Here is a 60,948-nt window from a genome sequence, read left to right on the forward strand (position 1 = left end):
TAAAAACATCTCAAGTTTACTCTGGCATTGTCGATGGGCACAGCACATGATGACATATATGATGCAGTTTCAAGTGTTGGACTTTGCTGCTTTAGGTAAGACAGCGATTATTATTCATGTTGGCTGCCATGTCGATGGAAAAACAAATCATGCATATTCCAGTTACTGAGTCTTTATTATAAATATGATCTGAAGACCTACTGATTGTAGACTTTCTAAATATCTGTTTGTTTAGTATGTTATTTTGACGTGAGTATTGTACAGTAGCTAGCATGACCTGAAATGTCTCTACATATCTCTTGTATTTGTATTGAATGCACAGCAGAAGAGAGAGTGGTGGTGAGAAAAAAGTAATGCAAAAGTAACGTAAAAGTAACGTAACACCTTTCCATAAAAAGTCACTTTTTAATTAATTTAGTTACTTTAATTAAAAGTGACGCAATATTCTAACGAGTTACTTTTAAAAGTAACTTTACTCAACATTGATTATAATTATCTGTTCTTTAACAGATTGGATTCAAAGAAGTATATGTTGTGTGGATAAGCAACTGCCACTATTACACTGCTGCTGCTGCTGTAGAGCAAGTACGGAGACTTGCTGATGCTATAAAATACACATTCATACAAGGCATATTGAGACATATCCTCTTGCTCATATTTTTTAATCATGACCTTCTCTGTAGCCTCAAGTAAGCTATGTGCATTGCAGGCCATGTTATGCTCTGTGCCTTTTAGAAATCTTTTTTTTCTCACTTTGTTTTATTATTGTCAAGGGAAGGCAATTGCATGTCACTCTCTGTATGTACAGGTGCATCTCAATAAATTAGAATGTCGTGGAAAAGTTCATTTATTTCAGTAATTCAACTCAAATTGTGAAACTCGTGTTTTAAATAAATTCAATGCACACAGACTGAAGTAGTTTAAGTCTTTGGTTCTTTTAATTGTGATGATTTTGGCTCACATTTAACAAAAACCCACCAATTCACTATCTCAAAAAATTAGAATATGGTGACATGCCAGTCAGCTAATCTACTCAAAACACCTGCAAAGGTTTCCTGAGCCTTCAAAATGGTCTCTCAGTTTGGTACACTAGGCTACACAATCATGGGGAAGACTGCTGATCTGACAGTTGTCCAGAAGACAATCATTGACACCCTTCACAAGGAGGGTAAGCCACAAACATTCATTGCCAAAGAAGCTGGCTGTTCACAGAGTGCTGTATCCAAGCATGTTAACAGAAAGTTGAGTGGAAGGAAAAGGTGTTGAAGAAAAAGATGCACAACCAACCGAGAGAACCGCAGCCTTATGAGGATTGTCAAGCAAAATCGATTCAAGAATTTGGGTGAACTTCACAAGGAATGGACTGAGGCTGGGGTCAAGGCATCAAGAGCCACCACACATAGACGTGTCAAGGAATTTGGCTACAGTTGTCGTATTCCTCTTGTTAAGCCACTCCTGAACCACAGACAACGTCAGAGGTGTCTTACCTGGGCTAAGGAGAAGAAGAACTGGACTGTTGCCCAGTGTTCCAAAGTCCTCTTTTCAGATGAGAGCAAGTTTTGTATTTCATTTGGAAACCAAGGTCCTAGAGTCTGGAGGAAGGGTGGAGATGCTCATAGCCCAAGTTGCTTGAAGACCAGTGTTAAGTTTCCACAGTCTGTGATGATTTGGGGTGCAATGTCATCTGCTGGTGTTGGTCCATTGTGTTCTTTGAAAACCAAAGTCACTGCACTCGTTTATCAAGAAAGTTTGGAGCACTTCATGCTTCCTTCTGCTGACCAGCTTTTTAAAGATGCTGATTTCATTTTCCAGCAGGATTTGGCACCTGCCCACACTGCCAAAAGCACCAAAAGTTGGTTAAATGACCATGGTGTTGGTGTGCTTGACTGGCCAGCAAACTCACCAGACCTGAACCCCATAGAGAATCTATGGGGTATTGTCAAGAGGACAATGAGAAACAAGAGACCAAAAAATGCAGATAAGCTGAAGGCCACTGTCTAAGAAACCTGGGCTTCCACACCACCTCAGCAGTGCCACAAATTGATCACATCCTTGCCACGCCGAATTGAGGCAGTAATTAAAGCAAAAGGAGCCCCTACCAAGTATTGAGTACATATACAGTAAATGAACATACTTTCCAGAAGGCCAACAATTCACTAAAAATGTTTTTTTTATTGGTCTTATGATGTATTCTAATTTTTTGAGATAGTGAATTGGTGGGTTTTTGTTAAATGTGAGCCAAAATCATCACAATTAAAAGAACCAAAGACTTAAACTACTTCAGTCTGTGTGCATTGAATTTATTTAATACACGAGTTTCACAATTTGAGTTGAATTACTGAAATAAATGAACTTTTCCACGACATTCTAATTTATTGAGATGCACCTGTAAATTACAAAATGTAGCTGTTTTTTCTGTTTATATAGCTGCTAGTGTAGACAAACAGACCCAAATGCAGAGGAACAGTTCAAATGATTTATTTACAATAAATGAGAGCAGTCACTGTGGATGTCGAGGATCCCGGCACAGGCTGCAGCAGCAGGGAGAGATGACAGAGAAGCGCGCTGTGGCTGCGCCCGGGGCAATCCGTGAAGAGTGTGTTCGTAGAGTGAGTGTGTGCGTTGTGGAAGTCAGAAATAGATTCGTGGAATCCTCCGTTGAAGCTTAGTGAGGTGCGGAACGACGCCCAGCAGGGCAGGGCGATCTAGCTCCAGACACGCTGTCAAAGACGAGGTATCCTCCATGAAAACCCAGCTGATACGCACCGAACCGGCAGGCACCACAAACCCGACACGCGGAGAAGTATCTGGCTGCTGGCTGCAGCCTGCAGAATGAGGCGGGGCTACATATGGGGCGGAGCTACACGTGTCGCCCCGCCCATAACATAGTCTAATTGGCTCGTTCATCATTCATAGATATACACGATAGGAGATGCGGTCGCCATTGCTGGTTTGTTATCATTGTTTGCCAGATATTGAATGGTTGAGCCAAACCATTTGATTATAGTGCTTACTTGTATGTGATATTCAATCCTAAATTCCATGGATTTTATCCTACGTTAAAAGTGAGGAACAAATCAGGATTTGTAAAGACTGAAACTGACGTGAAAATGTTCTTAAACAAATGTTCTTTTTTCATTGTTTTGTGTAAGATATTTGTTTGGTTATTAGGCTAATCTCTGATATCATCCATCCACTGGCCTGCCACCTGCATGGAGTCATTTTCTAATGACCTGTTCTCTTGTTTGCATGGCAGAGAATACACTTCCCTTACTCACCTGTCTCCATGGTACATCACTGATCTCCCTTGCTCCAGTAACCCTTTGACTCATCTACAATCTGATTTAAACACATTCACTTTGCTCACTGTTTTGCTGACTCAATTGGTAACAAGTACCCCCCACATCCCACATCACTTCTTATCTCTCAGTTCCCCTATGTCTGTAAATTCACCCGCCGCTTGGCAGTTTATTATCTCTGTGCCTCAGTCTGCCCTCAAAGCAGATTCCATAATGCTAACCTTACCCAAAGGTAGCCAGTCTCATTTTATTCCTTGGAATGTCCACAAACTTAACTTTGGTTTACTCCTAACAGTTTTTTTCCCCAAAAAGCACATGCTTTTGAAGTTTTTACAAATTTTAATATGGTATATTTGACCATTGTCCGTAGCAACATACCAGTGCTACTTTCATGTCTCTAGTTTCACTGTCAGCTCACTCTCTAGCTACAGTAATCTGCAGCATCTTGTGACTCAAAACGATTAGCTGACTGTTGTAAAAATGGCCTTGGAGGACTTCAGCATTAATTTTAATATACAGTATATATGGTGAGCATAAAACCTTTAATAGATGGCTAGAAGCTCAGAAGTCCCCAGTTAAAGCAAGAAAATGAAAACATCTCTCAGAAAAAATAAGAAACCAATAAGAGTCGCAGAAAGCTGGATGAGAGAAAACTTCAAATAGAGGATGGCATGTTACATTGTAGCTGAATATGTTAGCTAACTAGTCCATAGAAAAAGTAACTTGGATTGCAGATTAAAATAATATAAAAATGAATATTGTAATATTTTTGAGGTGTTCTATATTTTCGATAGTTCATGTTGAAATTAACAAGTTTTCTTTTCTGAAGCTTTAAACTAATCTAAAAGTAATATGATAAAACAATTCAACAAGATTCATCAACATTTCATGTCATTGTAACGACATATTTGGTAATTAGCCATGTAATTATTGGAATAATGTACACTCAGACATTCTTTTATGTAATTACTGTACATCACCATGAAGGGGTTTATTTTGCAATAATGACCAGCTGACTGTACTTTATCTCACTTACTACATGGCTATCTACCAAATAAATAAACAAATGGACATGAAATATTGATTTGTTGGAGACCTGGGTTCAGATTCTGTGCTGAAACCAGGGAGTATTTGTATTCGCAAAAGCAGTGATGAGCGTGATTTGGAAGTTGCATTTTTCCCTCTAACTTGAAATTTTTACTCCACTGATGGTTAGGTTTGGGTTGGGGGGTACAGTTTATATATATATATATATATATATATATATATATATATATAGTTTTCTTCACTGTTTTACAGCCTGTACAGCTGAGAACAACTCACTGCACAACTCGTTTTTGACACTCCTCCGAGTACATTTAAGCTGGAAAATTGAGCGCACCAATCCAAGCCCAACAATACTTACAGCTTTGGCCACTGGGGGGCAGTGTATCAAATTTCAGTAAGCACAGATGAATTTCAGCTAAAGAAATTAAACTAACAGTGAGATCAGTCTCCACAATACACGGATGACCGGTCTGATATCACTTCATCTCCAGATGTACAGTCATTATTCTGAAATATCAGACTGCTGGATGGCACGATTGACCAATCAGAATTGAGTATTCCAGAGAGCTGTGTAATAAAGCAAAGTAAAGTTGATATAAGTCCTGGTCACCCTGTCTGGCTTTGCGATAATGAGTGCCAGGATCACTTTCATATAAACATGGACTCTTCCAGCTTAAATCATGTAAAATGCAATTAAAAGCTAGTCGTGATATGGTAATATCCAGACATAAGCAGCAGTCTTAGACAGAGATGAATCAATACCTGGTCAAGATCAAGCATCAGGGGTTTAACTCTGTAATATTGAGCTATAGCAACAGCACAGGCTCTAGCTATCTAATTGTCAGCTCACAGCCCAGATAAATGTGCATCTGTATGGTTCATGCGACACCTAATACAGAAAATAAAGATTGCCAAATTGCAGGGAAATAATCCCTGGCAGATCCTACACCAAAGCACAGCCCCTGTCTAATTCAAGAAGAAGGAGACTGCTCTGCTCACATCAGCATTGACAATGTTTTTGGTCTTGTTCCATGTGTCTTTTCCACAAATCTCAGAGGACACTTTCAAAGCTTAAGAGCAGGACTGTGTCGGCTGAGAAGTGGGTGGATTCTATTCTAAAGAACAGGTCTCTGTTCGCTTTCACTCTCTCCATTTCCTTACTGATGTTCCCTGGCAGTGTGCGGCTGCCTCATTTGTTCTGTGTTTTGTTGTTAACAAATACAGACTAAAGCAATCTGATCCAAAAGCTGAAGAGCCAAAAGAGCCTCTGGTAACCTAACTGTAGCTTTTGTGCTGCCCAGTTGAGCACCCCTGCTGATACAAATACACTCTTTTTGAACTGGTCCTTGTAGCTGCCAATTTTCTGCTCTCACTTCACATTGTCATTATCACCTAGCTGGGGGAAATGTCTCTTTTTTTTTTTTTTTTTGACTCAGGTTGCATAACACTGAGCATGTATCACACGACAGCACTCACTTGACGTGTGTCCATCACCATCAGAGATTGGTTATTTACAGTAAGTGATAATAATAAGGATGTAAATGAGCATACATTTAGGAGGGTGTTGCATTACCACATGACAGATGCTGAGTGTAACTGACAGTAAACATAGCCTTATTTAGCAACATATTCTAGAGCTTTATGATGCTTGTTTCTCATATGACTTCTCTTGTCATATCTTGGGCATGGAAATTCTACACTAATTATATACATTGAATTTTAATTTAAAATTCAACTTCAATTCTTTGTTTTCGTTCTTATAATGTGTGTGTGGAGCCGAGGAGGGCGGGGCCGGGTTGGAATGAGACACACCCGGTCCCCAATCAGCCTGATGGGGCGCGCGAGGGATAAAGGCGGCCGGGGACGACAGTTCGAGAGAGAGAGAATTACAGACAGCTGTGCTGTGTTTTTAGTTGTGTGTTTTTGGTTGGGTTTTTGTTTAATAAATTATTATTTAAGTTGTCAAGCCGGTTCTCGCCTCCTCCTTTCCTCTAAACCCCCTTACACTGGTGCCGAAACCCGGGAAGGAGGAGGGATTCCCGTCGCAGAGTCCTCGACACTGCCGTCCACCCAGGGGAGCGCCGCTGCCGTCCGACGGGGGACGGAGTAGCCCGACTACCCGGACGCGGGGAACGGCCGCCGTCCGCGAGGCGAGTGGGGACGGGACTCCCCGACCGCCTGGAGCGAGGGAGCCGCTGCCGGGGGCGGAGGAGTGCCCTGCCGTCCCCCGGGAACGCGGAGGGGTTGAGAGAAGACCGCCGTCCGCGGGGAGGGAGGAGGGAAGTGACTCCCCGACCGCCTGGAGTGGTAGGGCCGCTGCCAGGGGCGGAGGAGAGTCCCCACGGGACGCCGGGAACACGGAGGGGCGTTCTGTCCGCTGGGGGTCGGAGGTCTGACTCCGGTCCGCCCGGGGAGGAGCGGCTGCAGTCCGCCTGAGAGGGTGGAGTAGTGATCGAGGACCACGCGACAGCGCATCAGAGAACCGGTGAGGTTTTTTTTTTCTCTCTCTCCTCTCTCTCTCTCTGCCGCTCCGTGTTGGCCTTTCCCTCGCCATTTTGTGTTTTTTTTCTCCTCCCAGGTCGAGGAAGGCGGGGAGGACCCGCCGGCAGTCGGGGCATAAGGCACGCCCCCCCACCCGGAGAGGAAGGGTGAGGGGGGATGTACGTCATGCCGGGGGCTCCCCGGCCTGAGGCAACGCCGGGAGGAGTGTGGAGCCGAGGAGGGCGGGGCCGGGTTGGAATGAGACACACCCGGTCCCCAATCAGCCTGATGGGGCGCGCGAGGGATAAAGGCGGCCGGGGACGACAGTTCGAGAGAGAGAGAATTACAGACAGCTGTGCTGTGTTTTTAGTTGTGTGTTTTTGGTTGGGTTTTTGTTTAATAAATTATTATTTAAGTTGTCAAGCCGGTTCTCGCCTCCTCAGCTCTACACTCCTCCCGGCGTTGCCTCAGGCCGGGGAGCCCCCGGCATGACGTACATCCCCCTCCACCCTTCCTCTCCGGGTGGGGGGGCGTGCCTTATGCCCCGACTGCCGGCGGGTCCTCCCCGCCTTCCTCGACCTGGGAGGAGAAAAAACAACAACACAAAATGGCGAGGGAAAGGCCAACACGGAGCGGCAGAGAGAGAGAGAGGAGAGAGAGAAAAAGAAACTCACCGGTTCTCTGATGCGCCGTCGCGTGGTCCTCGATCACTACTCCACCCTCTCAGGCGGACTGCAGCCGCTCCTCCCCGGGCGGACCGGAGTCAGACCTCCGACCCCCAGCGGAGAGAACGCCCCTCCGCGTTCCCGGCGTCCCGTGGAGACTCTCCTCCGCCCCTGGCAGCGGCCCTACCACTCCAGGCGGTCGGGAAGTCACTTCCCTCCCCCCCCCCCCGCGGACGGCGGTCTTCTCTCGACCCCTCCGCGTTCCCGGGGGACGGCAGGGCACTCCTCCGCCCCCGGCAGCGGCTCCCTCGCTCCAGGCGGTCGTGGAGTCCCGTCCCCACTCGCCTCGCGGACGGCGGCCGTTCCCCGCGTCCAGGTAGTCGGGCTACTCCGTCCCCCGTCGGACGGCAGCGGCGCTCCCCTGGGTGGACGGCAGTGTCGAGGACTCTGCGACAGGAATCCCTCCTCCTTCCCGGGTTTCGGCACCAGTGTAAGGGGGTTTAGAGGAAAGGAGGAGGCGAGAACCGGCTTGACAACTTAAATAATAATTTATTAAACAAAAGCCCAACCAAAAACACACAACTAAAAACACAGCACAGCTGTCTGTAATTCTCTCTCTCTCGAACTGTCGTCCCCGGCCGCCTTTATCCCTCGCGCGCCCCATCAGGCTGATTGGGGACCGGGTGTGTCTCATTCCAACCCGGCCCCGCCCTCCTCGGCTCCACAGTGTGCATTACATACTGTGTCCTCAAATAGTATTTGAACATGAAGTGAAGACAATGAATGGAAGAGCCCTTTATCAACTACTGCCAGGGACAGTATACTCTGAGAGAGGCTGACCTTTACCATTGACAGGGATGATGACTCTGAGCCTATATGTTTACCTATATGACCTTACAAATGTCATCCACTATCCTACATATTCCATTCAATACTAATCAACTGTGGCACCAAGCTGTGTGCTGTACCATATTTTCAAAGATATAAAAGTTAACAAAACACACAGAGTAGCCTACTGTATGTATGACTGTTCTAACCCACCTCTATAGATCAGACATCCAATATTTATGTTGGCGTATTAGATAAATTGATTAAGCATTCAATGGAGAAAGCAGCTTCATGTCTTTCTTGTTTATATAAAATATCTATAATCCGTTTATTCGCTCCTAGGCAAACACTGATAAAATAAACTTAAGCCAATACCAGTGATTCTTGCACTCATGGCATATAAAATCAATGGCGCAAGGTCCATACAGCAGAAAAAGGCTTTTGAAGGACATTTTTCTTCTCACTGACACTTTGTAATAAACAGAATATGATCATGAATTAACTGATGAATGAAGATTCAAGATATTCTGACACAGATTAATCTGTTATGAGGGGAAATTAGCTTAATTATTTGCCAGATTGTAATCTTACACTCTGTTGGTACAAAGAAGTCTTTGCCAGACAGTCAGATAGATATACAGACAGAAAGATAGATAGATAGACAGACAGACAGACAGACAGACAGATAGACTGAAAGATTTTATTTGATACTTTTTGTCCAACATTAACAGGACTGTAGGGCCTATATTTTCAAGATGTCTTTGCCTACAATTCTTCCATGCAAAATTTAAATCTAAATTAGGACACTGCTAACAATAAGAAGACCTCTTCCATTACCTCAGCATATTAATAGTGTAACATTTGTTAAGGGAATGAGCTCTGTATTAGCCTCCTGCTCCGTGTTGAAGAGGTGAGGCACTGCTGTTCAATATAGCAGTTAACTTGCACCAACTCATTAGAGCTCTTATTTTTTAACTGTGTCAGTGAGGGCAAAACCATCTTTAGAGTGCTATTTACAGTGTGTTCTAAGTTGAAAATTATTTTAACCAATATCTTCTTTGACAGCTCTTCACAACATGCCCTTGATGCTTTGCAATGAGAAACCAATGAGTTCACTGAAACATCGATTAGGAACTGAGTATCTTAGAAAGCCTCAAGCTATTGAAGGGAATGGGGGAATTCAGCTCATGGAAATCAATTTCCCTTCGCTTTCATGTTGAAGATCCTTGCAGATCCACCACACTGAAGCCCAAATTAAGGTTGAAATGGAGAGCATCCATTCAGCTCTAGGGGAATCTAAGTCCAGGTCGCCTCGGAAAGCGTGACCTAAAGTCACACTCCAATTAACTAGAGTTTGGATTATGGGTTCGATTCAATGTCTGCAAGGGGTGTTTCATGAACACTTCAAAAAGCACTTGGTTACAGCAACTGAAGAGACCTATTAATGGAGTAAAGATGCTGATGAGTTAGGTTCAGTTAAAACTATCATTACACTCAGTTAGTTTTGCCGCAATCTTTTCCGATTCAAAATAGCTTAAACAATGACAAAATAATTACACAAAGATTAAAATGCAAATGGAACAAAGAGTCTGGTGCCATCTGAGGAAGTTCCCAAAAGCAGGTCTTTATCAAAAGGTCACAAAACAAACTTGAGCTTTATGTAGTGGTGCCCTTGTCATAAATAGAGGTTTTGATATTGTAAGTGATGTATATGTTTGGTGTTGAAATTCTTTATCCTGATATTGCATTTAACATGTTTTCTCTCTTTCTGTCTTGCACTAGAGGAGTGAACACTAGCTCAAAACTTGAAAAATGCATTCTACACAGATAAATGCAAAAAGTGTGTTCAATTTTAAAAGATAACCTTAACAACCAACTTTCATATTAATGCAAAAGTAATTTCTCCACTTTAACAGCATAAAAACTAGATGGTTTGATATGGTTTCTAAAACTCACTGCTAAATTATACACTTCAATAACCACTCATTCTCACCAGGTACATGTACAGTATTTGTTTCATCACCAACACTGATACACTAATTAGAATCAACAAGTGGTGGAAAGAGTACTGTTTTTTTTTTTTTTTACTGAAGTAAAAGTACTGGTACTGAAGAAATAATTCACTTAATAAAATAGAAATATTAAGACTCAAGTAAGAGTAAATAAGTAGTTTGCCGGAAAACTACTCAAGCAATTACGTTACAAGTTACTTTATGAAAATTATATTATATATAGTATATACGCTTCCATTTTTAGAACACAAAGACATTTTTATTCTTGAAAGAAATTGATGCTTTCTTTCACCAAGGATGAATTAAATTAAACAAAAATACTGCCAAAATCATTAATTGCAAATTATTATTACGGTTTGAAATAATTGTTTTAAGTGGTATTTATTCCATTTTTTCTTTACCCGTGATGGTAAACATATACTGTGTCTCCTATTCCTTACAAAAGCATTCTAAAGTGCTAATTTGGTACTCAAGAAAATGTTCTTATTAGAACAATTGAAAATGGTTGCACTACCATACAGAAATCACAATACAGTGGGTTTTTTCCTCATTTGCTGAGATATTGAGTTCTTACAAGTTGCTTTACACTTACAAGTCAAATTTTGGCAAAAAGAAACACATTTTTCCTGAAATTCAATTTTCTCCTAAAGTCTATCGTTTTAGAGAGATGAAGGCTATTCCATGCATTACTGTTTTGAAAAAATAATCTCTAACCAGAATAGAGAGGGAAGTGGACATCCAGATGCACAACAAAAATACAAGTAAATCACAGTCTCTAGTCTGAGAAACAGACTCCTCACAGGTCCTAAACTAACAGCTTCTAAATGCCAAAGACCTGCATTGCTGCAAGAGGATTCTAGGACAAACAGAACATTTTAAGAATACAACATTTATTTAAATAGAAATAGAAATTTGTAACATTCTAAATGTCTCTAAATTGTTTCTATACATAATGTCCATTGTGACTGAAACACATTCCTATTTCAGGTTTATTCTAGTTCACATATGTCCAAGTGTTTTGTCTATTAAGTTAACATACTGTACAAAACTGATATAATGCAATATCACAGAGGAGGAAATTTATCTTCTATGATATTGCAGCAATTATCCAGATATGGAAAGAGATTATTAAGCAAACTGTTATCAACTCCTACATGCCAACTGAATGAAATAAGGCAAAAATAAACATTACACACAGTGTTTAGTGATTCTGTATATATATTATTGTATTACAGTTGTTATAATAAAGTCTTAATTAACATTTTGGTTGTTTAATATATTGATATATTATTATTAAATAAATTGTTGCATTTGGTTATGTTATGTGTTGTGATTTCTCATATCTTCTTTATATAACATCCATTTGCATTTTTGGCCTCTAGTGGGTGAAGATTTTCAGACAGATAAACAACAGCACAGGGCAGGGAAGTACAGTACAGTACTGTGAGCGAGAGTGTTACCCACTGGGACAGTTTATTTTGAACAAGAGGGGTGAACGGTTACGGAATTTAACGCGGGAGTACAATAACGAACTGATGCGGATTGTTAGAAGCGGAGAGCCTGTCTGTGCGTGCAATGGTGCAAGAAACCGGATGGCGGGGAAAAAAATATGTTCAGTGAAAATACAAAAGAAGATCACAATGTATGTAATTGTAACTATATCATATATTATTAATAAAACACGAGAACTCGTTGCATGGACATTTTTGGCCCCCATATTTTGAATTTCTGAGATATTTTTGTCAATTTCGGTGGCAGTTTTGCCCTGGGTCACCATTAATTTCCGACACTATTGGCATTGTATCTTTCTGAGGTATTTAAAAAGTTTGTTTTAGATATATAGTAGCAAGTAAACATGATATCCCCAAATATATGTTAAACTACATTGTGTTAATGTTTGGCACAGTTAAAACATTGCGTACATTAAAAACAAGTGAAGTTTGATCAGTGGTTAAACGTTCAGATGATTCCCTCATACCTGAACGAACGGCTTCTTTCCAATAATAAAATGAAATATGCAGAAAATCACAGGATTACAGTTCTTGTATAGTGACAGGGCAGAAAGTCTTGGAGAAGCTAGAGAAGAGAGGATACCGGCGGAAGTTTATGCAAGCTGCTGTGCTCATGATGCTGTGCTCTGCAGGCTTCCGTCAAACTGCGCATAGCACATTTTAGTTTATAAACAGATTTAGCGCTTATAACTTGCCGATTTCTTCTTCCCAAAAAATTCAGAAATATTATGTACTTTTTGTACTTTGTAATTGTGGTGAAAAATAACTGTATACTTAATTTTTAATCAACTCAAGTAAGAGTACTATTATTATTTATACTTAAAAAAGTAGAAATATGTGAAAAATGTACTCAAGTACTGTAACAAGAGTAGCTGTAATTCGTTACTTTCCACCTCTGGAATCAACTAACTTTATGCATTAACGCTCTCATTTCTGCCTTACAAACTATAAAAGATTTTTGTTGTTTTTGTTGTCTGCAACATCTGCTTAATTCCAGTGGACTGATCAACTTCTAACATATATTTGTCATCAGAACATCATTCTTATGTGGTTTAGTTCAAAATATCAAAACATCAAAACATCAAAGATAGGCACTTTCCTAAGTTCTCAAAGAACTGTTCAAATATTAAAGGTAAGTTCCCCTTACATTCTAAGACCAATTATGTCTGCTTTTATTCCTGTTTGACCTGTTAAGGCCTCAGGTCAGGAAGTAGAGATCAGAGAAGAAATCAGAGCCATGCATGTGCATACATTACATTATAAATGGAGTCTACAGCATTGTTGTACATCTTGTGCTAAAGAAACAGGTCTGAGCTTTAATGCTTTCACAAGTCCATTTAACTAGATCTGTGTTTTAATAATGCTTTCAGAAATTACAGTGGTTTGCAATAGGTTATGTAAGGTTTCTGTAAATGCAATTCTAATTCTTTTGTAATATATTGCAATAATTGTATAACCATTGCACTGCAGCTTTATGATATCATATTACTGTACTGAGAGACTTCATGGAATATATGTACTTTTAAATATGTATTTGTCAGATTGCAGCACATTATAAAAAGAACTAGTGAAGGCCAACGGGTTTTCAAAAAATTGTGAAAACTTAAAAGAAATGTTGACCAGGACCCAAGATTTAATTTTTTTTGCTTATAAATTGATATACAATTTATCCTACATTGTAAAATAAATCTTAATTTTGATCATAAAGTCCATGGACATACACACACATTTTTCCAACACTGCATTTCATTGATTTTGTACTTGTATTCTGAACAATGACAATAAAGGTAAATCTACAGTAATTTAATGATCCATTTGTTACTTGCTAACATGTGAGAATACTAGTAGATGCATTATGAATTTAAAATACAATAATAATACAGCGCAAAGCCTTACAGTTGCAATCACAATCACACTATGTGCACATCACATTGACTGGCTTGTGAATTTACACAGACAACTGTTTTTACCAATACTCAACCATGACAGCAGAGGCATGCATTTAACATTACTTTTAACTAAAGGTTTGTCCCATTTTATATCGGGATCAAGTGTGACATCAGAGTTAATTCTTGATTGATTTACTCTAATAAAGTTTTGGTAGTAGATTAGGGCTTGGAGGGGGCAACTGATTTTCCCATCAGTCTGACGGTCAAATGTGCAATCCTCTCATCAGCCATGATTGGGATGATGAGGAGCAATACTGCCTCTCTGTGGAGGAGCCCTGCTCCTTGTTATCAGCCCTAAGTGCCTCTGAATGAGTGGGCTCAGAGTGGATGAAGTGCAGGCACTGTTATTGAATGTGTTATGAGAGAGTACACTATTAGACTCAAAAGCAGCATTCATGACACTTCATAAGTTTAACCAAGTGAATTTTTAAAGCACCTTCAAAAACAATCTTTATCTTTGATAATTTAAGGGATATTTAAACCAAAAAATGACAACTCTGTCATCATTTACTCACATTCATATTGTTCCAAACCCATATGAATTTCATTATTTCATGTGACACTGATCAGTTTCATAACATGGAAAAGTGTGCAATAAAACTGAATGGTGATTAAGGCTAACATACTGCCCAACATCTCCATTTTGTGTTCCACAGAAGAAAGAAAGAAGAATATTCTGGACTGTACTTCGATTTCACCACTACAGAGCAGAGACAGGCTGAGGACTGTGGAAACGCACACATGCAAATGCATATAAATGGCAAACTCTCCATGTGCTTCATCTGCCCTGAGGATAAATAGCATGGTTTTATTGTTGTTCGTGCTCCAGAATAAGCAAACAAATTCAAATGATTGCTCCAGTTAACATTGACGTCATTATTTGTGTCATGTTGCCATTCCTGAGCTTACTGGATCTTTTCATTATTATTATTATTATAAAAAATAAAAAAAATCACTTATAGCTTCTTTTTTAAACTATCTTTAGTTGACTGGGACAAAATACACACTGGGATTTAAATTTCTAATTTAATTGATTAATAAAAAAAATAAATAAACAAAACATTTTAAAAAAAAGTTTCAATAAATGAAAGCCCCTAGACATTCAATTATGATGAATTTAAGCTGTATATCTGAATAAAGTGCTGATAGTTCTGGTATAGTTGGGTGTGCAGACTCTGTTTAGTTTGAAAATTATTTTGCCAAAGATTTGTTTTCACTCTGCAAAACACCAGCGATATGAGTTGACTAATAACAGAGAGCCCAGAGGGCTACAAGCGGCAGTTATTTTATTGCTTGACATATCTGCAACAGATCTGTGAATTAGAGATTTGTTAAATATTGATCTTCAAAGCACTTGGTGAATCTTATCTAATTCTCCAATGTGTATAAAATGACAAATGTTATACACTACATTGTCTTGCTTGCAGTTCAAAAGTTAAGTAGCCAAGATAAAGTGTGCAAGTATAGTGTTTAAGGATAATAGAGACATTGAGAATCATACAGTTAGATTTATACAATAATGTGTCTATACTGTACATCTAAGGTCCGCAGTCTTAGAAAATACTTGATTCTGACAGGTCAGTTGCATCATTCCGCAGTCAAATATATTTGTATCAGAACTAATAAACTGTATAACTGACCGTAGTCCAAGGCAACCAACTTCTTACATAGCTGTGCAAGTTCACTCCATGGTCTCTTTCTATTCACATAAAAAATAATTCCTATGATAATGAAGGATAATGTACAGACAGTCGGTCATTTCAGCACAATAAACCACTTCAGGGGTATACAAGACCCCTGCACTTTAGGTTAGGGTTCATCCATTAACTTATCATCCTGTCAGGGTTTATTTTGCAATAATGAGGGGCTGACTGTGCATTATCATTTACTTATAACTAGCAGCACACAGATTGAAGTTTGTTAGTGATCTGAGGACAAGTTTTATGGTGGTGGGAGTCATTTGGTTCTTCTTTGTAGTTTGATCCAAATGCCCTTCTCAGGACGCAGAATGAGCTCTCCCAGAGGCCTCAGTTCCTCACGGCTCTGACATGCCTCTACGTCAAAGTAACTCAAGACTGTTGCAAGAACTACCTTCTCCTCCATCATGGCGAAGCGTTGGCCTGAAGTCGTAGATGCACAAAAAAAAAAAAAAAAAAAAAAGAGGGAAAAAGAGAATAAGTTCTCAAAAAGCCAAGAAGAGTAAGTTCTCAAAAAGCCAAGAAGACTAAGAAAATTAGAAATTCGTGAAGCAAATTTTTCATTATTTTCATTAGAGCCTTCATTATTGGAAGGCAGTGGAGATAGGTGCATGGCTCAGTTTTGTGGTGTGCGACCATTGGCCTGAACCTGCGAGCCCCACTTGCTGAGATAATCTGTCTTATTCAGTAATGGGACAGAGGCCCAAACCCTCTGGAGATGAGTGGAAAGATAAGTACACTACTTCTCTCTTTTAGTCAGCCATGCTAAACAAGCACATTGACTCTGGGGGTAAAGCAGACCTCCAGGAAGCATAAAAAGGGAGATAAACTTCACTTTCAGTATAATGTCATATGGCCCATCTGATAAAATGCAAAACACTGAAAAAGTGGCAACATATAATCGTTAACATCTATTGATCTTCATCTAATCCTTAACATTTGTTTTGTTGGTGTAACCAAATATAGGTTGATTCAGGTTCATTCAGTGATGTTAGATAATATTTGTGACTTGAATAAAGCCAGACAATTCTGATGTTACCATATGAAGCACTTTTTTATGTTAAAATTTTTTCAGTGTACATTGTCATATTTTTTTAATTTATGGTACATTGTGAAACTGATTTTGAGATTTGTATTTTTGCAGTTATTTATTTTACTTTATAGTATTTGAAGACTTTTATTATGGTATTTTATCTGTGGAGAATTTGGGGTAAACTGAGGGGACTGATGAGGATATAGTTTAAATTATGTAAGAATCTTCTTTCAAATTTTTTATTTAATTTTATTTTATTTACTGATGCATTGATCATTCAAATTTGTTAATCACTTGAAGTCCAATGTCATCACAGGAACGTAGAGCTATGCAGAGTTCACGTACCATTTCTAAGCCCTCGGACAAATAAGCTAAAAAAAATGTTTTATTCAGAAATAGACCCTTGAGGTAACAATTGCAGGTTTTAACTTTTTTTCTATTGTATAAAACATTACATATACCATAAGGTGCTGTTTATTTATTTGTTCAGGAAAGCTGTTCAAAGATAACATTCTTATCTGTTGCTGTTCGTTCTCTTACCAATGCAGTTTCTTGGCCCTGCAGAAAACGGGATGAACGCATATGGATGTCTTCCTTTGCTGTTCTCTGGCAGAAACCTTTCTGGTCTAAATTCCTCAGGTTCTGGAAAGTAACGCGGGTCCCGGTGAAGAGCATATGGTATGATGACAGCGTTTACTCCTTTTGGGACTTTGAACCCATCTGCAACAGAGCAATACAAGAAAAACAGCCACAGTATGCCTCAGAGTTTTGAGAATTGGAAAGGATTCAGAACGTTGCACCACAACAGAGGATAGCACAAGCAAAAATACTGCTGTGTAAGAAAAAGAACAAAGCTTAAATAAATAATTCATAAATGGATGCATTTATTGCCTTTTGCAACACTGTCCTGAAAAGTTATTGTTATTGTTATTGTTTGTTAACTTTTGAATGAGTGAGTCTGAGCTTTGAGTAGAAATAAACACTCAGGTTGCTTCATATTTAACAATGGGAGATGGAAATAGAAGCCGTGAGAGCTGCTGTTATGCTAGGATGCAAATAATGAGAGTGACATCAAATGGTGCAGATCTTTGTGTTTGACGATGTGACAAACTGCTGCCACCTACTGATGTGACAGGCCTCACAGATGCTGCGTGCAAAAAGAGGCACAGAGGGGAAGAGACGCAGACTCTCCTTGATGACACACTCCAGGTAGCGCAGCCTTTTCAGGTCCTCCACCCCCACGTGGCGCTCTGATGAACCTGCCAATCCGAATACAGGAGATGCAGTATGGTGCCTTTATAGTATTGAGTTAACAGAACAACTGATTTAGTTAATATTTTTGTATTTTTAAGATGTTATACCTGGAACATTTTACAGTGGCCCTACCATGTGGGACTAAAATCTATTCTATTCTATTTTATTCTATTTCATGGCATGCATTACACTAAATTAAACACATTATAAATGTGATGAAAGATTTGAATACCAAACACTTCCTGTAGTTCGGCTTGCACTGCCCTCTGGACTTCAGGATGGGAGCCAATCAGATGTAAGGCCCAGTTCAAAGACGCTGCAGTGGTATCATGACCCTGTCAAAGAGAATGGCATTAGTGATCTACCACCATGATGCTTCAAATATGACATCAGCTTTATTTTATTTGCTTAGGTGGTAAGAAACCAACCTTTGTGTGCTTTGTTATGTAGTCTGTCTGTCTGTCTGTCTGTCTATCTATCTATCTATCTATATATCTACAGTTGTGCTCAAAAGTTTGCATACCCTGGAAGAAATTGTGTAATTTTGCCATTGATTTTGAAAATATGACTGATCATGCAAAAAAAACATACTGATCATATGAAGCCATTTATCATCACATAGTTGTTTGGCTTCTTTTTAAATCATAATGATAACAGAAATCACCCAAATGGCCCTGATCAAAAGTTTACATACCCTTGAATGTTTGGCCTTGTTACAGACACACAAGGTGACACACACACACAGGTTTAAATGGCAATTAAAGGTTAATTTCCCACACCTGTGGCTTTTTAAATTGCAATTAGTGCCTGTGTATAAATAGTCAATGAGTTTGTTAGCGCTCACGTGGATGCACTGAGCAGGCTAGATACTGAGCCATGGGGAGTAGAAAAGAACTGTCAAAACACCTGCATAACAAGGTAATGGAAATTTATAAAGATGCAAAAGGATATAAAAAGATATCCAAAGCCTTGAAAATGCCAGTCAGTACTGTTCAATCACTTATTAAGAAGTGGAAAATTCAGGGATCTCTTGATACCAAGCTACAGTCAGGTAGACCAAGAAAGATTTCAGCCACAACTGCCAGAAGAATTGTTCGAGATACAAAGAAAAACCCACAGGTAACCTCAGGAGAAATACAGGCTGCTCTGGAAAAAGACGGTGTGGTTGTTTCAAGGAGCACAATACAACGATACTTGAACAAAAATGAGCTGCATGGTCGAGTTGCCAGAAAGAAGCCTTTACTGCACCAATGCCACAAAAAAGCCCGGTTACAATATGCCCAACAACACCTTGACATGCCTCACAGCTTCTGGCACACTGTAATTTGGAGTGAAGAGACCAAAATAGAGCTTTATGGTCACAACCATAAGCGCTATGTTTGGAGAATGGTCAACAAGGCCTATAGTGAAAAGAGTACCTTACCCACTGTGAAGCATGGTGGTGGCTCACTGATGTTTTGGGGGCATGTGAGCTTTAAAGGCACGGGGAATCTTGTGAAAATTGATGGCAAGATGAATGCAGCATGTTATCACAAAATACTGGCAGACAATTTGCATTCTTCTGCACAAAAGCTGCGCAAGGGACGCTCTTGGACTTTCCAGCACGACAATGACCCTAAGCACAAGGCCAAGTTGACCCTCCAGTGGTTCAAGGTTCTGGAGTGGCCATCACAGTCTCTTGACCTTAATATCACCGAGCCACTCTGGGGAGATCTCAAACGTGTAGTTCATGCAAGACGACCAAAGACTTTGCATGACCTGGAGGCATTTTGCCAAGACGAATGGGCAGCTATACCACCTGCAAGAATTTGGGGCCTCTACAACTATTACAAAAGACTGCACGCTGTCATTGATGCTAAAGGGGGCAATACACAGTATTAAGAACTAATGGTATGCAGACTTTTGAACAGGGGTCATTTCATTTTTTTCATTGTTGCCATGTTTTGTTTTATGATTGTGCCATTCTGTTATAACCTACAGTTGAATATGAATCCCATAAGAAATAAAAGAAATGTGTTTTGCCTGCTCACTCATGTTTTCTTTAAAAATGGTACATATATTACCAATTCTCCAAGGTTATGCAAACTTTTGAGCACAACTGTATATATCTAGCTAGCTAGCTAGCTTGCTGTCTAGCTGTCTAACTATCTGTCTGTCTGTCTGTCTATCTGTCTAACCTTGATGCTTTACAGCTCTTAAAGTACATAATGCCTAGGCCTACAGAATTAAAAACTTAAAGGCTTTTTCAGTTTTGTTTCCTTTTCTAGTCTTATTTGTACCTCAAACATGAAGGTGTCCACTTCTTCCTGTATATCCTCATGACTCAGATTCTTCCCATTCTCGTCAGTAGTTTTTAACAGCATGTCTAGGAAAGCTTGTCTCTTCCTCTGCCCCTGGTCAGAATCACTGTCAGATTCAGAGCTCATAAAATTTGCTCTCTCCTTGATAACCTTCAGGTCAAGATAACAAAGAAAATTCAGTAAGAATCATTTGGTGGTCCACCATCTATACAGAGACTGATGCAACCTTACTTTGACAATACATTAAAGGGATAGTTCACCCAAAAATGAAAATTCTCCCATCATTTACTCACCCTCCTTCCATCCCAGATGTGTATGACTTTCTTCAGCAGAACACAAACAGATATTTTTGGAAGAATATTTCAGCTCTGTAGGTCCATATAATGCAAGAGAATGGGTGCCAAAATTTTTAATCTCCAAAAAGCACATATAGCCATTATAAAAGTAATCCATACAACTCCAGTGGATTAATGTATGTCTACTGAAGCTAAACACTAGGTGTGTGTAAGAAATAGATACATTTTTAAAACTTTTTTTTTTTACAAATGTTCACTTCTGGCCAGCTGTGGTATGCACGTTCATGAGGGTTGAGGCCACTCAGCCTCTCGCGTGTCATAAATGTGTTGGCAAGTTCACACGAGAACTGGTGCCTGAAATACGAAAAATACGGAAGCGCAGTGTTGTTTACAACAGAGGAGGAGGAATGTTACACAGAAGCTGAACTGGTTTTGCTATAGATTTGTATTCATTGCGCTGCTCATGCTCGCGCTACAACTGCAAACAACACAAATAAACTTTTTAGAACATTCATGTCAACGCGTCAAACTATAAACTCTCCTCCTTGCCCAGTAGGTGACGATTTGCACAAAGAATGCGAATTGCTAAAAACAAAAGAAGAATGTTAAAGTGGAGATTTATAGTAAAAAAAAAAAAAAAAGACTTAAATATTGACCTGTTTCTCGCCCACACTTATCATATTTCTTCTGAAGACATGGATTTAACCACTGGAGTCATATTGATTACTTTTATGCTGCCTTTATGTCTTTTTTTGGACCTTAAAAGTTCAGGCCACCATTCACTTACATTGAATGGACCTACAGAGCTGAGATATTCTTTGACAAATCTTTGTTTGTGATCAGCAGAAGAAAGTCATACACATCTGGGATGGCATGAGGGTGAGTAAATGAGAGCATTTAAATTTTTCTGTGAACTATTCTTTTAATTATTAATTGATTACTCACACTTGCAGTAAAGGAGTGGAGAATCTTCAGTCTTCTGGAATGTTCTTTGCCTTCCTCTAACATGTTGTAAATCCAGTCTGGCCACAGCCATGGTGCTCTCTGTCTCTTGGTGATGATGTCACTCATTCTGAAAGAGGAATATTGATACTCTCTAGCGCTCTATAACATGGCTGCTTATTTACAAGCAAGTAGCTTCAACATCTGCTCAAACACTGGAACATGCCACTCACTTATAGACACTTTGGACATACTCAGAGTCAGCATTGCTCTGAGCATAGATTTTCTTGCCCATTGCAGTTTCTGTTGTAAAGAAACATATCTTTTATGTATAACTGGTAACACAGATAATTAATCATACCCCTTTTCATAAGGTGTTATCGTTTTATCAATGATCATTGATAATATGATTCTTGAATGTTGCATGCAAAAACAAGTATTTGATTGACACACAATAGACAAGTAATTGCAGATGCTTAGTTACTGTAAACAATTTGGTTGCAAATGTGCATTCCTTGTAATTGAATGTACTGTACTGTATGTTCAGGAAAGACTGGATGTAGCACTCACCACATATGATGTCCAAAGCACATAATGTAATGTTGCTGAAGCAGTTAAATGGCTCCCCATCTGCATGCTTTGCCAACTTCTGTATCAAAACATCAGTTTGTTCATTCATTACCTCCAGGAAGTCAGAGAGAATCGAGAAGTGGAAGGTAGGAGTCAGCATTTTACGCCGGTTACGCCACTTCTCGCCTGTGCTGTTTCCAGGAAGAAAAGATGGGACCGTCAGGTCTGTAATCTCAGAATTAAATATATAAATTAGAGTTTTGTGGCATTTAGTCCATGTCTATTAGCTATGATGCTAGAGTACTCCTAAAAGTTGACAAAATTAACCTTTAGCAGATATAAACATTTCATATCGTTGTTTTTCTCTTCTGATAAAATGGACCAAACATAGGCCTATTGATGATAACTGCACTGCACAGATTTTTGTCCATTCAAATGCTCTCTGGAATGAGAATGTCCCTTTATCTAATATCACCTGCACTGACCATCAAGTAGCAAACCATGGTTCACAGCTTTGACATAACTAAGGCATGTAGATATATATATATATATATATATATATATATATATATATATATATATATATATATATATATATATATGAAACATCTGCTTGTTTGAACTCTACTGCCTGGCCAAGGCTGTTAAAAACAGAAAAGATGGCCATGTGTCCAGTCTGGTTGATTTTGAACAATTGTGTATTTGATAGATCTTGTATGGAGTGCTTGGTGCAAGCTGCTCTTAAATATGAGATATGAGACCTGCCAGTTTGGCAGCTGGTCTTCTACCGACTGTGAAACAAAATTTTGGTTTGACTTAAAATGTTAACATAATGTATGAGCTCTGAAAGATATACAAGAGACAGCACTAGTTTTACAACAAATTAAAGGAGAAATGTGTCATTTTTGGGCCACAATAATCACAACATCTTATTAATTTATTCTTACATGTATAAAGGCAACAGTGAAGATAACTACAATTTTAAATAGAAGTAGATTAGTAGGCAAGAATGCAAAATCTTCATAAAAATGCTGGTGCACACACTGTACCTGGTGAGCAGGCCTGTGCCAAGCCAGGGGTGCAGGAATCTATATGAGTATGATTTATCAATATGTCTGGAATTGCTGAGGACCACCTGAGAGGAAAATATTGATTTAAGAATAAACTTTCAACAGTGATGAAAACATAGATTGGCCCCAAATGGTATTTGGACACTTCAGTGACACTTCTATGAGCGTCATTGCATTACAACAAAATATCTTTATTTTTAAAGAAATACACCACAATCAAGATTTTTTTTTTTTTTTAAAGACATTTAGAATTAAATAATATGTAGATGAATTTATCAGAATTATGAAAAAAACTTCTGGTTGTCTGACTGTTAATGGAACATGTCCATAGTTAATGTGATGAACTACATTTGTTGTTACTCTACTAAGACACCTACCTGACTTCCAGCTGCAGTCTTTGCAAAAATGGCTGAAAAAAGAGAATTTTAATCCTAAGAAAGGTCTAGCATCATTTGTTTGTAGATACCACGATTTGATATTTAGTTATCTAATGTATAACATCCAGATATTTTTAGGTATGACTTAAGTGTCCAAATACTTTCTGGGTCCACTGTAATAATGTACATAAAAATGGAAATGGTCAGGGTAAAATTTGGGTTGCAGGCACCTCAATATTCTCTGCATGATACAAGACCAGAAAGGGGACTGGTCCCACCCACACTTTTGCAAGAGGAAGGTGTCTGTATTCATTTGTGCCTTCAACAATCTGGTTAAAAAAATCTTAAAACAGATTTAACAGATTTAGTTAAATTATGCATACAAATTAATAACAAGAGGTTCAAAAGAGGCATCTAATGCCAGATAAAAAGATTGAAATCCCTTACCGCCCGCATTCGTTTTAAACTGCAGTGCATTGCCAATGATTGGGTAAGCGCCCGCCATTCCTGGAATTGGCCTCATTTCATTCCATTTTTGAATGTAACTCTTTAGTGGATGATATGTAGTGGATGCCAGAAGAAGTATGAGAATGGTTGTAAAAATTAGCCCCAGAATGTAAAATCCAAAAAGGACGGCCATTTTGTGGGATGAATCTGGCCGTAGCTAAAGCTCTGAATGAAACACACAGGCTGCTTCACAGTGAACTTCAGACTTAACTATTTCAACTTGCTTCATACAAACAGAGAGAGAACACTGGTCTGATCAAACAGATGAAGTTATAAAACATAACTGGGACACATAAAGGTTATCTGTGGGTCAAGTGCCTCCTGCTAAAACATTAACAGACAGCAGAGGTAATTCAGGAAGAAATAATGATCTGTCTGATTTGTGGCTATGTGAGTGTGTATCTATTTGAGTGTTGTGGTTTGGCACAAATTCAGTGGTCTGTCTCACACAGAAGTGGTCTGCCAAGTCTTTTGTTAAGATAAAAAAAGACCAGCAACTGGGGGATTACCTTTTACCCTAAATGGCCAACACATTCGTTTTTATTGCAGTCGTCTTGTGCTTCATCAAAAAAGTAAAATCGTGTAGAATTTTACATAATGATAGAATGACAACATGAGCATAGAGAGGAAAAGAAATATTCTGAAATATTTTAGATATTATTGCAGGGATATAATTGCCAGGGAACAACTAACTATAAAATTCTCTATCAGTGTTTCTTTATACTGAACCTTTGCCAAATTATATAATAATTGTATTACAAATTAATCTGCCAAGGAGGTGAAAGTTTCTTTGAATCAATTGGGATTTTCAGTTTGGTAGGTCAAAACAAATATATCAATGCCTGAAAGAATTAAATACATCATGAATGGAGTTTTTTATCGTTCTGATGGCCTCATTTTTCTAAAAGCAGTAAAAACTTAAATTAATATAAATACATATTTGTGGCATGACATGATGTATGTATTTTTTTAAGAAAACATATTTGGCATTCAAAACTGACAATACATTTTAAAATGAAAACAACAGGGATACATCCTGCTGGATCAATTCATTGTTTGCTCCAGATGTTGAGGTAATTGGTAAAAACTCTCTATAAATGTAAGGCACTTTGCATGACAGTTTGTTACTCAAAATACAGTACGGTAGGAAACCATGCTAATACAGCCAGAAACCACAATAATGTCTGCTCAATTAAGCAGCAGTGTTTGCAGTGTTCAATAGTTGCTGTTTTGTTCAATTACAAAATTAACTGCTCTGCTATGGCATGACTGGCTGAAATTTCTTCCTCGCATGCACTGGAAACCGGCTCAACTCTTTTCGATGACTCTGGCCACCTGAAAGCAGATTGAATTGATGTGTTTTGAACTTCATGGAAATGTTTTAATTTTGTTTATCTCTTTCCTAGCACACTGCACTAAAAGAGTTAATTAATCCCCAGTGTCCCAAAGTCCACACAATGTCCATATTTTATGAATAAGTCACACATTTTCCTTTTAATTAAGGCCCCTTTGTCACTGCTTATTGTTTTCAATAAACAACATTGATGCAATCTATATTTGAAATAGAATTCCAGCCTGAAAAGCTATTAACTTTGCAGTCTGCTCTGCATAGTCTTGATATGTATGTTCAACAAATTAAAACAATAAGCAGTGACAAAGGGGCCTTAATTAAAAGGTGTGCAAAAGTACATTTAAACTATGTGAATATAAGGATCCACATGCATTTTTTTGAGCATAAACATAAGCGATTAGCACATTTACCTAGAGAGTTGAGCAGGGGCATGTTCCCTCTGTCCCTATCAGCACAGGTGGAGATTGGTATACGCCTCCTGCTAGGTGTGGCACACTCCAAGAACCCACTAGCTGTAGAAGAGGTGATACCCATACTGAAAACCCCCATCGGTATGCTCTCACCTCCAGTACAAGGCAACCAGACATCTTAGTGAATGCATTAACATTCACAAGAATATACAGATATTAATCTTGTGGAAATTTTGTCAGTGAATATATCATGTAAATGTATTAACTGAATTACCAGGATATATTCAGGATAAAGCCTTAAAAAAAATACAAAAAATAAACTATGCACAATCTAGTCCCCACGCAACATTTTAAGCTTCATTTTTGCAGTAAATTTGCTGTTTATAACTATGTTTTCACTATTTGGATATATAGAATGAATCAATGTTGTTTATTTTTCCAACAGGATAAGACTTTTAAGAACATAGCTGTGATCCCAGTATTAATAAGAATGGTAATGATTAATAATATTAACTATTTCCAATATTGTTATTAATATCCTCCTCACAGTTTTACTCCTAAACAAAATCATCCTTCACAGTTGGGTGAGACACTTTGCAAATTGTTTATATCGAGTCATTGAAATGAATTGATCAAAAGAATAAGTCACGAATTGGACATCACTACACTGTAACGGACCATTTATTTATATCTGTGCCTTTCCAAACAAAAACGAATTCAGGTGCTTTGCGGTACAGACAATTGTGAAAAGTTAAGCTATTGATGGAACACATTTTTGGAGTGACGAAACAATTTTATTTTTTTACACGCATTAAATTTGGAAATGGTCAGAAATATTGCGAAAGTCTCATTAGCTGAAAGAGCTTTATACGCTGCCTTCCTGATCTATCCATGCATGGCTGCATGGATGGGCAGGGACTTTGCCCAGAACGGAGCCATACTGACAACACTAACAGATGTTTAAATTGTATTCAATCAATAAAGTATTCATTAAATATTCAAGTTAGTATTCATTGACGGAAGTGGTCCAGACTGAAATAATGTGAAAAATTCTAAAATATATCATAATAAATGGCAAGAGTTAGCTTAACAAGTATTTCCAGAGGAACGTGCACATAATTATCTATTCAGAATATGCTGAATTAGTACCGCCGCTCCCTATACACATATTATGCAGTCTGTGTAAGGCACCAACTCCCTAGGGGGCACCATCTTGCCCTAGGCGGGGCACCAGAAACTCCACTGGCTGCCCTTCCTCGCACATTAAACTTTATTCAAGAACCTGATAGCAGTTATAGAACACATACGATCGCATCGCAGCTCGCACCACGTCAGATTATCACCTCCGGCAACTGTACATACCGCCATTCAGAAGCAAAATTTTAAAACCATGGTATGCTTGTGTTGTTTCTCCTGCCATTGGCAAAATCAGGCATGTGTTTTGTAGAAGTGACCCACCTTTCCCAGGTGTTCGACCTGTCCTCATGTTACAGGCAAAATCCAAAGGCGTGAAGGACCTTTTCATGGGCGTGTCTGACTGTAGAACAAAAATATGGCATGAATTACACCTAACAATAGACTCCAGCATGTTTAGAGCTCTCAAGCAGTGTTACCACAGCAGTTTCTGAGCCAGGAAAGTATCTATATCATTTCCTGGTAGGATGTGGTATCACTTTTCCACAGAGTTGTACAGAAACACAGTTTTGGTATGTGGTTTTATAACACTGAAAACTCATTTAGCAATAACTGCCTGGTATCTGATACCACGACTACCCATTGATAGCACATATGTCGGCGAGACTTCTGTTCAGTGTATGAATTTTCATCTGGATGACGAAATTTTTCGAGTGTTGACTCATTTGCAATGCATCACTAAAACGTTGAATGTTGGATGTTAGTATTTAGCATAACACTTATGGCATAGAATTTAAGTGAATTTGCTTTTCTGTTTATAAGAAGTTTTTGCACAAATATGTTGCTTAAATTTAAACTCAATGCTGTCCAGATACTGTGCTCAGTCTGTACCTGTGCATGCTTATACCACTTTATAGCTACACGGTATCTTTATTAGAATTAAATGTTTCTATTTTTATGTTTTTGATCAAAAACTTAGCCCTGTACACACATGCAGCGACTTCCAGCAAAAAAGCGACACGATCTCATTCATATTCAATGAGAGCTGATGACTTCCAGCGATACGAGCGACTGCAACCTCTGGCGACTAGATGTGGGTGTGGCGAGCGACACTTCAAAGTTGAGAAAAGTTTAACTTTATACAAAAGAGGAGCGACTTTCGGGAGCAACAACCAATAGGAGTGAAGAGGGTGTCAGTGGAGCTCATGTCGAGTGCAGTTTCTACAAGCAAAGTTTCTACAAGCGATTGTCTGTAGCCATACATGATATAATAAAACATTATACGTGAAAAGGAAAATGTCGGCAGTCTGAGTGAGTTTGATTTGTACATTAATAGCTCAATCATCTTGTTAATGATATGATACAGTACATATTAAAGCACTCTCCCCTGCAGAATGTTAATTTTGAGGGACAAGAAAACTGATTATTTGTCAAATTAGAATGACATTTTAGTAATTGTTGGCAGTCTGAGTGAGTTTGATTTGTAGATTTAGTACATTGATAGATCGTTAATTTGGTTGAAGATGAAATGCATAGAGCACTGCTGTAGTTTATATAACAACACTCTCCAGCAGAATGTAAAGTTTTAGCAACAAGAAAACAAATTCCTTATAATGAACATATAATTTTTAAACAAATGATATGTTAGTTTTACCAACTACAGCAGTAGGAACAGCAGTAGGAACGCCCATGAGCAACTTCACACTACAGACTACTAACGACATCAAGCGATAAAGTCACTGCATGTGTGTACAGGGCTTTACTGTAAAGAATACAACAGGTATTAAAAGAGACATTATCAATGACAAATGGATTGCATGGATCTGATCTTTGGACGGATTTAAACGGTCAAACCAAACTTTAAATCTCATCACGCAGTGAAAGGATCTTGGTGCTTAACTTCGCATGAAGTCAGAGATTGATTTGGGGATTTTAAGAATCGACATTGAGATTCAGGGGTGCATTAATGCACAGGCTTACATGGGCTGGAGCCCAGGGGCCCCCAACTCCCGTGTACCTTAATGCACCCCTGTTGAGACAGAAAATGTATATTTTTATCCAGCCCTAATCCCTATCATATTTATTTTAAATTATCATTTATTTATTTTTTAGTTTAAACAAAGAAAATGCAATTTTTTGCATACCCCCTGGAACCTGCTTACATACACCCTGGGATACACATATACCTGGTTTGGAATCACTGACCTAAGATACACACTTTTCCTAATACATTTTAACTATGTTGATTAAAAAAGTCCATGTGCATGTCAACTACCCATATGCAGTTAAAGGACATGCTTTACTGTATAAATGTTAATTTTAAGGGACTATTACTCTGTATGTGTGAGTAGTATTGGGCCGAGATAGAGATTCCAGCGTCAGCATGGGATCTCTTAACGGTGGTAGGTTGATTCCTGGGTGCATGGCACTGGTAGCTCCACCTCTCAGGGTCCTCCCTCTGAGCTAGGACACACAGAGAAAGATCATAGTGACCCTGAAACCATATGAAATAAGTGCAGACTGAATTCTTTAAAAAAGGTGGTAAAACCATATTAGTTTAAGGTATTTGACATTTCCACTATATAACATAGCAAAGGGCAACCATGTTAACTATTTCCAATGTCATGTTGACCAGACTATGCAGACAATAGACCCTTTCACTAATTTAGAAAAATAAAAAATACAGCTGCTATGTTTACGGAGTTCAAAGTCTGCACAGCTAGCTGTTTGTGTGTCAAGGGATGCTGAAACCCCTTTGTCCCAGTGGATTTAAAGATAGGCTGTTGATTGGTCTATGGCAAGGGCTTTCAACCTTTACCAAGCTAGGGCAAGAAGGATAAGGCTAACCTAGATTATATCACTCTTAGTTGGTATAAGGCAGTGGCAAATGTTTAAACCAGAAGATTTTTAATTCTCTATCAAATGTATGAACCGGCGGCATTCAAAAGATAAATCCAGAGAGATAAGACAGATCAATGGTCTGCTGAACAGTGACACTGGTGTGGGTTGTTACCTGCACAAGCCTGGAAACAGGTGCGCAAAACTCCTGCTCTGGAGATTTGGTGTGAATATGAGGAAGCCTGTGGTTCTGAATTGCACTCACAGGTGGAGAGGACAGGCTCTCATTCACAGTGGATCTGCAACAAACAGACCCAAGAACACATAAATTCACTCTAATTAGCAGTGCACATGTTTACTCATACCCCAGCAGGAGCTCGGGGCTACTTCTGTGATTTTTCCATGTGAAGACAAGGTTGTTACAGTTAATAAGGTTCAATGCAGCCTCTAGGACCAATTTAACAAGCATTTTTTAAAAGGAGTCTGCGTTACAAAAGAAGGCCTTTGTCTGTTATTACCGGAACCCCAGAAGACCTTGCATTGAATAATCTGTAGCCACATATTCTGAAAATGTAGCATCATGCATAAAAAAGTTGCCGCAATAGAAACTCTTGTATCACATTCTTTATGTAAAACCTGAGAGCATACAAAGCAGTGCTCTTATTTGCAGTCAAAAAATGCATGACTGAGCCTGAAGCATCTATTACGATGTCATCTTTGCTGAAATATATTAGTATCTTAGTAGAAGTACATTTAGTTACATTACACTTAATAAATAAATAAATAATAATAAAAAAAAAAAAATAATAAAAAAAAACATTTAATACATTTTGCATGAAACTGGGTCAATTTACGTAAGAACAGATTTAATAACAACTTACAGACACAATTGTTCTGCTCATGTTTCATGAATAAGTCCATTGAACGGGTTTGTTCTAGTCTTGTTGAACAAACTCAAATTCAGGTGGTTATGCCTACTTGCAGTGAAAATATGATGGAATGGATGGGATTCAAACTTGTCAAAGAACTCTCAAAAGACCTGTGTAACAAGGTAATGGAACTTTATAAAGATGCAAAAGGATATAAAAAGATATCCAAAGCCTTGAAAATGCCAGTCAGTACTGTTCAATCACTTATTAAGAAGTGGAAAATTCGGGGATCTCTTGATACCAAGCCAAGGTCAGGTAGACCAAGAAAGATTTCAGCCACAACTGCCAGAAGAATTGTTTGGGATACAAAGAAAAACCCACAGGTAACCTATGGCGCTATGTTTGGAGAGAGGTCAACAAGGCCTATAATGAAAAGAATACCATCCCCACTGTGAAGCATGGTGGTGGCTCATTGATGTTTTGGGGGTGTGTGAGCTCTAAAGGCACGGGGAATCTTGTGAAAATTGATGGCAAGATGAATGCAGCATGTTATCAGAAAATACTGGCAGACAATTTGCATTCTTCTGCATGAAAGCTGCGCATGGGACATTCTTGGACTTTCCAGCACGACAATGACCCTAAGCACAAGGCCAAGTTGACCCTGCAGTGGTTACAGCAGAAAAAGGTGAAGGTTCTGGAGTGGCCATCACAGTCTCCTGACCTTAATATCATCGAGCCACTATGGGGAGATTTCAAACGTGCGGTTCATGCAAGACGACCAAAGACTTTGCATGACCTGGAGGCATTTTGCCAAGACGAATGGGCAGCTATACCACCTGCAAGAATCTGGGGCCTCATAGACAACTATTACAAAAGACTGCATGCTGTCATTGATGCTAAAGGGGGCAATACACAGTATTAAGAACTAAGGGTATGCAGACTTTTGAACAGGGGTCATTTCATTTTTTTCTTTGTTGCCATGTTTTGTTTTATGATTTTGGCATTCCGTTATAACCTACAGTTGAATATGAATCCCATAAGAAATAAAATAAATGTGTTTTGCCTGCTCACTCATGTTTTCTTAAAAAATGGTACATATATTACCAATTCTCCAAGGGTATGCAAATTGTTGAGCACAACTGTATATACTGTAAATATATATATATATATATCATTTTAGTAGAGTGCTAAATTAAAATAATTTCAATAAAAAAAAAAAGTTCTTTATGTGGTAAAAAGTCAAAATATATACTATTTAATATCACTGAATCAACTTACATTAGGCTACACCAACAAGACTCATTTTAAGGGTTAGATCAGGTAGAAATAGCTCCTTAATGTATTTGGAGCAATTGGAGTTCACAACTTTTACAGTGTACATGGATGGAGAATGTTAGATTACAAAAATAGTGCCAATTTCCAATGTATTTGTGTTGGTCTAGATTTCTATACATTTGTTTATGGCCAACGAACACTATGTAGTCCCAAAGCACATGTATTCAAGAATTGTGTTTCATTAGCTCATTTTAATTAAAGAAACTGAACAAGCAGCCAAAAATTTTTTTAAGTGTAAGCTACAGTACGCATATCTTGTGTGCAGCGTGTTGTCTCACAGTCTTGTTCCTCGTAGGAGTTGGCTTCCATTTCCTGTGAGGTTGTGGTACATCCGAACTCTGCCGCTGAGAATGGGGAGTCTGCGCTGAGCTGCAGGTTTTTGTGTGAGGACACAAGACCCTCTCAGAGCCTGGGTCTTCACACACATTAACATGCTTGCTCCATCATCTGGGTCAAATCTTAAGAGGAGCCAAGACAGATCAAGGTTATTTGTTTGCATGCTGATTTATCCATAATCAAAACACCTCTTAAATCTTTTCCTCTGTAAATAGACCCTACTGTCCTGAGAAAAAGCAAATAATGTAAGTGGCCAACAACTATGCATGTATTACACACTGTTCATGTCAGTGGTTGTTATTTGGTAGCAACATCTTTTAGAGTAGTACAAAAATGTAGTTTAATTGGTTTTTGAAGGGTCAGAAGTTTCCAAAGTCCAGCAGACTCACAGGGCTTTCTCGCCAAATCCCTGATATCTCTTTTGCAGTGGCTTTGCTTGTATTGTCATAACACCATTTAAGTTGATCTTGAAGGCACTTGAGTCCTGAAAAAATAAATGAAATGGCAAAGTCATAACATGAAAACAAAGTAACAGACACGTCCTTATGTTTGTGACAAAGTTTATCAAATGTTTTAGGTGGTCACCTGTACATTATTGATGCAGGTTGACAGGAAAGTGGTCCTACTACTGGAACCCCTGGACAACAGAATGTGATGTCCTTTAACAGGGACCTGAGAGGAAGGCTCTTGACTGGAGCTCTCCAAAGTTCTCCTGTGCGTCTTTCCATCTGATGCCAAAAGAGCTTTAGAGATCGAGGGAATTCTCCAACAGTACTCTTCAAAACTGGCAAATTCCCAACTCAGAACTGAATCTGATTACTCCAAAATGCCATAAACACAGCAGGAACTTAATAAAGGGCTGTTCAGACGTTCTTGCGCTAAAAAAGCTAGACGCAGTGCAACAAATATAACAGAATGTCTTATAACAGAAGTTCTTTTTAACTTGACACAGCAGTTAAAAACCCCGCAGGCCTACACAAGGCACTGAAAAAAACAGCAAAACCCACTGTAATGGTCAAAGACGTCCATATAGTGCATGTTTACATTGAAAAACAAATTAAATTATTTTATTTTATTTTTTTTACTACAAATGCAATTTCTAGTTGGTGTCAAGTGGTATTAATGGGAGTACAAATCTCACTGTAGAGAGCATTTAACTGGATTTGGTTCCATCCCCTCATTGTAAGATGAATAATAATTTTCATCAATAATCATCAATCATCTTTGGCCTGTTTTCCAAGAAGAGAAAGGCTCCAAATTTAAATTTGCATATATGATTAAAGTTTTTTTCTTTCCCCAACTTTTAGAAGTACACTAGCATATAGATAAAAGCTAAAAGACACAAACTATAAGCCACTCAGCTCATTTCATGGGGCCTTTAAGCATGCAAATATGCTCTTCACTCACCAAAGATTTATTAATCACATGTGCCGTGTTGCATAAATACAAATGGTTTTATTGGTATAAGTAATGCACACACACCCGGGAATTGTTTTTTCCAGTACTTGTGTAAGAGCTCCTCCAGAAGACCCACTAATACCCTCCATACGTCATCAAACAGCTCATCTGCAACTGCATCACGAATGCATGCTTGGGGGGACACCGGCGGAACTCCACACCTGGGGATCACGGTTGAGGACTTCCTCTGACCCACTTCCTCATCCTCCCTATAATCAATGGAATAATGCAAAAGTTACAATATACCCATATTTTCCTTCAGACAGGCTGTATATATATATATATAAAAGAGGATTTATGGAGCAGTGGTTCTTAACTGGTGGGATACCTAGCCAGTGTTGGGTGTAATTTGATTACAAAGTAATTTCTTACTGTTATCTAATTACTTTTTTAGTCAAAAAGTAGTGTGGCACATTACATTTTAAATTCCAGTAATCAGACTTAATTTAATTTCTTTTAAATTAATATTCCGTGTTTAATACAAGTTAAGCTCAATCGACAGCATATTTGAGCTGTTAAGTTGTTTAAAACGTAATCTGTCGTATTAGGGTTTTAGGGTTTGTTGACATTACAGTACATCATCATGGCAACAAAGTTTTAAAATTGGATACATAACTTTACATAGAAAAGGTTAGTGAGCAATTTTATCACACTAAAATCATGTTTACATGCATATTGTTTGTTTTGTGGCTATTCTTTGAAATAGTTAGCATTTTAATATTTACGGATTGGCCCCATTCACTTCGATAGTAAGTGCCTCACTGTAACACAGATTACTGATTTTTTTAAAGGAAAGGAGGAACGAGTTAAAATACATTTTTGTGGTAATCAACATTGTGCCACAAATGCTATAGATTGAGCTTAACTTGTATTGAACCCAGAATATTTCTTTAAGTACATTACTTGGGCTACACAGTTTTATTATTATACAACATAATTTATGTAGAATTTTAAATATGAATTTGTTCATATGTACGTCTGTTTGCGTTTCTGTGACAGCTGAACTAGGTACGTTCCATAATGAGTGATTGTAAGGGAGAAACATGTTACGTTGAGTTTATGACTTGCATGCAACAGTTAACTATCAAACTACTGACATCATTTTGAATTTGTTGAGCAAAAAAAAAAAAAAAAAAAAAAAAACAATAATAATTTATTCTGTGAAAAGTGTTTAAAAAATACCTTAAAAGCAAAGTAATTAGTATAATTGTGTTTTTAAATGTAGGCAGTGCTGGGTAGTAACGGATAACATGTAATCTGTATTATGTAATCAGATTACAAAAATAAAGTACTTTACATTTTAAAATACTCGTAATCATATTCAGTTACTTTTTATAGATTACATGATTACATATTAACAAGGCAACAGCAGTAAATTGTTAAAAATGTATTGATCATCCTAATCATTCTCTTTTTTCAATCTTTTACATTTTTCATTCTAAATCAGCACACCTCTGATATACGTTCTGTAAGTCTTTGACTGTTTTCGGAAGAAAGGGGGAGGGTTTCATGAATTGCACTCAGAACTGATACTCGCTACTAGCCAGTCAGGTGAAGATGGAGTGGATAGAGATAATTTCATTTTAAAGAATGGAATTACACCAATGGTGTGCAGCTCACACATTGAAAATAATTGCTTTAAATGATCTAGTGGATGCCATCTTTAAGGGTCCTGCCTGCAGGGTACACAATAGTTAAACTGCAAAATGTGCAGCAATATGAAACAAAGCCCATCACTCTACTGTTGCTGCAGAGGCAGTGGAAAGGTGATTGACCATCAGTAAGCAGTAAGGGTTAAAAGTGTTTCAGTGTTTTTAGATGAAAGCTTTGACCTAGCAAAGCAATTAGTTGGTTTTTATGGTCATTAATGTTCGTAATGTTGCTATTGTTTTATGCACTTAAAATGAACTTGATGTCTCATTGTTTTCAATTATAAACATAGGCAATGCACTGTCATTGCTGTTTATTTCATTCATGTAATTTTTAATGCACTTTTTAAAAATGTCATAAGGAGCTCTTGTTATGAGGCTCTTTTGGTTAGTAATAAAGAATGGAATACATTTTCTTCCTCTTTGTACTTTTATGTTAAAATTATTATCCAACGCAAATGCATGTGACATTAAATAAAATAGAATTAGGTTGAAAGTAATCCAAAAGCAATCCAAAAGTATTCAGATTATATTCTCCAAAATGTAATCTACTATATTACATTACTGATTGCATTTTTGTCATGTAATTTGTATTCAGTACCTGATTACAATTCACAAGTAATCCGCCCAGAACTGAACGTAGGCTAGTCAAATAAATAGGCTTATCAACTTTTAAAAGAGAGGTCAAAATACTTCCCCTATCGTTTGTTTTTGGCATCAAAGGCTGTGCTTCAAATCAAATGCTACAGTTTTCTTGCATAAATGAATCTGTCACCTGCTAGAAGTTAGGCAGATGCCAACATCAACAGGTTCACATAGGGCATAATAGAAAATACAATCCAGAATATATTAAATATGTGTTATCTTGCAACAATGATTAACATGGTTTGCACAGAACACAGAGTGTTTTGTGCAGTGAATTATTGACTGCAAATAGCAAGATAAAGGGAGGAATGCAAGGAAATGACCAAATTATCAAATTAGTGCACATCAGTGTTTTGCACATGAAAACAAAGGTAAATTCTGTTGCATTGTAAACAGATTATATAAATAGATAAATATGAATATGGTATTTTACTGTAAGCATACCAATCTTTTTGCATTACCAATGGAAGGTTATGTAGATTATGCAAAAGACATACTGTGACCTACATTTCTTTACCATCGTACGCCAGAAACTCCTCTATATTGCCCTCTGTCTCATACACCTCCTCTTCCTCAGTGAGGCAGAGTGAATGCTCAGGCAGTGGAGAGCAGGAGCTGAGGACAGACGGCTCAGACCAAAGGCCCTGGGCCAGACTGTGGCCTTCTACAAACAGCCTGCAAGTAGAGAGAGTTGGAGAGATGAGGAAGAACGCAAATTCCTGCCATTGATAGGCCAGACTGATAAATGCATCACCTGTGGGTATGTTCAGCATTCCCATTGCTCCAAATAACATATTTTTTAATCAGGTGAGAGGTTACATCCTTGAGGGTTGGTTTTATGTATTATATCAAATGGATAATGTATGATAAGCTTCAGTGCATATTTCAAAACAATAGATAAGTGCAGTCAAGCAAAAAGTAAGAGCAAGCCCAGAAACCAATAAATAGAGTGACTCCATTAATCAAGAGATAAAACAGCCCAAACATTTGTTTGTAAGACAAGACTGACTTTAAAAGTTTAGGAGTAATTCCAGCAGTTAAAACAACACCATAAAACATGATATATAATATAGATATTTTTAAAGAGCATCAGTTTAACTTTTTTAGTTAAGCAGTATCTATAGAGAATAAGTTTGCAATTGTGTGTTGCAATGAAACATGGTTGGATGACTCTATTTATGATTAAGATATAGAAATGGATAACTACAATCTGTTAAGGAGAGACTGAAATCATAAAGGAGGTGGCGTATGTGTATATATATTAAATCAGATTTGGTGTTTAATGATATGAAAGACTTGGAAAATACATCTATCGAAGCAGTATGGTTGGACATGCTCATACCCAAAAGTAAGCCTATTTTAGTTGGGGCATTGTATCGTCCACCGAATCAAATCAATTTCTATGAACTGCTAGAAGAGACCTTAAATGACTGCACACATCTTACTGGAGCTGAGGTCATTATCCTTGGTGATCTGAATATGGACATATTTGAAAAAAGACTCTGCAAACCAGAAACACTCCAATAACGATTATTGGTGTACTTTTTGAATCAGATAATGCTAGGATATGTAATAGTGGGGTTTTGGAGTGTAGTATTAGCGATCATTGTTTAATATATTTAACTAAAAAGGTGCAGAGAAATAGATTTAAGTGGCATATTACCATAACAATGAGATCGCTTAAAAATTACAGTCCTGAATTATTTAATGATGCCTTGAGTAAGGCTGACTGGTCTTGTGTGATGAGGTATGAAGATGTTGACAAAGCATGAGATTGTTTTAAAGATTAAGATTTGTTTTGGTCAAGTTTTAGATAAAGTGGCACCTTTTAAAAAAATATGAATTAAACAAAGAACAGAGCCTTGGATTACGGATGATATACTGAAGTTAATTAAGGCAAGACATTATAGTTTTAAAAAGTTTAAAAAGGATATGGATGAGTCTAGTTTTTTACAGTATAAATGTAGGAGAAATTAGGTTAGAAATATGATAAATGAAGCTAAAAAGATTTTTTTCAAAGACAAAAGAGTGGAGAATAAGCAGGAGCCACAAAAGCTGTCGAAGACATTTAAAAAATTATAAGAAGCTAGCGAAATATTTTAATAAGTATTTTACTACTATTGCTGATCAACTAGTTAAACAGCTTCCTGCACAACCTGTTATATATAATGAGAAACAAGTTCAGTTATTCTGTGCTCAGTGTGACATTGTGCAAGACTCTTTCATGTTAAATAAAGTTAGCGAGAGCGACGTGTTTAAAAATCTAAGTGAACTTAAAAGTAATAAAGCAACAGGTTAATATCATATTATTATAGTTAATATTCCTGCTAAATTTCTTGGGACTGTGCCAAATGTATTACACCGATGGTATCGCACTTTATAAACCTGTCAATAGAGCAAGGTAAAATTCCAGGGGAATTAAAGAGTGCAAGAGTTATTCCAATTTTTAAGAAAGGTAATAAGTTAGATAGTACTAATTATAGACCAGTTTCTATTTTATGTGTACTGTCAAAGGTGATGGAAAGAATTATCTATGAACAGATTGAAAAATACATTATTAGCCATAATATTTTTATGAGTTACAGTCTGGTTTTAGAAGTTTACACTCCACTGAATCATGCCTGCTGTATTTGACTGATATGATTAGGAAGGAGGTTGACAAAGGTAAACTGTGTGGGATGGTTATGTATCTTCAGAAGGCTTTTGATACTGTAGACCATGCCATTCTGCTTTTTAAACTAAAAGCAATAAGTTTTAATGATAAAGCTATTGAATGGATTCAGTCTTATCTTTCAAATAGTTGCCAAAGAGTTGATATAAGTGGCATACTTTCTAGCTCACTACATATTACTTGAAGATTTCCTCAGGGGAGTGTTATAAGTCCATTACTTTTTCTGTTATGTATAAATTATTTAAAAGCAGCCTGTTCAGAGGAGCTTTTCCTTTATGCGGATGATGCAACAGTTATTGTTTCACAATTGAATAAGGGGGCCCTTGAGGACAGAATGAGCATAGAGTTACAAAAGATGTCAGCATGGTTTTTGGACAACAAACTTTCCTTACACCTGGGTAAAACTAAATCCATCTTATTTGGCTCTAGAGACAAGTTGAAGAACAATGCTGAATTTTTTATAAAGGTTGGTGATGCCTTAATAGTATCTAAAACAGTTGTAAATTATTTAAGATGTCAAATTGATAATAAATTAACTGGGGAGATTATGGCAGTAAATGCTCTTAAAAAAAAAAAAACTGTAATAGGATAAAATCCCTGGCCAGAAAGGCAGAGCTATTAGATGTTCAGACTTTAAAATTGTTAGCTGGTGTGTTGGTACAGCCTCATTTTGATTATGCTGCTTCATTTTGGTATAGCAGCACTTCTCAGCGTACAAAAGGTAAATTACTGAAAGCTCAAAACAAACTGCTTAGAGTGATACTAAAAACACACCCCCATACTCATCTGAATATTAAACATTTTAAGGATCTCGTTTATTTGCCAGTTGAAAAAAAGAGTGTTTTTAATAAAATTGGGTTTTATCCATAAAATGTTAAATCATTTGGTTCCAAGGTATTTGGTCAACTACTTCAACTTGGTTAAAGATCAGCATAATTATGCCACAAGGGGTAGTAACACAAATATATATCCATGTAGGTTTAAAAGTCTAATGGGGAAGAACACCTTTTTATATACAAGTACAATTGTTTGGAATAAATTAAAGAGTCTCTAAAATTTATAAAGGCTTAGAGATGTTTTACAATAGCTGTTAAAATATGGCTTTTTTGTAATTAAATGTTGACTTTTGATGAAATTTGGTTTTAATATTTAGTAATTATCTATGGTTTGTATTGTTAGTTTTTCTGCACCTATGCCCCATCTTTTTAATTACATTGAAGACCACAATGGAAATAAGCCTTTGGCTTGATTGTGTTTGTTTATCCTCGACAGTTTTTTAAATTGTATGGGATGTTTTGTATTTATCATTCTTGTACATTTTGTAAAGCTTGTCAAATAAATCAAATCAAATTAAAAAAAATCTCTTACTAAAATATATCTGACTTTTTTTTTTTTTAAACACCAATTCATTAATTTATAAAAACTTGGCTTGATACTGAAGCCTTTCATACTGTACCAAAAGGAGTGAAATAGACTGCAAGTAATCAACTAATCAAGTGGGGTTGCTTAGAAACAAATGGTTTTTATTTTTCCCTGACAAGTTTTACAGGCCCTTTGAAATCATCTGCACTGGTCTGGAGCCAGCCAGACCTCCATCACAGCTCACTGCCTCAAGTGGAAAATAAAGTGGACAATCAGCCTTTTCAACCACACATTAACACTCAAGTATAACTTCCTTATTTTAATAATAATTTAAACTGATAACATAATTTTAACTGATAAACAATGTAAAAAAATGAAATTTGAATATATTTTATTTAAATACCTATATCCCCTGTACATTTAATAAAATAAAAAAATTGCAGGTCCATTTTGATGATATTTTATGATTTGTTTTCAATAGCTTTATCATTTAACTTATTGCTTTATTTATATTTTATTTTATATATTTTATGACCTTGTATTGTATTATTATGTTGGTTTTCTGTACAGTTTAAATTACAATGCAGATCTAAATAGTTTGTTTAACTTTACATATTGACATTATATCAGTTACATATAGTATGGCATCCTGTAATGCCTGAAATTTTGTCACCGTACTTTTGGCAACCAGAGCTTCCTATTTTTTAACAGTATTTATAAAACATAGTTTTAAACAATTAAAAAACTAATATGTGGGAAAATGTATCTATTTATTGCTATTCTTAATGATAGCTGATGGGAAGAATTGCCTGACTGGATTAAGAGAATCATTAAGGAGCTTACACGCTGTGGTCCTCTCTTTTGTCCAGGCAGAGGGGTGATGGGAACAATGAGGTTCTGGTACTGGATTCTCGCCTGCAGATGTACTGAACACCCTCCTGTTTGGGAGGCTCTAACTGATTTCCTAAAATTCTGTGGTCAGGGATGAAACTTGAACAAAGTTAAACTGACAGTATCAGCCACAGAGCAGTTAAATGTCTCTTACAAATCCCTCTTTGCTCAAAGGTTCTGAGACGGCAATATACAGTTGGGTCCAATTGTCTGAGACCACACTGAAAATCTTGGATTCAAAAACAAATTTAAAACTGGAATTAAACAGAAAGTGACGTAAAATAAATGAGAAATATATATGATTCAAAGTCACTAATCAAATAAGCACATTTGCGACACTGACCATGTTAACAACCTTGTACAAAATTTAAGCACACAAGATGCTTTTTGGAATATTCTCAAATCACTGTGGAATTATATGGATCATCAGGTTTTGCTAAACATGTGGAGTCCGTGGCAGCTTGAGTACGTGCTGTCATTACAGCAAATGAAAGGGCTTACTAAGTACAGGACTAAGAAATTCTGATTAAACTTTAATTAAATTAAATTAAATTAAATTTGATTATAATTCTGATTTAATTTTTCAATTAAACTTTTCACTATATTAGAAAAAATTCAAAATAGAGGCATTTTCACTTGTGCTTTCAGACTTGTGGACCCCACTGTAACTCCACGGAGGTGTACCTGAGATGGGGGGTGTGTCTGTTCCAGTCCTCACACTCTTCCTGTAGGGACTCTGAGCTGCTGAGTCTCCCCTCATACAGGAGCTCATCCACAGAGTTAAAGAGCTGACGCACATGCTGCGTATTCGCCTGCTCAAACTCCTGAACACATGCCAAAGCAAAAACTAAACCACTCAGTGCATATCGATACTCAGCTAGGACGGTACTCTCTTACAAAAAAAAAAAAAAAAAAACAGATAACAAAAGCACAGGCCTTACAAGATGGAAACCTTTAATTCTTTGAAATGCAATTCAGTGAATACCTCTTGTTGTCATTTTAATTCAAATTTCAATTCAAAATCCTGTGGGGCGTTACAAATTGTATTAAATGAATTGAAAGGGAGCCAATTCTTAAATTCTGAATTTTACCCAACACTAATAAATAGGCTACAAAAGATAGATGAGAGCAGAGAGGAACATTACATCATATCTCCAGGAGCAGATGGAGCTGTGCTCTGTGGAGGGACTGGGGTCAGTGCCTGGGCTGCCAGAGCGGGAGGGGAGGTGACTCACAGGGGTAGCACCACCGGCAGATGACTGACCACATGACGAAATGCTACCAATGTAGAAATTAGTAATTACACATTACTCTGAGGACATGTTTTCTTCTTTTAAAGGTCAGGGATCCTTGCATTCTTACACTACATGATCAAAATTATGAACATCCAAATACAGTACTTCCTCTGGGAAGGCATTCCACTATATTGGATCATGATTATGGGGATTTGCTCCCAAACACAAAAGCATCAAAGGACTTAAGCACTGATGTTGAGCGATGGGGCCTGGCTCACAGTCTGTGTTTCTATTTCATCCCAAATTGTTGAGGGTGGTTCAGGTCTGGGTCAGTCATGTTCTTTCACCAGTCTTAGTACACAATTGTCATGTTTGAACAGAAATGGCACCTCCCAAATCTGTTCCCACAAAGTTGAGCACAGTCAGTTCTTTTAAATGTCATTGTATGCTGTAGCATTAAGTTTTGTCTTTACTGGAATTACTGGAATAGCCAACCCAGTTAATTAGAAGGGGGTATCCAAACACTTTGGCCATGTAGTGTACATAATTTTAGCTAAAACCTTAAAACATGGTCTAAATACATGGAAATGTTAATAATAATAAGTGTTACCTGAGGTCACTGGTTGGAACTCTGTTGACACTTCTGGTGAATGGTGCAGGCGCTGAGCTAATGCTTTTGTCAGGTTCTTGGAGCAGCTTTTTTCTAATGCAAAATACAAGGAAATGAGCATGAAAAGGAGTTGTCCATCCAATTAATGGAAAGAAAGGCCAATTTGTCCAGTGCACAAAGCACATGCTAGAGAGTGATACAATCAGTAAGTAACACAGACAACCTGCTTATAGAATTATTACTCTATATATCTATATTTTGCAAACTGACTTGTATGTGCCGCTTTCTATTTTTCACTGCAGTTTCCTGGTGAAATGAACACTAGAGGCGCTACAACAACTGTGTGGTTTAATCATTGTCACACAAATCACGAGTACAATTGTTGATTTTGGTTTTATAAAAACACATTTTTCACTCTATTACTCACCCCCCACTATATTATGATATCAAAACACTTTTACTTTAACGCATAATTGGAAAAACAAAACATCTGAGCACTTGTAGTACAGACCCACCTACATATATACATATATTCATAACTTTCGCTTGCTCGGTAGCTCACCTGCTAGAGCATTGGACTAAGGATCAAGTCCAGCCAAAAGTGAAAGTGGCATAGAAGTGACACAAAAAGGTGTGGTTGCTTCAATGAATGTGTGTTTAATTTTATTTCGAATTTGCATTTTAAAACACTATAGGTTAGGGTTCGGTGTTGGTTAAGGGTAAGGATGTCTGTTTTGTTAAACTCTCATTTATCTTTTCAGACACTATTGGTTAGGTTTAGGGTAAAGTTTTAGGTTAGGGAGGTAAATTTTTTTAAAACCTCCATCTAAAATTCACCTTAAAAGCCTTGTCTGATTACAACCTCATTTTGCTCGGTTTTGGCTGGACATTTCACTTGAAAACTTCAGCCAAACATGTAACGAAGCACGTAATTTCAGTTTTTCAAAAACTTTGCAATGCTCACGTATATTTCATGAGTCCAAGCTGAGCACAGATGAACTTAAATAAGCTGCACAATAAGCTGCCTGGTATAATTACACACGCAATAACAAATCATTGAGTACAGAAATTAGTGGGATGCAAAAGAGTTGAAAAGTGACTGAAGGCTATTTTATTGATTTGGTGGCCAATAATATTGAACCATATTAACAAACCATATTATTAGTCTATATAACGGCACACAGGCATTTAATTTATTTAGAGCAAATTACCATTCATTGGTGCTTTTTGTTACCAATGAGCATGACTCTTAGTATACAAAAACTGCTCAGACTGATAAATACATTAAATCCTTTTTTCTATCTTAAAAGCATATAGGCCAACACCTGCAGGTATAAAAATGTCACATGATGCTTTCGCCTCCAAGCTTTCACTCTTCGTCTCAAACTGCCCTTAATACAGTTGACAGTTATGTCATGAATAATTTAGACAGTACAAGATCAAAGTACAATATACAGGCATGTTGTAGTGTCACTTTTATCACTATGACGACAAGAAGCTAGACTGCCTGTAACATCCAAAGTGTAACAGAGAGAAAGATTGTTAATTTATTTGAAACTAAACTTTGATTTGTGCTGCTGGTTTTCCTTTTTTATATAATTTTAAGGTCTCTCTCTGGGTCTCCTAAGATTCATCAGTATAATTCATCAGTAGTTAGTAATTCACAAGACCTCTGTAAATAAAACAGGTCTTGGTTGTGAGAACACAACCAACTTCTTAATAAAAACAATGTTTTTCTATTACAAAATATCTAATTAAATTATCATTCACAACAATGACAACTATATGACTGTGAGAAGCATTATTCACTCTAATTCTTGATGTAATAAAACTCCAATAATGCATAACTGTCCTGCAGTTTCTTATCATTAGTATTACTTATTATGAATTATGCCTTCACATAAAAAGGGAGCTTTAAAATGCCATAACTGTACACATAACTTACCCAATCACAATGAGTCCAACATCTGTGTCCCAGTACGCTGCCCTGTAGCTGTTTGGGTAGTAAGCAAGCACAGGGGGCAGGGTGGCAAAAGATGAGGCCCTCCCAAAGCACAGTGCACTGTGCATGGGTAAAATGCTCCCGTCTATGGTATTCTGGTATGACAGCCAGGGCAGAGAGAATTTCTGAGCAGTGTCCTCATCCCTAAATGAATTTCTATGCCCAATAGCTCAAAAAGCAGAAAGCAGCATATATTCTCAGATCAGCCACCAGCTATTTGTAATTTTATGTTTTACCTTCACAGGTCTACATGAAACTCCCTCTTTTCCTTTGGCCATGAACAGAGGCACCTTGGATCTTTAGCTCCATCAAAAGAGTGTTTAGACATGCTACAGAGGCACAGCACAGGTGCCAGATAATTCCCCACCCTCCCCTGGATGACTGTCAGGTGTACACACCTAACCATCCATGCCAGGAGTCTTTTTCCACAAGACTTTTTTTTTTTTTTTTTTTCATTCAGGAAAATCCCTCCATGTCCATATGGGGGGCATTCTTTAAAAACCCTTATATAAGAAGACTATAATAATTCTAGTAATAAGACATGAATAAAGTTTCAGTAGTTTTAAGAATATCCAGTAACCTAAATATGAAAACGATTGAAAATATAAAAGAAAGTTTGGAAGTGGAAAGATGACAAAGATAGTTTGGTAAGCTCCTCCCTTTGAAAGGAAAGCTTTTGGGCTGTGGCTTGTAATGGTGGTATATGCTTATTTGTGAGCATAAAATTATCAGAATCAGAATCACCTTTATTGCCAAGTATGCTTACACATACAAGGAATTTTTCTTGGTGACAGGAGCTTCCAGTGTACAACAATACAAAAACAATACAAAAGCAGCAGCAAGACATAGATAATAATAAAAAATAAAAAATACAACTAAATATATACATACGCACAGACACACACATACATACATACACACATACACATGGGTAGTGCAAATCTAATACAATCTGTTATGTACAGTGCAAATGTTTTTTTTTTTTTTTTTTTTTTTAGAGAAATGAAATGGCAGAAGAGGTTGGATGTGTTGGATAAATATAAAAAATAATAAACTGTGTATTGCACATAGTTATTGCTCAATGGGGCAATTTAACTGTTCATGAGATGGATAGCCTGAGGGAAAAAACTGTTCCTGTGCCTGACGGTTCTGGTTCTCAGAGCTCTGAAGCATCGGCCAGAAGGCAACAGTTCAAAAAGGCAGTGGGTAGGGTGAGTGGGGTCCAGAGTGATATTTCCAGCCTTTTTCCTCACTCTGGAAGTGTATAGTTCTTGAAGGGGGGGCAGGGGGCAACCAATAATCCTCACAGCAGTCCGAACTGTCCTTTGTGGTCTTCTGATGTCTGATTTCGTAGCTGAACCAAACCAGACAGTTATTGAAGTGCAGAGGACAGACTCAATGACTGCTGAGTAAAACTGTATCAGCAACACCTGTGGCAGGTTGAATTTCCTCAGCTGGCGAATGAAGTACAACCTCTGCTGGGCCTTTTTCATAATGGAGTCAATGTGGGTCTCCCACTTCAGGTCCTGTGAGATGGTAGTGCCCAGGAACCTGAATGGCTCCACTGCTGCCACAGTGCTGTTTAGAATGGTGAGGGGGGTCAGTGTTGGGGTGTTTCTCCTAAAGTCCACAATGATCTCCACCGTTTTGAGCGTGTTCAGCTCAAGGTTGTTTTGACTGCACCAGACAGCCAGCTGTTCAACCTCCCTTCTGTATGCAGACTCATCGTCATCTCGGATGAGGCCGATGACAATGGTGTCGTCTGCAAACTTCAGGAGCTTGACAGAGGGGTCCTTGGCAATGCAGTCATTGGTGTAGAGGGAGAAGAGTAGTGGGGAGAGCACACATCCCTGGGGGGCACCAGTGCTGATTGTACAGGTGCTAGAAGTGAGTTTCCCCTGTCTCACAAGCTGCTGCCTGTCCGTCAGAAAGCTGGTAATTCACTGACAGATAGACATGGGTACAGAGAGTTTGTGTAATTTATTCTGGAGTATAGCTGGGATGATGGTGATTCTGTCATCATCCATAGACCTGTTTGCTCGTTAAGCAAATTGAAGGGGATCTAGAAAGGGTCCAGTGATGTTCTTCAGGTGGGCCAACACCAGTCTCTCAAATGATTTCATGACCACAGACGTCAGGGTGACAGGTCTGCAGTCATTAAGTCCTGTGATTTTTGGTTTCTTTGGGACAGGAATAATGATTGAGCATTTGAAGCAGCATGGGACTTCACACTGCTCCAGTGATCTATTGAAGATCTGTGTGAAGATGGGGGCCAGCTGGTTAGCACAGGATTGAAGACACGCTGGTGAGACGCCATCTGGGACTGAAGCCTTCCTTGTCTTTTGTTTCTGAAAGACGCGGCTCACATCATCTTCACAGATCTTAAGTTCAGGTTGAGTAGCAGGAGGGGGGAGGAGGGGGGTTGCAGGAGGTGTTGGTGTTTGTGTGAAGTGAAGGTCAGAGTGGGTGTGGGGTGTGAGATTGGGGCTTTCAAATCTGCAGTAGAACACATTCAGGTTGTCAGCCAGTTTTTGGTCCCCTACAGGGCTGGGGGAAGGAGTCCTGTAATTTGTGAGTTGTTTCGTGCCACTCCACACTGATGCAGGGTCGTTAGCTGAAAACTTGTTTTTCAGCTTCTCAGAGTATCTTCTTTTAGCCACTCTGATTTCCCTGTTCAGTGTGTTCCTGGCCTGATTGTACAAGACTTTATCCCCACCCCTGTTAGTATCCTCTTTGGCCTGACGAAGCTGCCTGAGCTCTGCTGTAAACCACAGTTTGTCATTGTTGAACTTTAAATAAGTCCTAGTAGGAATGCACATATCCTCACAGAAACTGATATATGATGTAACAGTATCTGTGAGCTCATCCAGGTCTGTGGCTGTAGCCTCAAAAACACTCCAATCCATGCAATCGAAGCAGGCTTGTAGTTCCCGCTCTGCTTCATTGGTCCATCTCTTTACAGTCCTTACCACTGGCTTGGTTGATTTTAATTTCTGCCTGTAGGTTGGAAGAAGATGAACCAGACAGTGATCAGAGAGTCCCAAAGCTGCTCTAGGGACAGAGAGATGTGCATCCTTTATTGTTGTGTAACAATGATCCAGTATGTTCCTGTCTCTGGTGGGGCATGTGATGTGCTGTTTGTATTTGGGCAGTTCACGTGTGAGATTTGCTTTGTTAAAATCCCCAAGAATAATAATAACTGAGTCCGGGTATTGTTGTTCCATGTCTGTGATTTGATCAGCCAGCTGTTGCAGCGCTGTGTTCAAACACACGTTTGGTATATACACACTCACCAGAATAAACGAGGAAAACTCCCACGGCGAGTACAAAGGCTTACAGTTAATAAAGAGCTCTTCCAAATTAGGACAGCACATCCTCTTTAACGTTGTTACATCTGTACACCAACTTTCATTGATATAAAAGCATGTTCCACTGTCTCTCGTTTTCCCCGTTAACTCCGCGATGCAATCCGCTCTGAACAGCTGGAAGCCCGGCAGATGTAATGCGCTGTCCGGAATGGCTTCACTCAGCCAGGTTTCTGTGAAGCACAAGGCAGCAGAGGTTGAAAAGTCCTTGTTTGTGCGGGTGAGGAGATGTAGTTCGTCCGTTTTGTTAGGAAGAGAGCGGAGATTCGCTAAGTGAATACTCGGCAGCGCTGTTCGAAACCCGCGCCAACGGAGTTTGACCAGCGCACCGGCTTGTCTCCCTCGCCTGCGTCTCTTGAACAGCAGAGCTGCGCCTCCAACTAAAATGTCTAGCAAAACGTCTGAATATTTGAAAAAAGGGAAAAGATTGTCTGGTACATGCTGTCGAATGTTCAGCAGTTCGTCTCTGTTAAAACTGACTGGAAAAAGATTACTAAACACAGGACAAACAAACAAAAACAACAAAAGAACTGAGGTGCTCCACACCGAGGCAGCCATCCGTGGCGCCATCATGATGAAATTGTAAGTATCGTAGAGACACACAGGATGCACCAAGGAATGCATAAGCAAGGAACTCCACCCCCTGGTCAAACTAAGTTACATACATACAGGTCAAATTACTTTTGTTTGTGTAACCTAATGTAGTCAGCCATATTATTTAACATTATAATAAATAATATTACATGATATTACAGTATTATTAAATATTACAGTAGATCAAATAATAGCTTTTACTTAAAAAAAAAAAGAATTTAGCTGTGAACACATAACGCACAATTTTTAGAAAACATTTTGATAGTATAGATTAAGAAGGCAACAAGACACTTGCAGAAGACAACCACTGCAATACTGATTGGCAATAAAAAACAAATCAACCATGCCACAAAGAAAGCTAATAAGAAGACAAGTAGGGAGGGCAGAGGAAAGAAACTGTTTGTGCACACTTGAACATAAACTGACACCAGAAGCAGTACAAAGAAAGGGGGAAAACTAATTAGTCCAGGGTGAGGGCCTCAATGCTTGGCAGAGGTCAGAACTGAAGCCCAGCATCACTAGCGGCTCATGTTTCTCTCAAAGTGCAAACAGCAAATAATTTCAGCAGGTTGTCTACCAGGGCCTAATGAAACATACATGAGCAGCATGGCAGCATGAATGCTCAGCTGACTGACAAGGATTCTCTCTCTTGTCAGCCTTTTAGCAGCAAGCAAAACAGGACAGTGTTTTCACTCAGGTACAAGCTTGTCAAATATTACACCATTCCAAAAAGAAGCTTCATATAACGTCAAACCTAACACATCAAATCTGTAGTTTTCCATCAAGCAGTTTTAATAATTTTTACTCAGCAGAACAGAATGTCAGATTACGATATAAATACTTGGACTGTAAGTAGTTTAACTTGTTATTGTTGTGAATTTTGGGTCTTCGTTTGTAATATTTTATTTTATTTTTACAGGCAGCATGTTTAGGTCCTGTATATTAAGGCTAATATTGCATTCATTTGATGAACTAGTGCTTAAGTAAAGTTTTCAGTGTTCTGAAGTTTTAGTAAAACTAGACATCCACTTGAAACTTGTTGTAAATAGTCACAAGGGATGCTAAATTGTTCAAATCAAAAAATAAATAAATAAAAATAAAGTACAATTAAATTAATTACAAAAAAAAATGTAGAAGTAATTGATTGCATTTCAGCCAAATTGAGATATACTGAGAACTAATATGAATTTAGTGCATAAAAGTGTCATTATAATTTTCACAAATGATGTGGGGGGAAAAAGCACACTTTTAAAGGGCTGGGTAGCCTCAAAATAAAACAAATACTTAAATGAATTGGTTACCAGTAACCATACACTGCAGAAAATCTACTCTTAAATTCTTCTTAAAGGGACAGTTGACCCAAAAATTTAAATTCTGTCATCACCCTCATGTTGTTCCAAACCTGTATGTCTTTCTTCCGTAAAACACAAAAAGGAGTTGTTAGCCAGCATGGCAGCCTCAGTCACCATTCACTGTCATTATAAAGACAAAAAAGATGATCATTCTGCCTAACATTTCATTTTATGTGTATTCCAATCGACCGTATTGGGTCTTCTGAAGTGGACTTCACATGGTATTCAGCCATCTTAAGTGAGATTCCAATCCGAAGGGAGCGTACATGTTCAGTTGGAATGGCACTCCAAACAGCATAAGGAATAATAGTACATCGATGCATCACTTCACAGGAAGTGGAGAGGGAAATTGACCCACCAGTCATTGCAAACCATCAGAGTACTGATGTAGTTTGGCTAAAATAAATGCTAAAATAAAATAAACAAAAGGGGTTTGAGATGCTGCAGTTTTAATTAAGCTTAATTCACCTCAGGTGTGCTTTCTATGCGGTTGTGTGCGAGTGTAAAGTGCACGAGATGCGATCGTTACATCCATTATAATGACAATTGCTCATATAACAGTTATGAAGTCAGTCATATTATAAAATAACCACATAACATTTATTTTTTATATTAAACTGCAACTGTCATTTAAGGGCACCTTTACATTTGTGAAGGACACCTTTAGATTTGTGAACAAATGGGTAGCCCCCGTTCTGTGCATGTCAGTGATACCAATACATATTTGATAAGTAAACACGGTGATGTACTGTATTATATAATTGTATATATTTGGACGTAAGGTTATTTATTTTACATTTATTTGTATATATTGTGTCATCTTACCCCGTAATCTGCGCGACTCAAGTGCTGTCTGTGTTTGATGACATTGCAGGGTATTCCAAATGAACAAATATTGTCAGATATCCCGTGCTCAGTGAGCAGGCCCGTTTGTAGCTAAAAGCGGTATAAGTAGCCGCTTAGGGCCCCCAGGCCACCTGGGGTTCCCGCAAAGCAAGGTTGTTTTTATATTTTTATTTTTAATTTTTAAATATACTAAAAGCTGCGAGTAAGACTCTGGCAGCTGTTATGGCTCAGTTAGACAGTTAAAGGTGGCCCCCTTGTAGCACGTGAGAAAGGGAAAATGTAACTGCAAGGAGAGAATTGTAGCTAGACGTGACAGGAAAGTGTATGCTAAAAGGGCACCTACAAGTAATTTATTTACTTTTTTGTAATAAATATATTCCTATTTTAAGTTCATATATTCAAATTTGTTGAAGACTGTATTGTGGTATCATTCTTGGGTGGGCCTGGATCCAGGGGGTGGATGGTGGGCCTCCAAGTACAATTTTGCTTAGGGCCCCCATATGCTTAGAAATGACCTTGTCAGTGAGTAGGGAGCAGTAGACACAGTGTAGGGACCATGCGGATTGGAAAGCACCTTTTGTGTTCCATTGAAGAAATAATGTTATACATTTTTGAGTGAACAATCCTACAGTGCTTATTCAGTGTTCCATTTCCAGGGCATTGACTATTTTAAATAAAAATAGAGACAACATTTTTAATTATGCACCTCAACTACATTAAGGAAACCACAAATTTGTCTCCATCAGTTTTCAAAGAGCAGCTCTGAGAAAAGACTTCAGTCGTAACTAAATGCTGGTTGGGTTAGGGCAATTAGATATGCTTGTGTCAAAGGAAAGGCTGTAGCCTACCCTGAATGACATTAGTCTTGTATTAATGAGGTACCCAAGTGTGTAGCACCAAGAACTTTTCAATTAAATATTGAAGCTCTTACAGTTTTGACTGAATTCTTAGTTTTATTTATTATACACAGCACTAAATAACAGTTTTGTCCCTTTATTCCTCAAGTGCATGCATAGTGCATCATGTCAGCAACACTTTTTCTTTAAACAAATGCCAAGGAACCTAAATCATTGAATAAGAAGGCAATGCAAAAAAATTCTTCTTGAACTTTACATTTCAAAGAATCAACAGATTGCATGTTCTTTTTAAAACTTCATTGACTATTTTGACATGAAGTCGAAAGAAAGGGAAATGCTCACTTCATGCTGTCCTCCCTGTCTCGTACTTGACTCATATTGTCCTGAGCTCCTCTCAACCCCTTCTGTTCAAGTGTTCGATCCAAGTCCTGAGGAAACTTATCAAAATCGCGATCAAGTCATGATGGTACTTGGATCCGGTAGAGCCGCTGCTCGGCTGAATGTGCTCTACGGTCACCTGCATTAATGAATTTGACTGTCAGCTTCAGCTTCTGGCTAGCAGATCGTGGAGATGATGAGAGCTGCGGTCCGCCATTGCCCGGCCGTGCAGGTGATGAGCTGTACACTCCCCGTATAGCACAGGCACGCACTGTCATAGAGATCATATTGTCAACGGAGCCTATTCCATGATCATTATCGGTTTACATGGGCCCAATTAACGCATCACAATAAAGATCTCAAACTTCAAAGTAAATATCTACTGACAAATGTTTAGTGACATATTTCCTGTACTGACACATTTCCTCAGTGTGCAAAGCTGTTCCTATGTCTAACAACTTAAAGATCCAGTTGGATCCTTTTGTTCTAGTAAAAGTAAAAGTGTCTATAATTTGAATACTACATTTATCCTTTTAAATGGTTTATATGATCACAAAATCATATAAACATAAATCATACATATGACAAATGCAATATAAAGTTTGAAAAACTGCTAGGCTTGTATCACACAGTTGCAACTTCCATATAGAACACTAGGTGGAGCCATAGAACAGCAAATGCCACTGTTCCTGTTAAACTAAACACAAGACTTTGGTACTGTACAAGAAGGCAGAGAATAACTCTACCTGTAGGAATTATTAACACATGAGATATAACATAAAATAATAATAATAATAATAATAATAATAATAATAATAATAATAATAAAATTAAAAAAACGGTAACTCTACAATAGGGTTCCATTCGTTGACATTAGTTAATGCATTAGGTATCATGAACAAACAATGAACAATATATTGTTACAGCATTTATTAATCTTAGTTAATATTAGTTAATAAAAATGCAATTGTACATTTTTTGTTAGTTCATTTTTAGGTAGTTCATAGTGCATTAACTTATGTTAACAAAAACGTTTGATTCAAAAAATTTACAGTTTGTTGAAATTAACATGAACTAAGATTAATAAATGCTGTAAAATTATTATTTCATGTTAGTTCATGTAAACTAATGTTGTTAAAAAAAATTACAAATGGAAGCATATTGTAAAATGTAGACAGATCAGAAGTTCATGGGGCATACAATCAGTTTCTAACTTTTTGAATGTGCATTTAGCATGTTAAGGATCTGCAAAGCATTTAAATTAGATGATGTTTATTAATAAAGTATTATAAAGTGTTACCATCATTAAATAAATGACATTTTTTGTTTGGCTTTGCTTCTGTTTTAATTCATTTTGAGAAAGTGGGTCATGTCTTTACCAGTTAAAACATATTTATTGAGATATACCAATACATAAATTGCAAAAAGATATTAAAGATGCAGAGGGATACGTTCCCTGTGTATAGATGCACATTTACAGTACACTATAACACAAATCTTGTGATCTATAGCATTTAATACAACTCATTAGTAAAAGATTTATAAATAAAATGTAAAAAGGAAAGAAAAAATAATTTGTTTCTTTATAAACTTGCAGATCTGCCTATAACTTTGAGACAAGTGGTGGCAATCTAAACTTCTGTACTTAAAAGTTTGTATATATAACATTTTGACCCAATTGCAAATTGGCTAATATTATTTGCTCCAATCTAAAGAGAAACAGTAATCCGCAGGGTCAAGTCCTCCAAGGGCCAACACTCTGAGCTTGTGTGCTTAGGGTGCTTCAGTGGCAAGTTTATTTATGAAAAGTGTGTATAAATAGTGCAAGAGGATACTGTGTGGTTAGGGGTCGTTAGGTCGGGAGCTGTGAATCCTAGGAGGTGGAGAGATGAATAGCTGGCATCGTCTTGGGAGGGCCAGCGATGAGAGGTATTGATAGGTCATGTTGAAAGAGATACACCCATAATTCCAGACACCTGGTCGCCCTCCATTCACACTGTCCCCTCACATAAGGTGCCGCTTTTTAAAAAACTTTTCTGTAGCCAGCAGAGGAATGTCTAGAGTCAACTCCGACTTGACAAATTCACTTTCCACCCTTGGATGTTTTGGTTTTGATGACATTGCTTCTAATAGACATGATTTTGGACTCCAGACATGAATGTACTGCAACGTGTGAAGTATTTTTAAACCGTACTACCAAAAAAAAAAAAAAAAAAAAAAAAAAAATATATATATATATATATATATATATATATATATATATATATATATATATATATATATATATATATATATATAGATAGATAGATAGATAGATAGATAGATAGATAGATAGATAGATATAGATATAGATAGATAGTACTGTGCTAAAGTTTTAGGCACTTGTGAAAAATGTTGCATAGTGAGGATGTCTTTTTCATTTATCAATTAATGTCATACAAAGTCCAGTAAACATAAAAAAGCTAAATCAATATTCGGTGTGACCATCTTTGCCTTTAAAACAGCACCAGTTCTCTCCTATGTACACCTGGACACAGTTTTTCTTGGTTGTTGGCAGATAGGATGTTCCAAGCTTCTTGGAGAAGTCACCACAGTTCTTCTATCCATTAAGGCTGTCTCAATTACTTCTGTCTCTATATATAAACTCAGACTGACACGATGTTCAGTGGGGGGCTTTGTGGGGGCCATGACATCTGTTGCAGGGCTCCCTGTTCTTCTATTCTAATCTTTTCTATTTGCAAAAGTAATGTTTGGGAGTCTAACATTTATATTTCCTATTGACACACTAAAGCTGAAGATATAAATAACCATCTTAAGACAAATGCTTTTGTGAAACACCTTATGTGCCAAAGACCTTTGCACAGTAATGTATATATATATATATATATATATATATATATATATATATATATATATATATACACACACACACACACACACACACACACACACACACACACACATATACAGTATATTTTCTTTTCATCTAAAAATCTAAATATTTTATGTCTCAAATACAAACATTAAAAAAAAAAACATCTATATATTATGTAAAAGATCAAAATTTTGTCAGGTAAACTAAAATGTTCTTCATCTGGTAACTTCAAGTTAACTAGCTTTATTCAAGTCAAAAATATTATTTAATATTACTATATCTACTGAATACATTATATTACAACACAAAAGTCATTTTAAGGGTCATGTGGTACAGGGAGATAAATATGGCAACATATTTTTATTTTTTATCTTTAGTGATAATGTCCTTTCATGAATTACAGTATAAGAATGACATGTTACAGTAATGAGAATGTAGTAATGTAAAATATAATTTATTTTAATTTATTTTTAGTTATTTATATATTTATTTTTATTTGGATTTAAATACGACTTGGACATCTTCTTGACAGGATTTGTGAGAGTTACCCTGTTATATGCTGGAACAAGATATATGTCATATATGCTTGTTCTAACAAAACAAATCTCTAGTACATGTCACACATAAGGTTTTTTTTTTTTTTTTTTTCAGGGTCAGTCCAAAGGACTAGTATAGGATTTGTTCTACTGTGCCTCTTATATAATTTGTCTATAATTCTGATATAATTATGTTGTGGGTCATGTGATTGCAACAACAGAATCCTGTTCAATATATTGTGCTGTTGTTTATTCACTTTCTTTTTTCCTTCTTTCTTTCAGGTATGGGCAGGCAGGTATGTATGTGAAAGTGTCTGAAGCAAAGGCTGCATGGGTAAAATGGATTACTGCTGCCTGTAGCCACTGAGCAGCTCACTGCCACCACTAATAAACTGTCCTGATATATACTGTCATTCCCCATCTGCTTTGATTTAATGCCGATTACCCAGCCTCCTCCATTGCCTCTAAGCTCTGATTGGTCCACTGACGCGCTAAGCCAAGGCAGCTTATAGTATTTGTAAAACAAGTGACACAAAGAATGCTTGTTCCATGGCTGGAAACCGTGAGTGTGTTTTCCTGGAGTGAGCACTGGCTAAGGATGTACAGTAGCTGAGGGCCATGTAAACCTCATACATACCTTTCAGAGCAGGTTGAGCATCACAGAGTGACTTTGCACAACCACTGATAGCAAAGTCGGTGGCATCCTGTGGAACTTACACCTGCAGTGGAAGGCAAAGAGGGGCACTCTGGCAGCTGAGAGGAAAATAGAGGACAAGCAGGAGATTTGGATTGGATATCAGGCACTCACGGAGAGGACCTGGAGTCTGGAGCTAAAAGAGAACACTATGGCTGTTTTGTGACTGAGATACATGTTTTGGATAACAGCTGGGGGATGATAAGATCTTTCACGTGGAGGACGCAGGGGCCGAGAGCTTTATCAATGAGCTTGTGCTCTTCTCTGTGAATCAAGAGACACAACCAACACCACCACTGCCAAGCAAAGGCAAAATGCTTTCACTTGAAGGTAATGTGTCTTTTTGCTTTGAGTATCATTTTTTTCTATTTATGTTTATTTTGAAGTAGATAAAGGAATTAATTTCATTTTAATACTTAATATTTTCATTAATTTAACATAAAATTTCAGCTGCTGCTTATTTAGACAAATTATGCAAACTGATCTCACATAAAAATCGACATGTGTGTGCTGATTTTTCTTTGTTGCAGCATGAGCTGTGATGCCTTCTGGAAAGGCAAGAAATTACATGGAACATTGACATTTAATCCTTGTTGTGAGTAAAAAACAACATTGCATTTGCACACCTTTTTATCAATCTTGGGCAATTGCATGCTTATTTTGACTGTTCACTTTTCTTAGTAGTAATAATTGATTTATAGATATTTAAAATTTAGATACTGGTCTATACTAATGCTACACATGTTTTGCAAATCGCAAGATTTGACTAGACTCTAGTACTGTTGTAGTTCCACTGTGCAGCATGTAGTTACACAGTGAGTTACCATGACAACTAATGCATAAAGTAGGTATGATCTTTGTATTACATTTCCTGGAGGTGACAAAGTCAGACAACCATCACAGGGTACAGTATATTACAATGCCTGTTATATGCAGCTGAGCCGGCTTTTAGCTTCTAAGACCAGACCACCCGTTTGGTGCCAGGACCCTGCTGCTGCCAAAGTCACCTGGAGGTTGCTGTCATAGGGCTACTTAGCTTAGTAACTATATCCCCAACACTGATGCTATAGTTGTGGTCAGAGCTAGAAATATACGCATTTGCTTAGGTGGAAAGAAACCAACCTTTGAATGCTTTTTTATGTTGTCTCTATCTATCAGTCTGTCTGTCTGTCTGTCTGTCCATACACACAACTATGACATTAATTCAAGTCAAGTCATTTTTATTTGTATTGCGCTTTTCACAACACACATCGTTTCAAAGCAGCTTTACGGAAAATCATGCATTAACAAAAATTGAAACTGTAATATCTCTAAAGTCTTAGACTAATCATTGTGTAGTTTGATTAAATATGATTGTAAATTGTGTATAAAAATTAAATAATTAAATAATAATTGTATTTAGAACCCCTGTGAGCAAGCTGAAGGCGACTGTGGCAAGGAACACAAAACGCCATAAGATGTTGGTTAATGGAGAAAAATAACCTTGGGAGAAACCAGGCTCACTGTGGGGGCCAGTTCCCCTCTGGCTAACCAACATGAATATAATGCCAATATTAGTTATTTATGTGCAGTGCAGGTCATGGTTAAAGATTAGTAAACTAAGTAAGTGTTAAAGTCCAGTGTTAAAAAGAAGTTCACATAGATGCATTGTCCTTTGTTAGTTGGCTGATGAAAGCTTTTGTTGGCTTTTAAATGGTAGTCTATGTATTCCATTTCAAGAGTGTAGTCCATCAGTAGACAAAGGTGATGCTGGCAGAGATCAATGAGATGCATCGCAGTTCAACTGGCAGGCCATTTCGGTGAGGTTCGGTGGGATCCATCCTAAGTTTAATGTTCAGGCAGTGGCATTTGAAGTATCCAATGTCTTACAGTTGGAGTTGGCATCAGTTCATCCTCTGAAGTCCAGTTGGGAGGACATTACCTTTTCTAGTATTTCCGACATAATTGGTAGATTTGAAATCAGTCTGTAATTATCCAATTCTCCAGGAACAAGCTGTGGCTTCTAAATAAGTGGTTTGATAACTGCCATTTTTAAATTTCTTGGGACATATCCTAAGGATAGTGGCGAGTTAATAATATTAAGAAGAGGTTCTGATATTACAGGGAATACCTCTTTTAAGAGCTTAGTTGGTATTGGATCTAACATTCACTACCGGTCAAAAGTTTTGAAACACTTATTCTTTATTATAATTTCTTTTCTTCACATTTTAGAATAATAGTAAAGTCATCAAAACTATGGAATAACATAAATGGAACTATGGGAATTATGTTGTGACTAACAAAATCCAAAATAAATCTGTGCTATATTTTAACATCTTCAAAGTAGTCACCCTTTGCTTAGAATTTGCAGACATGTACTCTTGACATTTTCTCAACCAGCTTCTTGAAGTATCACCCTGGGATGCTTTTAAACAGTATTGGAGGAGTTCCCATCTATGTTGGTGTCATGATTCACTGTTGTTTGCCTTGTGTTTCTCCCCTGTCATCTGTTCCTCCTAGACTACACTTCCCATAATTTCCTGCCCTCATCACTGCCAGCTGTCCTTGATTGTTTTCACCTGTCTTTCATTTCTCAATACCTCAATACCATTGTGTATATAATGCCCTGTTGTTTGCTTAGTCCTTGTCAGTTGTTATGTGTTTTGACCTCCTGTTTATTGACCCGTTCCCTTCATAGATGTTTTGCTCGTTTCTGTGTTTTTCCCATCATGGTCGTTTCTTTTGTTCCTGTGTTTATCCCGTTAAACTGTATTTTATTTATTTTAATATATACTGTTTTGCTGCACCTAGATCCAGCTCTCGTGACTTCCTTCCTTATGTTACAGAACAACTGACCACAAAATGGATCTAGCGGCGTACTTCGTACAGCTGAGCCAGTCGGACCTATCAATTAGAGAGTTCTCCCATTTCTTCTCCACCATTGCCATCCACACTGGTTTTGATGATGATACCCTGAAATCCAACACGCCGGGGAATTGCCGGGGACCGGAGATTGCACGTGGGAGGAATATGTGAGGCTAATCTTAGAGACACTCGCTGCAGAGGATCCTCCTCTCGCAATCATGGATCCGACTTCTGAGTCTCCCATGTCTTAGTCTGCACCACGCCATGTCACAGCCAACAAGTCAATGCCCACGCATGCCACGGTCAACGAGCTGGAAGCTTTGTCTGTCCCAGAGCCAGCGTTGTCAATCTCGTCCATCCCAGAGCCAGTGTTGCCAGACTCGTCCATCCCAGAGCCTGCGTTACCAGCCTCATCCGTCCCAGAGCCTGCATTGCCAGCCTCATCCGTCCCAGTGCCTGCATTGCCAGCCTCGTCCGTCCCAGAGCCAGCATTGCCAGCTTCGTTCATCCCAGAGCCCACGTTTCCGACATCGGCCTCCCGGAGGAGGGGGAGACAGGCTTCCATTTCCAAGTCTCAGCCCATGTTCATGACCACAGAGGTTGTCTCCGTGTCTCTGCCCATGAACATGACCACGGGGGTTGTTTCCAAGTCCCAGCCCATGTTCACGACCACAGAGGTCATCTCTGAGTCTCTGCCCATGTACACAACCACGGAGGTTGTTTCCAAGTCTCTGCCCATGTACATGACCACGGAGGTCGTTTCCAAGTCTCAGCCCATGTACACGACCACAGAGGTCGTCTCCGAGTCTCTGTCTACTCCCACGACCACAGAGGTCGTCTCCAAGTCTCAGTCCATGCCCACAACCACAGAGGTCGTTCCCGAGTCTCAGTCCATGCCCACGACCACAGAGGTCATTCCCGAGTCTCTGTCCATGCCCACGACCACAGAGGTTGCTCTCGAGACTCTGCTCATGTTCACGACCATTGAGGTAATTTCCCAGTCATCCTGGACTCTTAGCCTCGAGCCTGCCACGGCTCTGCCTTCTACGGCTTCGCCCTTCGAGCCTGCCAGGGCTCCGCCTTCTACAGGTTTGCCCCTCAAGCCTGCCACGGCTCCGCCTTCTACGGCTTCGCCCCTCGAGCCTGCCACGGCTCTGCCTTCTATGGCTTCACCCCTTGAGCCTGCCACGGCTCCGCCTTCTACGGCTTCATCCCTCGAGCCTGCCACGGCTCTGCCTTCTACGGCTTCGCCCCTCGAGCCTGCCACGGCTTCACCCCTGAGCCTACTACAGCTCCGCCCTCAGAGTCTTCCATGGCTCCAGTCTATAATCTGTGGCTGCCTCCCAGGCCTCTTGACCCTATCTCAACCCTGTGGTAACCACCCAGGCCTCCTGACCCTGTTTCAGCCCTGTGGCCGCCAACCAGGCCTCCTGATCCAGTCCCTACCCTGAGATGGTCTTCTGGGTACTCTGGTATCCTTGGTCTCCTGGCCGTCCGCCTGATATACTCTGGTCTTCTGGGTCTTCTGGCCGTCCACCTGATCTGCTCTGGTCTTCTGAGTCTCCTGGCCATCCACCTGATCTGCTCTGGTCTTTTGGGTCTCCTGGCCATCTGCCTGATATACTCTGGTCTCCTGGGTCTTCTGGCTGTCTGCCTGATATGCTCTGGTCTTCTGAGTCTCCTGGCCATCTGCCTGATATACTCAGAAGACCAGAGCGGATCAGGCAGACGGCCAGGAGACTCAGAAGACCAGAGCAGATCAGGCGGATGGCCAGAAGACCCAGGAGATCAGAGTATATCAGGCAGATGGCCAGGAGACTCAGAAGACCAGAGCAGATCAGGTGGATGGCCAGGAGACTCAGAAGACCAGAGCAGATCAGGCGGATGGCCAGAAGACCCAGGAGATCAGAGTATATCAGGCAGATGGCCAGGAGACTCAGAAGACCAGAGCAGATCAGGTGGATGGCCAGAAG

The 60,948-nt window shown here is 38.4% G+C and overlaps 3 protein-coding genes across 3 annotated transcripts; 1 reads left to right on the forward strand and 2 right to left on the reverse strand.

Annotated features, from left to right (window-relative positions):
- Positions 1-15,246: 15,246 nt before the first annotated feature.
- LOC127418316 (cytochrome P450 4V2-like) lies at positions 15,247-24,043 on the reverse strand. The gene is made up of 11 exons (XM_051658863.1): positions 23,779-24,043; positions 23,562-23,674; positions 22,934-23,019; positions 21,885-22,075; positions 21,548-21,617; positions 21,318-21,444; positions 20,056-20,226; positions 18,009-18,111; positions 17,647-17,781; positions 17,063-17,242; positions 15,247-15,912 (listed from the first exon to the last, which is right to left on the reverse strand). Exons 1-11 carry the CDS (start codon positions 23,969-23,971, stop codon positions 15,749-15,751), a joined length of 1,533 nt encoding a protein of 510 aa, XP_051514823.1. The 5' UTR covers positions 23,972-24,043; the 3' UTR covers positions 15,247-15,748.
- A 317-nt stretch (positions 24,044-24,360) lies between these two features.
- Positions 24,361-52,171, reverse strand: LOC127417938 (protein FAM149A-like). The gene is given in 16 exon segments (XM_051658215.1): positions 24,361-25,173; positions 25,600-25,701; positions 27,058-27,136; positions 29,068-29,196; positions 29,747-29,870; positions 32,054-32,233; positions 32,501-32,595; positions 32,697-32,839; positions 33,594-33,778; positions 36,371-36,538; positions 40,740-40,868; positions 41,472-41,611; positions 41,933-42,065; positions 42,633-42,725; positions 51,991-52,105; positions 52,108-52,171. Coding segments are annotated over 16 exon segments (1,956 nt in total). The 3' UTR covers positions 24,361-25,096.
- Positions 52,172-56,013: 3,842 nt separating this feature from the next.
- On the forward strand, positions 56,014-60,520 carry LOC127418205 (microtubule-actin cross-linking factor 1, isoforms 6/7-like). The gene is made up of 4 exons (XM_051658655.1): positions 56,014-56,461; positions 56,662-56,726; positions 56,980-57,035; positions 58,957-60,520. The coding sequence occupies exon 4, from the start codon at positions 59,260-59,262 to the stop codon at positions 60,424-60,426; it is 1,167 nt and encodes a 388-aa protein (XP_051514615.1). The 5' UTR covers positions 56,014-56,461; positions 56,662-56,726; positions 56,980-57,035; positions 58,957-59,259; the 3' UTR covers positions 60,427-60,520.
- Positions 60,521-60,948: the final 428 nt, after the last annotated feature.

This window comes from Myxocyprinus asiaticus, chromosome 27, assembly GCF_019703515.2.
Source record: "Myxocyprinus asiaticus isolate MX2 ecotype Aquarium Trade chromosome 27, UBuf_Myxa_2, whole genome shotgun sequence".
Classification (NCBI taxonomy): Eukaryota; Metazoa; Chordata; class Actinopteri; order Cypriniformes; family Catostomidae; genus Myxocyprinus; species Myxocyprinus asiaticus.

Excerpts from the sequence above, each read along its gene's own strand:
- LOC127418316 (XM_051658863.1), bottom strand. The coding sequence starts at position 23,971 with ATGGCCGTCCTTTTTGGATTTTACATTCTGGGGCTAATTTTTACAACC. Across the intron at positions 22,076-22,933 it reads GGCACAGGCCTGCTCACCAG|CACAGGCGAGAAGTGGCGTA; the intron begins GTACAGTGTGTG and ends TCCTGGAAACAG. Across the intron at positions 17,243-17,646 it reads CTGTGAGGCCTGTCACATCA|ATGGGTTCAAAGTCCCAAAA; the intron begins GTAGGTGGCAGC and ends GCTCTGTTGCAG.
- LOC127418205 (XM_051658655.1), top strand. The coding sequence starts at position 59,260 with ATGCCCACGCATGCCACGGTCAACGAGCTGGAAGCTTTGTCTGTCCCA.